We start from the raw sequence: 62,182 nt of genomic DNA on the forward strand, positions 1-62,182 counted from the left end.
TTATTATTATTATTATTATTATTATTATCCCATCCATCTGACTGGGTTGCCCCAAGCAGCTTTCAACATATATGAAAACATAATAAAAAAGTAAACAGTAAGAAAAACTTCCCTGTACAGGGCTGCCTTCAGATGTCTTCTAAAGGTTGTATAGTTACTTATCTCCTTGGCTTGAGGGTCCCATAACTCCATACCCTTCAATAAAAATAGGGACATCCTACCATACCCTCCAACATTTCTCGATGAATATAGCAACGTCCTAAGGAAAAGTGGGGAATTCTGGGATCAAATCAGAAACCGGGACGGCTTGTGTAAATCCAGGACTATTCCTGGAAAATAGGGACACTTGGGGGGTCTGCAACGTCCTTGTCTGGGGGAGAGGTGGGATATAACAACAACAACAACAACAACAACAACAACAACAACAACAACAACAACAACTGTTAAGTTATGGGTAAACATATCAGACGACACAGCGATTCTTCAAACAGCTCTTGTTTATTCACAGGCCGGAACAGAACGGAACTGAAGGGTTCAGCCAGCCTGCTTATATAGAGCTCCACTACAACGCAACAGTAACCACTTTCTGTAACTATCCAATCACTGAACGTCACTTTCGATCCCTTATTTGCATATGTGGACCTGAACTATCTACAGTATCCCCCTGCTGGCCCAGGGTGAGAACTTCAGTACATAACAACAACAACAACATTGTGGCTTTTCTGTGGCTCTCCAATGCTGTTGCACTACAGCTCGAATCAACCCTGACCATTGGGCATTCTGACTCAAGCTGGTGGGAGCTGGAGTCTCCACCTTAAAGCAAGGCCTGATTTAAATCTATAATTTAACCATCAGAAAATGTTTCCTAATGGCTGTGGGTGGTCCTATGAATGGACAGTTCACTTCCATGGGGGTGTGGCAACGTTATATTAGAGGGGTGTGCACCTCCTTCTCCATCTATGCAGTAAGAATCTAATCAAAGTTCAATAACTGCTCAAAAATTTAATCACCCTTTGAAATCTTCTTGCGAATAAAGAACATTTAACATATGTACCTAATTGCTGTTTGTTTTGGCAGACAGCAACGATTCCAGTATATGATTTTGAAAACCAGGAAGTTTAACAAATAGTACATAGTTTACATAGCAAAAAAACCAACATGTGTTTACGGCCTTTCGCAAAATCATGACCCAAATCTCAGGGTGGATCAACTTGTTATGAGAGAAGCTCGAGAGGGTTGCCAAACCTGTATTTCCCTCATAAATAATGCTAGAGGAGTTGGGGTGGTATTTTCCAGGACCTATACTGTAATTTGGAAGTATTGGGAAAGTAGCACAGGAGAAATAGTGGCTATAGAAATATTGGGTGTAAGAGAGGTCAAGCATAGTTTCTCCCATGCTCACGCCCTACAGCTGCAAACCCTGGTTTGCAATGGAACAAGCATCACCTGAGATAGGTGTGCAGTAGTTTAAAGATATATATAAGGGAATGCTTCTTACACAGCAGACAAACTCTGAAAATGTGTCTGTGCTACAGCTGATACACACATTAGTAAAGGTAAAGGGACCGCTGACCATTAGGTCCAGTTGTGACCGACTCTGGGGTTACAGCGCTCATCTTGCTTTGTACAGCTTCCGGGTCATGTGGCCAGCATGACTAAGCCGCTTCTGGCAAACGAGAGCAGCGCATGGAAACACCATTTGCCTTCCCGCTGGAGTGGTACCTATTTATCTACTTGCACTTTGACGTGCTTTCAAACTGCTAGGTGGGCACGAGCAATGGGAGCTCACCCCATTGCAGGGATTCGAACCGCCGACCTTCTGATTGGCAAGCCCTAGGCTCTGTGGTTTAACCCACAGCGGCACCCGCGTCCCATCACACATTGTTTCAAATAGGGTCTAACCCCCCCCCCATTTCCCCCAACCATTCTCCATCAATTAATAAGAAAGGTAATTGCATCTGGAAATTATCAAAAAGGAAAGGGAAATTTCAATGAAATTCTCATGGTGAGCTGTAGTGGGATACCCCCACTGTACAGCGCCGACACTGAGGTCCAGCTCCGAGGGCCTTCTGCTGGTTCCCTCACTGTGAGAAGTGAGGTTACAGGGAACCAGGTAGAGGGCCTTCTCAGTATTCACCTCCAATCCTGAGGAACACCCAGCCAGCAAAGAGTTAACCAACTATATAATTCTTTGTAGACATCTGAAGGCAGCCCTTTTTGGGGAATCTTTTAATGCTTGGTGTTTGTTTGTGCCCCTCCCCTTCCCCTCTCTATTTTTGCTGGAAGCTGCACAGAGTGGCTGTGGCAACCCAGAAAGATGGGTGGGGTATAATAAATTTATGAGAGGGACGCGGGTGGCGCTGTGGGTAAAAGCCTCAGCGCCTAGGACTTGCCGATCGAAAGGTCGGTGGTTCGAATCCCCGCGGTGGGGTGCGCTCCCGTCGTTCGGTCCCAGCGCCTGCCAACCTAGCAGTTCGAAAGCACTCCTGGGTGCAAGTAGATAAATAGGGACCGCTTACCAGCGGGAAGGTAAACGGCGTTTCCGTGTGCTGCGCTGGCTTGCCAGATGCAGCTTGTCACGCTGGCCACGTGACCCGGAAGTGTCCTCGGACAGCGCTGGCCCCCGGCCTCTTGAGTGAGATGAGTGCACAACCCCAGAGTCTGTCAAGACCTTTACCTTTACCTAATAAATTTATAATCATCATCATCATTGGAAAGGGAAAGACTTCCCTTAAAAAACAAAATCAGAGGGTGCACTGACTTTAAACAGTCATTAGTCACCCTATGGAGCATCTTGTGGTTCAGTTTACAAAGCAAAGATCACCAGCTTTGAAGCAATGATTCTTCAACATCAACTTCGTTGGACTGGTCATGTTGTGCGGATGCCTGATTATCGCCTTCCAAAGCAAGTACTCTATTCTGAACTTAAAAATGGAAAGCGGAATGCTGGTGGTCAACAAAAGAGGTTCAAAGACTCTGCCAAGGCAAATCTTTAGAACGTAAAAACTGACAACTGGGAAACACTGGTCTGTGAGCCGCCAATTGGAGAACAGCCTTTACCAAATGTGTCATGCACTTTGAAGACGCTCGAACTCAAGACGAAAGGGAGAAACGTGCTAAGAGGAAGGCACGTTTGGCAAACCCTCACCGTGATCAACTCCTGCCCGGAAACCTATGTCCCCACTGTGGAAAGACGTGTGGATACAGAATTGGCCTCCACAGTCACTTACGGACTTGCTGTTAAAACCGTGTTTATGGAAAACCATCTTACTTGGCTATGAGTGATCGCCAAAGAAGAAGGTTCAGTTCACAGCCAAGGGAGAGACATAATGAAACAGCTCCTCATATAATAATAATAATAATAATAATAATAATAATAATAATAATGTTTTTTTATTTATACCCCATGCTTCCCTGTTCAGAAAACCGGGCTCAGGACGGCTAACAACAAATTTAAAACACAATTGATGCTACAAAAAAAACAGCATAAAATACAGTATAAAACGTGAATAACAATAAAATAAAAATAAAAAATCAATTTAGAGGGGAAATCCATCCAATAAACATTAGATGATCACCAGGGCTTGCTGGCTAAATTAGTCCTATTTGGGCCAGTGAGGAGACCAGGGGAGAATTAGCTGTGGGATCCCAGAGCGGGTAATCTTCATAAAAAGTGGTGGGGAGGGAAGGATGTGGAATAAAAGATCAGGCTAAGTTCAAGTTGAAAGCCAGGTGGAATAGCTCTGTCTTACAGGCCCTGCGGAAGGAAGTTAAATCCTGCAGGGCCCTGGTCTCATGGGACAGAGCATTCCACCACTGAGAAGGTCCTGGCCCTGGTGGAGGATGATCTAACTTCCTTAGGGCCTGGGAGGTTTGGTGTATGTTCCCCCACCCCATTTGAGGAACTTTGAGCAGCTGGGGAGGCTGCTTGCACTCATCTCTACCATTCAGGTGTCCAACTGTGCACAGTTTTTGCCCTCGCTGAACAGCTGAAGAGAGTTATACCCATGAAGTCATTGATCGATGCCAGAAACTAGCCAAAAGATGTTACAGCGTTTTAGAACTGCATTGGTGTAGCATAAAGGTAAAGGGACCCTTGACCATTAGGTCCAGTCGTGGCCGACTCTGGGGTTGTGGCGCTCATCTCGCTTTACTGGCCGAGGGAGCCGGCGTACAGCTTCCGGGTCATGTGGCCAGCAGGACTAAGCCGCTTCTGGCGAACCAGAGCAGCGCACGGAAACGCCGTTTACCTTCCCGCCAGAGTGGTACCTATTTATCTACTTGCACTTTGACGTGCTTTTGAACTGCTAGGTGGGCAGGAGCAGGGACCGAGCAATGGGAGCTCACCCCGTCACGGGGATTCAAACCGCAGACCTTCTGATTGGCAAGTCCTAGGCTCTGTGGTTTAACCCACAGCACCACCCACGTTCCCTGGTGTAGCATAGCATTAGGTTAAAAGGAACAATTGTGTCTTTCAGATTCATGGCATAACTCTGAGTTGGTCCCACCCTTGGAGGCTAGGCAGGGGACAATCGGGAAATCTCCTTATCAGCTGCAGCGCCCTTGTTAAGCAGTGCCTCCTCCAGTGGGTTCTGCAGGCACCCATGAGAAATAATTTATGGTTAACATGCCAGGTCAAGACCTTTTCAGCCCTCCAGGCTTTTAATGGGCTGTGGCTCCATTTATTAAGCCATCTGATTTTATATGTTTTGGAGTGGCAGGGCTGTGGACTCAACCCTTAAAAGAAATACCCACCCTGCATTCATCATTGTTTCACATTAGGTTCTGTTGTAAGCCCCTGCTTGTTGGATTGAGAAGTCATGCTGGATGGACTATATGGAACTTGTCGAACTGACTGGGAGACTCCGAGACCAGAGAGAAGAGACGGTGGAAGAAGACTGGAATAAGTTTAAAGAATATTTGAAAAAAATATGTTAATATTTAAATCCTAGAATAGCTTTGGAAGTGGATATAGGCTGTAGGGTTAGAAGTAGAAGTAGAAGATAGTGTATTTTAAAATAGTATTATTTGTAAGTGATAAAATGTGAAGATTTTTATGGTAAAAGTAAGAGTGATAAAAAAAATGGTTAAAAATCATGATACAGTGGTACCTCAGGTTAAGTACTTAATTCGTTCTGGAGGTCCGTACTTAACCTGAAACTGTTCCTAACCTGAAGCACCACTTTAGCTAATGGGGCTTCCCGCTGCCGCCACACCGCCGGAGCACGATTTCTGTTCTTATCCTGAAGCAAAGTTCTTAACCCAAGGTACTATTTCTGGGTTGGCGGAGTCTGTAACCTGAAGCGTATGTAACCTGAAGCGTATGTAACCCAAGGTACCACTGTAAATTTTGCCTAATGACAGAGCCGGCCCTGCTTCTGCACATGGAGCAGAAGGATGCTATCACTCTCATGTCCAGTTTATGTGATCCCATAGGCTTGACCTCCCATAGTCACCTTGTACACGGGACTCGTTCCAGCAAGACTCTTCTTATTTTCTTCACGGGAGGAGGTGCCATCTTTGTCCTCTGCCTCGGGCAGCAAAATGATGTAGGCTGCTTAATCACTTCTTCTCCCTTGCCAAAGGTCCCACCCTAACTCCTGCAGGCATGTTGTTTAGCAAACACTGAGGAGAATGCCCGTGTTTGCCAATGCAATATTTCAACACACGGGTTTGAAAGTTATTTCGGTCTGCTTCCTCATACCCAACGTGTTCCACCTCCACTGTGAGAGGCAGTAAACTTCTGAACACTAGTTGCTGGGAATCTCAGGCGGGCATAGGGTGTGTCCCGCTTGCGGGCTTCTGACAGGCCTCTGGGAGAAGAGGAGACCGACAGCACCCAAAATATGTTCCCCATCTGACCAGGCTTTGCTGCCTCAGCTTCCTGAATTGCTCCCAGCATGACTTCTCTTTTTCCAAAAAAATTTATTCATTTTATAACTCAACTAAACAACACAAACAGAAAAACAAACAATACAAACAAATTCTTGTCTTATTTTTTTCTAAACATTTTTAGGTGAGCTTCCTCAAGTCCCCCCTATCTGATTTTCATTTTACCTCATCTTTAGCAGTTTACATATACAGTGGTACCTCGGGTTACAGACGCTTCAGGTTACAGACACCGCTAACCCAGGAATAGTGCTTCAGGTTAAGAACTATGCTTCAGGATGAGAACAGAAATCGTGTAGCGGCGGTGCAGCGGCAGCAGGAGGCCCCATTAAGTACAGAACGAATTAAGTACTTAACCCGAGGTACCACTGTACATGCATTCTACTAGTGCATGATCGCGTGGACACACGGTGCCGAGAAATAATTAAATAAATAGGATCGTGACTGGAGAGAGCTGGAGAGTCCTTGTGGCTTGTGAGGAGACCCTCCCCGGAGCCCAAAGGGGATGTCACTGAGGGCGGAGGAAGCCCCAAAGAGACCAGAGGCACAGCTGGGCTTTGTTCATGCTGCTCAGCCTCCCCACCTAACAGCTGATGCATGGAGTAGCGCAGCAGCAGCAGCCACTTTCCTGCATGTCCTCCAGGCAGCCCCAGAGCTTCACCTCAAGTTGAAGAGAGAGTTGGGTGGAGAGAGAGCTGGAGAACAGGGGGAAATGGGCTTTTTGAGGGTGCTCCCCACTTACGCGATTTCACTTAACCCCCACATAAATGGTGGGCTGGGAGGAGAGAGTGGATTTGCACTGCTCCTGGTCCACCATCTCCTAGATTGCATGTCTCTTCAGAGCCATCCCCTGCCCTGCCCTCTGACTCCACTGCTGAAGTCTCTACTTCCTCATCTCCCCAATCCCCTTTTCCATAGAAGTGACCATGTTGTGGCCTCTCTCTCCCCTTCTGTCTGTTTGGCTCTGAAGAAGGGCAAGAGGTCCTTCACAACAAGCCATTATGGATGAGGTGGAGATTGGCCGTGCAGCTGGAGCTGCTTTCCATTTGTAGCTGGATTTATTTATTTATCAGTTACTTAGAACAATATTTATGAACCACCAACTCATTAAATAAATATCGGCAGTATAAGATAAAGTCATTAAACCATCATAAAATTCTAAAAACATAAATTGCAGAACAAATGACCAGCCCTTCAGAAATTCTCTATAGACTCTTGCCAAAACAAACACATTTTTAGCAAGCAACGAAATATCAGGATTGTCTGCAGGACAGTTGCCTGATGTCTATAGGAATAGTGTTCTAAATTACTGGTACGACTTGCTAAAAGCTTGCTGTGCATAGAAGCTAAGCAAATATAAGTTAACTGTGGGACAGTTGGGAGAGCTTCTCCAGATTATCCCAGTAATCCAGCAGGTGAATCAGTTGGATGTTTAGGGTTTTGTGCATTTAAAGCAATACTTTGAACTTCCCTTGATAATGTACTGGCAGTCAGTGAGGAGCTTTCAACACTGGTGTAAAACGTTAATATGGAACTGCTTTGATCAAAAGCTGGGCCAAAGCATTCTGCACTGGCTGTAATTTCTGAACCAACCTCAAGGGTAGCCCGTGTAAAGGTAAAGGACCCCTGGACAGTTAAGTCCAGTCAAAGGCGACGCTCATCTCGCTTTCAGGCCAAGGGAGCGTCCACAGACAGCATTCAGGGGCATGTGGTCAGCATGACTAAACCGCTTCTGGCGCAACGGAACACCGTGATGGAAACCAGAGTGCACAGAAACACTGTTTACCTTTCCACCGCAGTGGTACCTCTTTATCTACTCGCACTGGTGTGCTTTCGAGCTGCTAGGTTGGCAGGAGCTGGGACAGAGCAACAGGAGCTCACCCAGTCGCGGGGATTCGAACCGTCAACCTTCCGATTGACAAGCCCAAGAGGCTCAGTGGTTTAGACCACAGCGCCACCCGCGTCCCTTGAGGTAGCCCATGTAGAGCACAATGCAGTAGCCCAGCCTGGACGTCACCAAGGCCTGCTCTGCTGCGCTAGCGTAACCTTTTGTATTCAGTTAACAGTTACTAAACTTTTAACTATTATTTCAAACAATTTCTGGCTGCCCTGTCAAGGCTGCAGCAGCAGTGCAGACAATCCCCTTGCCCAGAATGCCTTGTCCAAAAGACGCTCGCTTGGCTCAGAGGAGATAGGGAGTCAGAAGCCAAGGTATGGCCAGCGGTGTCACAACATTTGCAGCAGCAAAGCAATGAACAAGCAAGCTGGGGCAAGAGAGGGAATCATGCAGATCAGGAAGAGGCACCACTGCCTGCTTCCTTACAGGAACCAACCAGATGGGCAGCTGGATGTTGCTTCATCCATACCAATGGGACAGAGGGCAGGAGGGCAACACAGGGCAGGCCACTTGGCACACAGTTCCGCCTGCCCTTCAACATCTTGGTGCCACTCCCCAGCTAGCTGATTCGGTCACCTTCAGTTTCTGAGAAGGCTGGCTTTGTGAGCGGCAGACCATTTTTCTTTTCTGATAAATCATCTCAGGGATTTCCCCCCAAGACAAGACAATACTGCATACGACGAGATGTACATGACTCCACCTGGATGACAGGCGCATGGCCAGTATCATGCAGTCACTGGCGGAGGAAGGGGGTGTGGCGGGGCGATCCGCCCTGGCTGTCATCCCTGAGGGGGGTGACATCACCGTCCTGGCCCCCTGGGATGCTCACCCCATTCCCATGGGTGGCTTGCCCCACCCCTGGGTGCACAGCATGATCAGGTAGCTCTGCCTCTGCATGCAGACCATGTGAAATGCATCGAAACGTATTTGAAATGGTCGGTATAGCGAGCTGGTACATCAGATATGTCACAGCCGGGCTCACTGTTTTGCAACCAAATCACTTGGTAGAGCTTTTTATTTTAAAATTTAAAATTAAATAGGAACTCTGAACTTATAAACCTGCATTGCTGAAAATGAAGAGGAGGTAGGGCCACCTGTGGAAAATATAAATTGTTGTTGTTGTTTAGTCGTGTCCGACTCTTCATGACGCCATGGACCCTACTCCTTGTGCCCTCCATCTTTCCCAACATTTCCAGGGAGTCTTCTCTTCTCATGAGGTGGCCAAAGTATTGGAGCCTCAGCTTCAGGATCTGTCCTTCCAGGGAGCACTCAGGGCTGAGTTCCTTCAGAATGGAGAGGTTTGATCTTCTTGCAGTCCACGGGACTCTCAAGAGTCTCCTCCAGCACCATAATTCAAAAGCATCAATTCTTCGGCGATCAGCCTTCTTGATGGTCCAGCTCTCACTTCCATACATCACTACGTGGAAAACCATAGCTTTAACTATATGGACCTTTGTCGGCAAGGTGATGTCTCTACTTTTTAAGATGCTGTCTAGGTTTATCATCACTTTTCTCCCAAGAAAAGCAATTCCCTTCATGGATCACACTGCCTTTGAATAACTCAGAGAAACCATGAGCTATGCCGTGCAGGGCCACCCAAGATGGACAGGTCATAGTGGAGAGTTTTGACCAAACGTGATCCACCTGGAGCAGGAACTGGCAAGCCACTCCAGTATCCCTGCCAAGAAAACCCCATGGACAAAGACAACAGGCATATAAAATATAGTGTTTGGAAACGGGGGCGGGGGGGGGGGGAATGTTGGAAGAGACACAAGTAAAAACCGGGATGACCATCAGAGCTGGTGAGTCCTCTAGATATGGCTGGACTACAGCTTCCATCAACCCTGACCATCGGCCATGATATTTAGGGCTGATGGGAGCTGGAGTCCAACAGCATCTGGCAGAGCCCCAGGTCCCCCAGCCCTGACATTTATTTTCTCATACCTTCATGTGAATCAAAATCCTATCTAGAATGCTCCCCAAGGCATGAGAGCCTGATGAAAGTTTTGCCTGTAGTTAACCAGTAGAGCAGTCAATAGTACCAGTGGGCTCCTGCCACCTGCCTTCCTGACTGGTTATTCAGGAAAACAAGGCAAGGGCTTAAGGTCACCACACCCAACTGACTATGTATGTATTGTTTCTTTCTTTTTAAAAATTCAGTCTGAAGAACATGTAACTCATGTTTTAATGAATTATGAAGTGCCCATATCTCAGATGTCAAATTTTCCTGGGAAAATTCTCTTGGGAATCATATTCCTCAAAGACTGGACAAGTTTGGGATTTTTGACTTTAAACACCAAGTGATTCTTTCATTATTTGCACCTAATTCAGGAATGTAGATTGGCATTTTGCCCGTTAAAAACAAATCAAGGTTGACAATAGGCATAGAATGTCAGAATTCTCATTCGGGGCTTTCTGAAATGAAAGTTCTTGCTCTCGAATATTGATATGAATCAAGCCCTGGGGCCACAAAACGCACGGATATTTCTTGAGGTCGCCAGGTAGTTTGTCTTTCAGTTAATGGATTATGCCGCAAGTTTGGCTCCTTTTGATTTGAAATATAAGCATCTCCTTAAATCAAGGTTAGAGTTTTAAAATTTATTACTTCGAGGTGGGATGCAAAAACACCAGCCTCGTTCCCCGCCCGCTTCTTGCGGAGAGCAGCGTTTGCGGCGGGGCGCGGCGCAAGGTGTAAGACATAGGCAGCCGCTTCCCGCTCTCGACTTGCCCCCGGCGCTGACTTCCCGCCTTGAATAGTCGCACAGGGGGCCCTGCTATTCCGAGAGACATCGGGAGCCCAGCTCGACGCTGATTGGCTCCCTATGGGCGGAGCGCTGGCGGGACCTGAGTGAAGACTTCGCTCTTCCAGGTCCGCTCCGAAGTCCGGAGAGGAGCGCTTCTCATAGGTTTTCAGCCGCTAGAGTCTTGGGCTCGTGGTTGTGTGCTATAACTTGGATATTTTCTTCGTATTTTCTGAAGAGGAGAAAGAGACAGAAAAAGGAGAGGTGGGAGGGAGAAGATCGTGTTGAAAGAGGAGAAAAAACAAAGGGGGAAAAGGGAAGATGAATGTTTATAGCACAAAGTTGAGAGCAGATGGGAGCTGCTGCCTTGCACAAAGCACCTGTTCCAAAACCATAGTCAAGAATTCGCTTAAGTGCAGTCGATGGAGATGTTCACCCTTCCTCTGAGTCTTTCTAATGGCAGGACACACAGCTAAACCAGAAGAGACAAAGTTATATCCAACAGTGCCTACTGTGGTCTAAATACAACATAGCTGTCAACTTTCCCCATTTTTTAAGGGAAATTCCCTTATTCCGAACAGGATTCATCGCAAGAAAAGGGAAAAGTTGACAGATGAAATACAAGATTGAACATATAGAGAGAAACGGTTTCTTTGTCAGCTGCTCTTAGAACACACCTAGAGATAGATACTTTTTATTTATCTTCCTAGAGAGCTTGGGTTGCTCTGAATCTGCTTTGGTGGAACGGTCGGTTTGGTTGCAGGTGTATTCTAAAACTTTATCCTGTGTATAATCCCTGCTCCCGTACCTGTTCACGTCTTAGGCCCTATCTGCAAAATGAGCAGTATGGCTTCCCCCAAGAACTCTGGGAAATGTAGTTTGTTAAGCGAGCTGAGCGCTTTTAGGAGACCCCTGTTTCCCTCGCAGAGCTACCTGCGGGGTGGGGGTGGGGAGCAAGGCCATTGAGGGTTGTAGCCTGGGGAGAGTTCTGAGAACAGCAAAAGACGTAGAGGGCCACATTTGGCCCCCAGGAGCCTCAGGTTCCCCTCCCCTAGTGCATAGATCATCTCTCTGACTTCTAGCAGAGATGGTCAAAGACTGTGCCGTCACGTCTGTTCTCAAATTGCTGAAGTGTTTCCTGAAACTGGATTAAAGCTGGTGTCCAAAGGGCAAATATCCTAATGATTTTTATTTATTAATGATGGTTTGTATTTATTCAGTGAATTGCATCCATTATCAAAGAAAATACAGTTCCGGTGCATTCTTTTCTTCTGAGCTGAATTTCTTTGTTGTTGCTGTTTTTCGGGCTGAATGAACAACTACTTCGGCGGTGGGATAAACAACTCCATAACAGTGCAGTTGCTACTAAGTTAAATGTCCTAATTTACAGTATTTATCTTTTTAGTCATTGTATGTAGAACATGGACTTCGACAGAGAGTTAAAGAGTTTATACGGTAGCGTGGCCGAGCGGTCTAAGGCGCTGGATTAAGGCTCCAGTCTCTTCGGGGGCGTGGGTTCGAATCCCACCGCTGCCAGCAAAATTTGTTTTATATTTTTGAGAGTTGATGTCACCGTTCCCCAGAAAATATCCCTTGCGTATACTTTGCTCTCATCTTTTAAATTACAGTGTTGAAGGTAGTAATTAATTAATGAGTCGTTACTGAGTCAGTTGTCAGCATTTAAAACAAGTCTTTGCTTTAGCTAAAGCAAATGAAATCAGGGAATTTACTCTTGCACAGGCCGCAACACATTATTAAATGAATGATTAATTAAATTAATATCTTACTGTTGCTGTGTGTAAAATAAAATTTCACGTTGTTTCTGCCCGGTTTCGAACCGGGGACCTTTCGCGTGTTAGGCGAACGTGATAACCACTACACTACAGAAACTTACACGCCCACTCGATTTCCTCAATGCTCCCTAAACCTAATCGCAGCACTGTTTTATTTTTTGTTTTAGGAAAATTAAGGATTGCACACAGGATTTAGATATGACGATGCTGAAAACTGAGTGCCTCGTGACTTTTAAAAGAAAGTTAAAGTCATTTTGTGGGTACAGAATGCCGTTATCATATAAGTTAGAAAATCTAGAAAATTGGGAATTAGATGCTGGGCCACGACAGTCACTTTCTTTGTTAAGCAGTAGACTTTGTACAGTACCCAAAATATTACGTTCTGAACTATGTGCTAAAAAGGAATCAAACCCTTAGATCTGCATTTGATCTTGGTCTTCTTCTTGTTTCATTCAGGGTGCCCAACCCTTGGTTTAAGTGGCGGGAGGGCCCTTCTGAGTTTTCCCCACGGCAATCACAAACTTTCCCCCGTCAAAGACATTACAGAATCCACATCGTAACTTGACCCTTTTCTGAAACGAATGTTTTCTCTTGAAAAAACACATCATCTGCTGCAAACGAAGGTGGTTTGTAACATGCACCACTTATTTAAAAAAAAAAAAGTAAAAAAGACCACGTGTGCGTACCCGAAGATATATTTTCGAGAGAAACATACTTTTAAAATTCGCAAATTATAATTGCGTACCAGAAAAAAACGGGCTCGTCCGGGATTTGAACCCGGGACCTCTCGCACCCAAAGCGAGAATCATACCCCTAGACCAACGAGCCACCTCGTAGAAAGTTGAGCGCAGTTAAGTATTTGAACCTCGCAGATAACTTTCTGTACTGACTGTACACACACTATTCACTTCCTTGTTTTGCTGTTTTTTAATATTCGCGTTGTGCTACTACCTCTACTTTTTTACTTCCATCTTCCTATATTTATTCCCCCCGCTCTTCAAATCAGTTACCGGTAATAAATGGGAGTGCGGAATGGAGGTGCGGTCTGGTATAATATGCCCTCTCTGGAATCTTAAAAGTTCTCGTATTACAGCTTTGCCCAATAAATTAATATATAGTATGTACATCAGTCATAACTGCAAAAATGCTACCTGAGGCTGCACTTCTGCTGACGTTTATATGGAAGTAACATATGAGCAGACTTGCAATGGACTGAACTGTTTAGTCTGGGATGTATAAGCAGCTCCTTACCCTGAATTAATGTCAGCAAAAAAGGGGGTAATTTATATAAATCAGGCAACGCATTTATTTTTATATCTGAGCCGGAAATTTCAGGATATGTTAATTTGAGATTGGGTGGTAACAAAATCCTAAAATCGCTTGTTAGACTTTTTACAATAATCCACGTAACATTGTCGATTTAAATAAAACATTTAGCGCACGATTGCAAAGGAGATTTCAATGTACCAATGCAGGAAAAGGATTGCCTTGTTCATGGCGATTTATGTAAGTGGGGGAAAATGTAAGGCCCCAGCGAGATTTGAACTCGCGACCCCTGGTTTACAAGACCAGTGCTCTAACCCCTGAGCTATGGAGCCTACATGTTAAACATGGTGCTGTTTCCTGTAGACAAAGCTCCTTGCCGCTTGCGTGCTGCTGTTCCTGCCTTAACGAGCAATGCTAATTTATGCTTCTACGCTGAATCGTGCTCGCTGGCTATTACAGGCGAGCTCCGCAGTGGAATTCGCTCAAACCCTGCAGGCGGCCCTTCTCCTGATCGCTGCAGGCAGCGGCTTCAAAAGGCAGCGAAATAGCAAAACAGGCTCGCCTTCGCGGCGGGGAGGAGGGAAGCGGGGAGATTGTGCAAGAACAGTGCCATCTGCCGACCGGAACGTGTAATTACAAGCGTCTGGTTCTGGCGCGCAAGCCGGCGTGGGTGACGTCAGGCAGGCCACACTCTGCTTAAATCTCTTTTTATACAGGGCTCCACTGCCTCCCGCAGTTTGGTCAAATTCATGCTGGTAGCTTCTAGAACCCTGTCCAACCATCTCGTCCTCTGTCGTCCCCTTCTCCTTGTGCCCTCCATCTTTCCCAACATCAGGGTCTTTTCCAGGGAGTCTTCTCTTCTCATGAGGTGTCCAAAGTATTGGAGCCTCAGCTTCAGGATCTGTCCTTCCAGTGAGCACTCAGGGCTGATTTCCTTCAGAATGGATCGATTTGATCTTTTTGCAGTCCATGGGACTCTCAAGAGTCTCCTCCAGCACCATAATTCAAAAGCATCAATTCTTCGGCGATCAGCCTTCTTTATGGTCCAGCTCTCACTTCCATACATCACTACTGGGAAAACCATAGCTTTAACTATACGGACCTTTGTCGGCAAGGTGATGTCTCTGCTTTTTAAGACGCTGTCTAGGTTTGTCATTGCTTTTCTCCCGAGAAGCAGGAGTCTTTTAATTTTGTGGCTGCTGTCACCATCTGCCGTGATCATGGCGTGCTCTGGTCCATGGGGTCACGAAGAGTCGGACAGGACTAAACGACTAAACAACAACAACCTATATTTATATTCAAAGTTAGTAGGGAGGGCGCCAAATTTTGTCCTCACTCAGGGCAACCATATTACCAAAGTTTGCCCCTGATAGGTAGATCATTGGCCTGAACCAGCAATGTTTTCCTTGAGCCGGCCTTGACTCTCAGTCTGGGGAAAAGGTGCCCTAAAGTTTTGTTTTGTTGTGTCTTCTGGAAACCTGAGGTTTTCCCCTAGTCAGCAGATACCTCCTGATATAAAAAAATCTTAGAATTCCTATAACACCTCCCTCCTATACTGATAGTTCCATTCTGGCTACATGCTGATGTGTATGAATCAAGTCTATCAAATCTAATCTAAGGATCAATTTACTGTGAATATTATTGATTGGTAACCTAGCCTTAGTATTCTCTGCTCTGGTAACCTCCTAGACTACTGCCATTCTTTATACGGGGGCTGATTTTGAAGACAGGTTTGGAAATGGCAGTTTGTGCAAAATACATCTCCCTTGACTGCCTCAACTTCCCAAAATTGCTTCCTTGACTGCTGGGAATGTCTTTTCTCATCTAGTTCCCAGTCCATCTCCAGGGTAGTTCCAAATGCTGATGCTTACCTTTAAACTCCTTCATGGCTTGGGTCCAGATTCATGGACAGGTTTCCTATCTCCATAGTTTTCCCTGCACTGAGGTCATCTTCAAACGCCCTCCTTGGTTTGTCTCTGACTATACACCATCTCATATCAGGTACAAATCTGTACACACTATAGCTTAAAAGCACATTCAAAGCACATTTCCCCCCTCAAATACTCCTGGAAACTGTTGTTTCCCCTGAGCTATAGTTCCCAGCAAATTATTATTATTATTATTATTATTATTATTATTATTATTATTGAAAAAATCAGTTATAGAAAATAATGAGAAAAAGAGAGGAAAGCGCAAAAAACGTAAAAATATATATATAATAAGAAAAACTAAATAATGTGGTCCACTAAATATAATCAGTTACACTACCATGTATTATTATATAGATATATAAGTACTATCATTATCCTAATACATATATGATTATTAATAGCCTACTATATTCTGTATACGTAAACTTGTTCCAAATGTCAATGCTCAGTTCCCATCACCCTTAACATATTTCAATTTCCAAGATTTTTGCGGGGCAAATGTACTTTATGGTGTGCACACAGCCTTAGTTCCCATGTATGGTTACTAAGACATCTACAGAGAGATTTCTCCACTTGGGGGACTTCCTGCCTCTGGAGTAGTTGGATGTGAAAAGGAGCAATGAAGGAACTGTTATGTACTGAAGTTCTCACCCTGGGCCAGCAGGGGGATACTGTAGATAGTTTTCACTCAGGTCCACATATGCAAATAAGGAATTGAAAGTGACGTTCAGTGATTGGATAGTTACAGAAAGTTGTTACTGTTGCCTTGTAGCTGAACTCTATATAAGCAGGTTGGCCGGACCCTTCAGCTCAGTTCTGTTCTGGCCTGTGAATAAACAAGAGCTGTCTAAAGAATTGCTGTGTCGTCTGATAAGTTCGCCCACAACTTAACAGGAACTTAGCATACCAAAGCACTGTGTATTTCCACTCAGACCAATTTATGCCCAATGCTTTCTAATGTAGGCCATATTTTAATTAGATGCTGTCCTCGCATCCTAAAATAGGGCTTTCCCTAGCCTGAAAGGTAGCTGTCAGGGAACTGCCATCGGAGAAGCAGGAGGTGAAAGGGCTCACAGAGGCTGAGAGAGACTATTCAGCTGAGGAGGGAACCAGCAGGGGGAGAGGAGGAGGAGTTCCAAGGGAGAGTGAGTCGGAGGGAGGGCTCAGAGACACTTCCAGCGAAAATAGTGGGGAGGTTTCAGGACCTCCCATAGGGACACCTACTCCTCGCCGGAAACTGTCACGCCAAGAGTCCAGAAGATGCGTTTCCGTTAAGGAACTTTTATGCTGGAAGAAGTTCCGTAAACGCCCACTGTCCGATTCTACGAGCGACTGATGGAGCCATGCTTAAGGAGCTCCGTCACAGACAGAGGTTTGTGGACTTAGCCAAACTCTGAGGGACTAGGACTTTACGCACAAGCAGCTCATCATCCCATCACAGTAGCATTTGTTTGTTCATTTGTTTTAAACTGTTTTTAATGCTGCATTTTGAAATTGCTGCAACCTGTTCTGAAACCTTATGGTGAAGGTCAGGGTAATAAATCAATTAAATAAATTAAAAAGAAATAATGCGCAGCCAAGTAGGGGTGGGAAGGGGCAGCTCCCCCCCCATCAACAAAAATCAATAAGAATACATAGCTAATGGAGGTTCTGCCCCCCCACTAACAAAAGGCCTGTCTGCCCCTAACAAATATTCTTGCTATGCCCATGATGCACACAAGATTGAATATCAGCCTTTGAGCAACAATCTGTCTTCTTCTGAGGAAGAAGGCATAATGATATCAGAACCATGTGGGTGGGAAATGGCTAATGGCTGACTGTAATGATACCAAATGCATTGATGTCAGTTATTTAAAAGATATCAGCATTTTAAAAATATTCCTTCATCCTTCCCCCTCACCACCACAGTCAAGGAGAAAGTCCAGAGACGTTTCCTTCAGAGAAAAGATCAACACACACTTATGGTGTCTCTGTACTAACCAATTTATTTACAAATGTACAAATTGAGCAAGGAGGATTACAGAGGCACAAAAGCAAGTTCACAGGAGAGCAGTTCTAGGTTCACAGCTGCATCAGGGCCATACAACCCGCTCCCCCCAAAATAAGCTCAGCCTCATAGCAAATCTGTCAGTCAAACTGTCTTTCAAGCCTCCTTGCCCTTGCTCAAGCTAAACAAATTAGTTCCATCCTGCAAATGGATGGAATTTGTAGGCACATTCCAAGGTCATATTTAGATAATGAGCAACTTAAGCACCCATTGAATGCTTCCAACAATGGCTAAGCCTAGGCAGAGAGCTTGAATGGTATGAAGGCAAAGACAGAAAGAGAGAGGGAGGAATTGGGCCATATCCACAGGTACTGTTTGCAAAGGCCTTTCAACAATCAGCAAGTTTCAAAATGCTCGTCATCATGCGGTCAAACTCCGTGCTGCAGAATTTTAAAAAGTAGGTATAGAAAACCAAATGACGTATGTATGATGCAAAGCGTTCAAGAGCTGAAAGGAGACTCCGTAACTCAAAAGGGACTCTTCTTCCCAGATGAGACAATTCTCTAGAAATGGTTTTCAGGGTTATGCTAGGCCAATAGTCTGCCTCCAACAAAGAATTCTGGGGGGTTCTAGTTTCGTGAGGGCATCGATGAGTCTCTGGTAGGGACCCTTCACATTCCTTGCAATGAAGGAGGAATAACTTGGGCCAGTTTAAGTCTGTGTAGTGACTCGCAGTCAAATTTTGGTTCCCAAATGCCTCTGGCTCCTGAACGCCAACAATCCGGATGTAAACGCTCCAGTTTTTGAACATTTTTCGGAACCCAAATGTCCAACGCGACTTTCGCTTGAGTGCAAGAAACTCTTGCAACCAGTCGGAAGCCATGTCTCAGTTGTCGAACATTTCGGAAGTCAAACGGTCTTCCGGAATGGATTACATTCGACAACTGAGGTTTGACTGTATGTTGATAGTCAAACCGATCCAGTGCAGAGTAAAGAAATGACAAAACCCAACACAAAGTCATAGTGTAAAATTTGAATCCAAAACATTAATGTTTCCACGTAATGTCAAGGAGAGAAACAGGAGGATGTTCTGTATGGGACTGGCAGAAATGACTGGCAGAATCCGTGACCAGGGAGAAGAGTCGGCGGAAGAAGATTGGAAGAAATTTAAGGACTATTTACAGAAATATTGTAAAATTAAAGAATGTTGAATGATGTTGGATTGAAATTAAGGGGTTTCCAGCTGTAATGTTTTGAGATAAGGATTTGCTGAGTAAATAATTTGAATTGGAATTCAAGAAGGGGAGGTATGAGGAGGTCAGGGAAATATGTCATAGAAAATTAAGTATTCAGAACTGTATGTGTTTTTCTTTTGCCTTTTGCTTTTTGTTTGTATAAAATTGGAAACTTAATAAATATCTTTATTAAAAAAAAATGAGAAACAGGAGGATGTTTTGCCCGTTGTAGCCAATACAGTACTCATTCTGCATTAATTAATGGTTATTAAAAGGGTTGTTTGTGTTATGTATTGAAGTTCTCACCCTGGCCACCAGGAGTATCATGTATATAGTTTTCAGTCAGGTCCACGTCAGTTACTTTAGGCGGGAAACCCTGGGTTGTTAAACCACTCTGGAAACTGTCGTTCTGTGAGGGGAATTAGCATCTCCTAAAGCGCCCTTAACAAAGTACAGCTCCCAGAATGCTTTGGGGGGAAGCCATGACAGTTTAAAGTGGTATCATAGCGCACTAAAATTTATAGTGCAGTTGTGGGTGCATCTAGGCCTGTTGTCTACGTGCCTCTGAGTAACCTAGGGCAAACCAACGGCCTTGCACAGCGCTTAGCTTTCAACACATATTGGTAAGTGCCTCTTTCCAATGTTTTAAGCAGGAGACACACACACACCCGGCCATCTTGCCCCACCCGCCGCATCTGAAGAAGAAGAGTTAATTTGATATCCCGCTTTATCACTACCCTAAGGAGTCTCAAAGCAGCTAACAATCTCCTTTCCCTTCCTCACCCATAACAAACACTCTGTGAGGTGAGTGGGGCTGAGAGACTTCAGAGACGTGTGACTGGCCCAAGGTCACCCAGCAGCTGCATGTGGAGGAGTGGAGACGCGAACCCGGTTCACCAGATTACAAGACTACCGCTCTTAACCACTACACCACACTGGCTCTCTGAAAGCATTTCCCACCCCCAAAGCACTTTTCCTGCAGCCATCACAAGGTTACGTGACTACGAGGCCCTCCTCGGTGGTGGCCCCCAGGGACGGACGCCTTGGCATCGAAAGCAAGCGGGCTATGGTTTTCATTGCGCACAAATAATGTAGTTGCCCACCCTCTTGGAACGAAGCTGATCTCAGGAGCAAAGTTTAATGTAGGTGACAGTGGAGCAAACGGAGAATAGGGGGAACACCCTCTCCGTAAAGGCGACGTTGAAGGTGAAAATGTGCTGCATGTTGTCAGCGTTGTAGAAGGACACCTCTTCCCCTTCGTAGTCCAAGTAAACCCTCACTTTGTGGAGCCTCTCGGGCATGAAAATCGGGGTGCGCTTGGGGACCGTGACTGCCCAGTACCGCCCTCCCGTTTGCTGCAATGCCCAGATGCCCTCTTCAGGGCTAAACTGGGTCAAGCCTTTCCTACGCACCGACTCCTTGGCCACCCCAAAGGCCCAGCCGTCGGCAGACCCCACCTCTACCTCCCAGTAATGCCTCCCTGACTTGAAACCCTCAGTGGACAGGACGCGAGAGTTGGTGTCAAAGCGCTTGGGGTTGTCAGGTAGATCTTGCTTTCGGCAGCCCATCCTCACGCCCTTGAGGTCCGCCGAGAGGATGAGGAGGTGGTTGGCTGTCTCTGGGTCCAGGAGCAGCTCCTCTAGGAGGCAGGATAAGAGCGTTAAGTCAAACCCCCGCAGTAAAAACAGCAAAAATTAACAGGAAGGGCATATGTCAGGCATCCCTCAGTGCAGAGGATCTGGACCAGCTGCGCAGCCTGGGAATCATTTTTGTTATGTACTGAGTTGAATAGGATCCAAAATGCAGCAGTGTGATTGGTCCTAGAACAATAGGATCCAGAATGCAGCAGTCTGATTGGTCCACAGGAGCCACCCAATCCAGCTCCAGGTGGAAAAGAATCCGCAACCTGATTGGCCTACAGGAGAATTCCAGAATTAGCCAATCACGTGGGGCCCATTGTGTAAATAATGTATATAAGGCAGACATTCTGGGGGAACTTCCATTCCTCCTCATCACTATGAGCTGAATAAAGAGCATGAAATCCACTCTCGACTCCGAGTATATTTCAATTTTGGACTCACACCGGTCCTGAGAGATCTGCATTGGCTCCCAGTATGTTTCTGAGCACAATTCAAAGTGTTGGTGCTGACCTTTAAAGCCCTAAACGGCCTCGGCCCAGTATACCTGAAGGAGCGTCTCCACCCCCATTGTTCTGCCCAGACACTGAGGTCCAGCGCTGAGGGCCTTCTGGCGGTTCCCTCGCTGCGAGAAGTGAGGTTACAGGGAACCAGGCAGAGGGCCTTCTCGGTAGTGGCACCTGCCCTGTGGAACGCCCTCCCATCAGATGTCAAGGAAATAAGCAGCTATCCTATTTTTAAAAGACATCTGAAGGCAGCCCTGTTTAGGGAAGTTTTTAATATTTAATGCTGTATCGTTTTTAGCACTTGATTGGGAGCTGCCCAGAGTGGCTGAGGAAATTCAGCCAGATGGGCAGAGTATAAATAATAATAATAATAATAATAATAATTATTATTATTATTATTATTATTATTATTATTATTATTATTACTGGGCAAACTGACAATTAATACAAAGGAGGTTGAAAGATATAGGCAGTGCTTTCTTCTGGGGGGGATGCAGGGGTACATTTTGTGAATCTTTGTACTTTTGTCCATTTACTGTATTTATTTTCCCCAATTTGAGCTATAAAATGGTGATTATTATTTTTTTAGTCAAAATGAGAGTATCCCTAAATATTTTTTTAAGGAAAAAAAAGCAGTGGATATAGGAGAGGAATCCATTCAGGAATTTCCCCTGGTTGCTGTCTGCCTACCTGTTCTCAGGCAAAGGGGATTAAGGAGGCAGAGGAAATATTTAGAGAGCTAAGATGGCTTTTGGATTGCTCTCCTGTACTATTTTAGACATGCGGTCTATATATTTATGTGTGTTTACCTTGTGCAGTTATTAATATCAATATTTGAGACCTTAGAATTCCTATAACAGGTGTCACAATTCAGATATCCAATGCCCTTTTAAAATGTGTTGGAGTCGTTATTGGGTCGTTTTTGTTTTGATTATGTATTTTTTCCTTTTATCTTGTGATTTTATCTTGGGAACCGCCCTGTGACCTGTGGGTATAGGGCAGTAAACAAATAACAACAACAACAACAACAATAATGTTTTAAATAGGTTGTGCTGGGATGAAACACAGAGACATAAGATAAGTAAATTAGGATCACAGCATACATTGAATGCACATTCAACATACGTTTAAACCACAGGACTCTCCCTCCCTAAAAATTCAGAGAACTTGTTTCTTAAGAGCGCTGAGAATTATATCTCGGGGAGGGGGGTGTAAACTGCACTTCCCATGATTCTTTGGGTAAAGCCACACAATTTAAATGGGAGTTGAATGTGCTTTACATGTATGGTGTGGGCATTTCTGTCCTAGGTTGTTCACACAGCTCAAGCATTCTCACTTGCTCCTCCCTTAATTAGGCTGGGAACAAACCGCTATATTACAAAATCCCTGACAGGTGGCCATTCAGCTTCTGATTCGAGTGTCCACCACTTTCCCAATACACTTTCAAAGCAAAAGCAGCAACCATGAACTTTTGAGCTATGACTGTATTCAGTGACATTACTGAAAGCAGAGAATATAGGAGACCAGCGAGTTTTTATTACATGCCTCGAAAAACAACCCTTGGAACTCATTTCTGGATATACGTATTAACTTGCGTGCCCTACACACACAACGTCTGCTTTGAACATTCAGGTGTACGATCTGGTTCTTCATTAAATCTAGCTAATTACCAGCACTTACCTTTCTCACCCTTCCCCAATTCATCCCGCAGGTGATCTGAAAGAAGAGGAAGCCCATTAATGAAAATCAGGGCTAACTAGCAACAGCGGAAAGAGATTCTGTCCAAACACCATATACATACATGTTATACTATACAGTACCCGCTATTTTTCATTGGGTACACAGGTTTTTTTGCAGTGTGTGTGTGTGTGTAATTTAACTTCTCTTGCAATTACAATCAGCTCCCTGGATATGCATATACAGGAAGAGTGGATTAAATTTAATTATTACAGTGGTGCCTCGCAAGACGAAATTAATCCGTTCCGCAAGTCTCTTCATCTTGCGGTTTTTTCGTCTTGCGAAGCACGGCTATTAGCGGATTAGCGGCTATTAACGGCTTAGCGGCTTTAAGAAAAAGGAAACAAACTCGCAAGAACTCGCAAGACGTTTCGTCTTGCGAAGCAAGCCCATAGGGAAATTCGTCTTGCGGAACGACCCAAAAAACGGAAAACCCTTTCGTCTAGCGAGTTTTTCGTCTTGCGAGGCATTTGTCTTGCGGGGCACCAATGTACTTAGTTAAATATGTTAAGTTAAATTAACTGAAAACAGCTTGCAGATACTTAATTGGCTTAGGATTTTATTTATGTTAAGTGATGAATTAATATGTTTAATTTCATAATGTGAATATCTAAGGATGTTAATGTTTAAGTTAAATTTTATAAGAACTGTGATTTGGAAAACCATTAAAAGGATATGCAATGAAATTCAACCAAAGGGAAGCAAGGAAGTCACTTAACAATGTTAATAAGTGTAATTTTCAATAAGCCTATGATTTATGTTTGTTTGCCTTATGTGTTTGTTTGTTTATAATGTTGTGAAAACATTATAACGCCGCTTCTGCGCATGCACGTGACGTCATTTTGCGCGTCTGCGCATGCACGAGCGGCGAAAGCCAGAAGTAACCCTTTCCGGTACTTCTGGGTCGCCGCAGGATGCAACCTGAAAACGCGCAACCAGAAGCAAACGTAACATGAGGTATGACTGTATGCAAACACACACAAACATACACCCATACAAGAGAATGGAAACTGTTATTAACCTCTGTGTCATAAACAAATATTGTCAATGGCATATACCAGTCTTTCCCAAGCTGACACCTTCCGGGGGCTGATGGGAGTTGTAGTCCAATTTATCTGGAGGGCACCAGCTTGATGAAGGCTGGCACAGACCAACTTGTTCCATATTCCAGATCTGCCGGTTACAGCAGATCAGCTGATTGTCGGGGCTTGCAAAACCACATGCACAGGGCTCCGTGGGTGCTGCTGAACAGGTTACCTGCAACCTCCCCCCCAACCCTGCTGCCTCTTTACCTGCCCCATACCTGATGCCAGGTGTAGGGCAGGTGGGCGTGGCTAGGCCAAAATGACCTCACTGGCTAAATGATGGGACCAGGTAGCCCAAATTAAGCCCAGAGGCCAGAGGTTCTCCACCCCTGTAGTACAGCATTCTGATTCCAGCAGTCCTCTGGGGAGGCCGCAAGCAGGACATGGAGGCATCTGGTCCCCCCTCTTATCGCCCCCTCCCTCTGAACATGGAGGCTGCTCCTTACGGCCACCATGATTAATAGCCTTTGGTAGAGGCAGCAAATCCCACCCCTGTCCGGTGCAAAAGAAGAATACAGAGCAGGCACCCCACAAACTGCTGGCTACTACTTTGAATTTGTCTAAAGCCTTTCGGAAAATCCAGCTAGCACAGAGGTCATCGCTGCACTGCAACGACGCATCCCGTTAGTCCAGGGGTAGTCAACCTTTTTATACCTACCGCCCACTACCACCATCTTTCTTGGTGGTAAAATTTCCTTACCGCCCACCAGTGCTCGATGGAAAGAGGATTCAGCTTGTGCCGCAGAACCCCGAAACGCCCACTAGTGGGCGGTATGGACCAGGTTGACAACCCCTGCGTTAGTCAATTAAGAAAGCAGTTCTTTCAGGCTGTCTTCTGTAAAATCAATAATGCAAATTGTTATCGAGACTGAAAGAGACTGCTCTGTGCTGGGCCCTGGCATGCCACAAGCCAACGCTTCCGCTTTCAGATGCTAAAATATCAAGATTGGATTTGAATGGAGAGGTGTTGCTTCTCTTTACCTTTGAATTTCTTTAGCACTCCCTTGAGGACCACGGTCTTCAGAGAGAAATTGCAGGTGTGGCCCTTCATGTCAGAAGAAACAGGAACCGGCCTCTGACATTTAAGGTCATCGCTTCTGACAGGTTGCAAAAATTAGAAGGGTTACTGAACTGAGAGTTACAACAGACAAAAGAGCAAAGCTTTGCCTCCCAGTTTTAGAGATTTGTTTGTTTTGGTTTTTTACATATGAGGCTTCAAGGGTCAAACTTCACCCCGGTGGCTTTGCTGCTGCACAAATAAACAAGAAAATAACTCTTCCTTCTCCCTAGCCCTCCCCACACTCCCTATTTCTGTCTGAGAGCTGCCAGTCTGGCTGTCTATGTAGATGATGGAAAGCTGAGATTGGGAGGGTGGGATCATATTCACACTCAAAGTGGTTATAAGGAGCCTGGGATTTGTAATGACCCGAGAGAGTCATCTAGGCTGAAGCTTGCAGAATATGCCTCAGAGACTGGCTGGCACTGACCTTTCAGTTGGTTCATGAACAAAGAACAAAGAGGGGGTGAAATTGCAGCTCCATACCTGATCAGGGCACTTGTCACATCCTGGAAGAGAAAGAAGAAGAAGAAGAGTTTGGATTTGATATCCTGCTTTATCACTGCCTGAAGGAGTCTCAAAGCGGCTAACATTCTCCTTTCCCTTCCTCCCCCACAACAAACACTCTGTGAGGTGAGTGGGGCTGAGAGACTTCAGAGAAGTGTGACTGGCCCAAGGTCACCCAGCAGCTGCATGTGAAGGAGCAGGGAAGCGATCCTGGTTCACCAGATTATGAGTCTACCGCTCTTAACCACTACACCACACTGGAAACAGGAGAGGGGAGGGAAAGAGGGTTGGGGGAAGAGCAGTCATCTAACACGTTGCATTTCATTCCATTTTTGAATCAGAACCGTCGAGTTGTAAGGGACCCAGAGGGCCATCTAGTCCAACCCCCTGCAATTGCTTCCCCTTTTATTCACATAAATTCCAGAGGCAATGGGTGGGATTCACCTAACCAGTTGCGTCAGCAGAACCCCACACAATTTCTGCTCTCGCAAGAGGGCTTCCCCCATCTTCTCACCCCACCCTGCAATCAACTTGAGCCGGGCGGGGGGGCGTCAGGGTGGGTATCGGTAGCAGGTCAGCAGTAACTCACAAGGTGTCAGTGAATTTAAGCCTTTCAAAAAAAACACCAGCTCAGGCCTAGTGAGCCCAGCAATTCTTCCCCGTAGATCTTGCCCTGATGAGGCAGTTGCGAGGATGGAAGGTCCTTTCCTTCCCGCAGCTCTCTAAGCCTCCTCCTCCTCCCCAGGGACTTTCCCTTGTCTGTCTTTGCTCCACCCTCTTCATACCTCTTTGGGCTCTGGGAGACCAGGGGAGAGGGGAATTGGTCACAGCAGGAAGGGGAGACTCCCTGGCACCCTCAGCAGCCTCTTGGTCTCCCTCCTCTCCAGTCTCCGCCTCTGCCTCTGGGCTCTGCCTCTGCCATAGCCTCTTCCTGCTCACTAAACCCTGGTGGTTCCCTCCCCCAGTAATTTTTTCCAAATATCTTAAACACAATACAGCTTAACAATAGTATTCTCCTTTCAATCTATATCTTATCCGAATTAACTTCCCTCCACCCCTCTTCTGGCTTCTCTACATTGCTCTTACTTAAGCGTGATTGCTATACAGTGGTGCCCCGCAAGACGAACGCCTCGCAAGACGGAAAACTCGCTAGACGAAAGAGTTTTCCGTTTTCGAGTTGCTTCGCAAGACGAATTTCCCTATGGGCTTGCTTCGCAAGACGAAAACGTCTTGCGACTTTGTTTCCTTTGTCTTAAAACCGTTAAAACCAAGGGTGCTTTGCTTGAACAGCTGCAGTTGCGACTTGACTTCGAGGAGCAAGTGTTAGCACGCGGTTTGGTAGCCTTTTTTCAGACTTTGCTCATTTTTGAAGCTTTTCCAAAACTTTTCCAGAACTTCTTTTGCATCCATTTGGTAAGTTAAACTTTTAAAACTTTTTTGGGGGGGGGTTGGATTTTGGGTTGGGGTGTTTGGGATTCAAGGACTTGGTGTTGGGGGGGTTGCGAGAATCTGGGAGCTTGTGGGGGTTTTCTTTGAATTTTTATGATTTGTTGTGACCATTGGGCCATGTTGGTTTTTTTTTGAAAATTTTTCTGAGTTTGAATTTCTGTGTGCTGGTTGGCTGGGGGAACAGTTGGGGAGGGGTTTGCAGCAGTTGGGGAGGGGCTGGGGGAGCAGTTGGGGAGGGGTTTGCAATTTCTGCGTGGTGGGTAGGTGGGTGGGTGGCTGGGGGAACAGTTGAGGTTTTTGAAGACTTTGGTGATTTTTGAAGCTTTTCCAAAACTTATTTTGCAGCCATTTGAGGTTTCTGAAGACTTCGGTGATTGATTGTTGAAGCTTTTCCAGAACTGCTTTTGCATCCATTTGGTAAGTTAAACTTTTAAAACTTTTTTGGGGGGTTTTGGATTTTGGGTTGGGGTGTTTGGGATTCAAGGACTTGGTTCTGGGTTTTAATTTCTGTGTGGTGGGTGGCTGGGTGCTTTTGAATTTTTTGGATTTGAAGCACATCACTGATTTTTTGTGTGTGTGTGTGAGTTTACGAAGGTAGGAGCTGTGCTGCCATGGGACCCAAGAAGACTGCTGCTGCAGAGGCCGGTGAGAGGAAGAAGGAGAAGGTGACGCTGGAAATGAAGAAGGAGATCATCCGGAAGCACGACGGCGGAATGCGTGTGACGGACCTCGCCAGGGAGTACGGCAGGAACCCATCAACCATCGGGACCATCCTTAAGATGAGGGAGAAGATCATGGTGACTGATGCAGCCAAGCGAGTCACCAGGATCGTGAAGAACCGCCCAGCTGTTCTGGAGGAGGTCGAGAAGTTGCTGCTCATCTGGTTAGAAGAGAAGCAGCGTGCAGGGGACACAGTGACTGAGGCCGTCATTTGTGAGAAGGCCAAGGCCTTGCACGCAGACCTCGTCCGGGAACAGCCAGGAACCTCAGGCGAGCCAGAAGTCTTCAAGGCAAGCAGAGGTTGGTTTGACCAGTTCAAGACAAGATCTGGAATCCACAGCGTGGTCAGGCATGGAGAGGCTGCCAGTTCTGATGTTCCTGCGGCTGAAGACTTTGCAGTGGAGTTCCTGGAGGTTGTGAAGACGGAGGGCTACGTTCCACAGCAGGTCTTCAACTGCGACGAGACCGGGCTGTTTTGGAAGAGGATGCCCAAAAGGACTTTCATCACTCAGGAGGAGGCCAAGTTGCCTGGCCACAAGCCCATGAAGGACCATCTGACCCTGCTCTTCTGTGCCAACGCAAGCAGCAACCTGAAGATCAAGCCCCTGCTGGTGTACCACTCGGAGAACCCACGGGCCTTCAAGAGACACAAGATCGACAAGGAGCGGCTGAGTGTCATGTGGCGATCCAACAGTAAGGCTTGGGTCACACGTGTGCTGTTTGTGGACTGGGTCAATCTTGCTTTTGGCCCTGCTGTCAAACAGTACCTGCTGGACAACGACCTGCCGCTGAAGGCTTTGCTTCTGATGGACAATGCTCCTGCTCATCCTAAAGGCCTTGAGGTGGACTTGTTGGAGGAGTTCAGCTTCATCAACATCATGTTCCTGCCGCCTAACACCACGCCACTGCTCCAGCCGATGGATCAGCAGGTCATCGCCAATTTCAAAAAACTCTACACCAAGGAGCTTTTCAGGCGATGCTTCAAGGTGACTGACTGCACCACCATCACCCTGCGGGAATTCTGGAAGGACCACTTTGACATCGTCACCTGCTTGAAGATGATCACCACGGCCTGGAACGGGGTCAGCCAGAGAAATTTGAATTGCGCTTGGCGCAGCCTGTGGCCGGACTGTGTGGCACCAAGTGACTCTGATGCACCAGAGTCAACAGTGGTGCAGGACATTGTTGCCTTGGGGAGGACCATGGGCCTGGAGGTCACAGAGGAGGACATCAGCGAGCTGGTGGAGGAGCACGACCACGAGCTGACCACCCAGGAGCTTGTCGAACTGCAGGCAGAGGCTGCGCAGGAGAGGGACTCGCTGGAACAGGAGGAAGCAACTGAGGAACGGCTGTCCTCCGAAAAACTGAGGGACATTTGCCAGAAGTGGAAGGATGTGCAGGCTTTTGCAGAGCAGCACCACCCTGACAAGCACGTGGCACATGACCTTGGGAACACTTATGATACGACGGTCATGTCGCCTTTCAGGGAGGTGCTGAAAAGGCGGATGAAGCAGCAGACTATGGACAGGTTCTTGAGCAAGAAGCAAAGAGTGGAAGAGGAGCCTTCTTCGAGTGGTCCCCCAGAGTCTTAGAAAATGTATGTACTGTACACTTTGTTGATTTTTAAACGTTTTTCTGTCATGTTTATAAACTTAATTTATTTTCCCTTCAATTTTTGAACTGCTCCTTACAGTATGTGTGACTTTAAAGAGCAGTTAATAAACTCTTGTTGTACCAAATTTGGCTTTGTTTGGACTTTTTTTGACCATAGGAACGCATTAATTGATTTTCAATGCATTCCTATGGGATTTCGTGCTTCGCAAGACGAAAAATTCGCTAGACGAAAAAACTCGCGGAACGAATTAATTTCGTCTTGCAAGGCACCACTGTATATACATTCTATAAATGTCTATAATTCCTTAATAAATTTTTGTACAGTATTCTACTTTAGACATACATTCCTTACTATATTACAGCATTGCATCTTGTGGTCTAACCAAATGTTTACAATAAACGTTACGAGTTTTATTTCAGTCCTGTGAGTGTCTTTATTTATGTACAGTTTTCTCTAAGTATACCATAAAATTGGACCATTCTTTTTGGAATTTCTCATCGTCCTGCTGTCAGATTCTTCCAGTTAGCCTTGCTATTTCCGCATACTCCAATACAGTGGTACCTCGGGTTAAGTACTTAATTCGTTCCGGAGGTCCATTCTTAACCTGAAAGTGTTCTTAACCTGAAGCACCACTTTAGCTAATGGGGCCTCCTGCTGCCGCCGTAGCACGATTTCTGTTCTCATCCTGAAGCAAAGTTCTTAACCCGAGGTAATATTTCTGGGTTAGCGGAGTCTGTAACCTGAAGCGTCTGTAACCTGAAGCGTCTGTAACCTGAAGTGTATGTACCACTGTACTTTCTGTTGCCATTCTTCAATGGTCGGAATATCCCTGCTGGCTAAACCCTGTTACCTCTTTAGCTTCCGACACCTCCTCCTCCTCCCGGTCTGCTCCCTCTGGCCACTCATCGTCGTCCCACCACCAATCCCCGGGCTCTGAGCCTTCTTCCCCTGGGGGGTCCCATGAGGGTCCCCCAGCTGCTGCCTCCCACCACTCCTCTGCATCCAGCCAGTCCTTGACACCCTGGAACAGCATGCAGGGGGAAGAGAAGAGGATTGTGTAGAACCAAACGGTGAATATTTGTTCCTTAAGGCCTGTAAAGGCCATCTTGGTAGTCAAGATAACCTAGAGATTAATTAGTATTTGATGCAAGAATGAGCTCACTATGTTTATCTGTTTGCTTTGATATCTGCTAATTGGCCTGCTTTGATGCCACGCTTATCTCTGTTGTCTTGGCACGCTTGGCTATTGGCCTAGGAAGAGGAGACAGAGTTCGATGCTTGCCGCCTGTGGACCGAGGGGAGATTCTGGCTGATGGGAGATTATGGCGTTTTTGTCAGTTTCCATTTCTTTGTACAGAAAGTATTGATCTGATATGTACAGTGGTGCCTCGCAAGACGAAATTAATTCGTTCTGCGAGTTTTTTCGTCTTGCGAATTTTTCGTCTTGCGAAGCACGGTTTCAAAAGAAGTTTTGGAAAAGCTTAAAAAATCACCAAAGTCTTCAAAAACCTCAAAAAAGGCTACCACACCGCGTGCAACTGCACCTTTTCAAGCAATGCACCCTGGGTATTAACGGTTTTAAGAAAAAGGAAACAAACTTGCAAGACGTTTTCGTCTTGCGAAGCAAGCCCATAGGGAAATTCGTCTTGAGAAGCAACTCAAAAAACCAAAAACCCTTTCGTCTTGCGAGGCATTCGTCTTGCGAGGTACCACTGTAGATATTTTTCCTATTCTGAATAGTTCTGATTATAAACTCTTTTAAGTGTAAGTTTTATTGTTTTTGGCTGCAAGTGAATTTTTATGAACTGTGCCAATCCTGATTACACTGGATTTGTGACCATTTATGCTCATTTGCCTTCAGTAGAAAGTAAAGCTCTGCTGGATGAAGTACAATCGCCTCTGGTCTGTTTTTTGGAAACTCTGCTACATGTTTAAGATTTCTCCTGCTCCCCCTTCATTGGCGACAGTTTTCTGTACAGGTAATGCATAAAATGTTTGCCCAGGAGTAGAGAGTCATGACAGACACTTGCTGTTTCTGTGTTTGCCCCAGCAGCATAACTTCTGCAACAGCCAACCAGGGTGTGTGGGGTGAGCTGTGGGGTGGAGCTGCAGTCTGCTCGCAGCACTGGATCCCAGCGTCGGAGAGGGGCATCCCTCTGGCATTTCTGGCCTCCTTCTTTGGTACCCCTGCATCAAACCACTTGCAAAGGTGTTATGTATTCCATGGTCTGTGTTTGCCTGAGCTTGAGTCCGGACCAAGCATCCCCAACCTTCGGCCCTCCAGATGTTTTGGACTACAATTCCCATCATCCCTGACCACCGGGCCAAAACAAACAAGATGAATTTTAACAGGGAGAAATGTAAAGTATTGCACTTGGGCAAAAAAATGAGAGGCACAAATACAAGGTGGGTGACACCTGGCTTGAGAGCACTACATGTGAAAAGGATCTAGGAGTCTTGGTTGACCACAAACTTGACATGAGCCAACAATGTGACGCGGCAGCTAAAAAAGCCAATGCAATTCTGGGCTGCATCAATAGGAGTATAGCATCTAGATCAAGGGAAGTAATAGTGCCACTGTATTCTGCTCTGGTCAGACCTCACCTGGAGTACTGTGTCCAGTTCTGGGCACCACAGTTCAAGAAGGACACTGACAAACTGGAACGTGTCCAGAGGAGGGCAACCAAAATGGTCAAAGGCCTGGAAACGATGCCTTATGAGGAACGGCTAAGGGAGCTGGGCATGTTTAGCCTGGAGAAGAGGAGGTTAAGGGGTGATATGATAGCCATCTTCAAATATATAAAAGGATGTCACATAGAGGAGGGAGAAAGGTTGTTTTCTGCTGCTCCAGAGAAGCGGACACGGAGCAATGGATCCAAACTACAAGAAAGAAGATTCCACCTAAACATTAGGAAGAACTTCCTGACAGTAAGAGCTGTTCGACAGTGGAATTTGCTGCCAAGGAGTGTGGTGGAGTCTCCTTCTTTGGAGGTCTTTAAGCAGAGGCTTGACAACCATATGTCAGGAGTGCTCTGATGGTGTTTCCTGCTTGGCAGGGGGTTGGACTCGATGGCCCTTGTGGTCTCTTCCAACTCTATGATTCTATGATTCTACGTTGGGAATGGGAGTAGCCCAGGCCTTCAGAAATGTATATAAGAAGTTGCTTTGCCCCTGTTGTCCAGTTCTGCTAGTTCAACAAAGGTTCTTGCTGTTATCACTGTGTTCCTCGTGGGAATCCACCTACACTTCAACAGGCACCTCCTTTGGGCCTGTGGATCAGGGCAAGGGTCATTGCATCTGGCAAACCTAAGCACTTGTCCTAACGGAAGGATCACCTTAGTGTAGGACATTCTGGTTTTCTAGTTGCCACTCCATCCTGCTCCATCTACCGCCATATAGATGCAGGAGTCACAAACGCTTTTTAAAAGGGTTCTTCTGCTGCAGTTCCTGACAGCTGACTTCTGTGTATAGCGGCAGGTGTCTGGAGAAGGGCTGGAAGCCCTCGGAAAGGGTGTTCCAGTGTTTAGTCCACAGCCACCACACCGCCACCAATGCTCATACCAGAATTGCCCACCATTTGTGGAGTGGTGGTTAAAATATAACATGGACCTGGTTCAGATTTGATAGGTAGAAGACAGGGTGCAGCAGCAGCAGGAGAGAAACAGCAACTCTATTGGAAAAGGGGTGGGATGCTGGCAAAAATTAGAGAAAAGACAAAAATGCTTTTTTACTGTGTATGTTTAAAATGTTGAAAGTTAATAAAAGTGTGTGTGTGTGTGTGTGTGTGTAGTGGTCTTTCTCATGATCGTGATGATGTCCTTAGCACAGTATGCTATGTATAGAAAGAGACCACAGCCCAGGTTTCTGGGCTACAGCCACCCTCAGTGAGGAATTATGCAGCCTTTCAATAGGTCAAAGAAACTGCTTGGCATGGGAACATTAGGTGCAACTTGAGAACAGTGGCAAACAGAAAAACCAAGGCTTAAAAATCAACACAGCTTTTCTGCAAAGCAATTTTCAAGTGACGGGGGTGAGGGGGAGTATTTTTCTCCCCTCCCCCCAACAATACAGAAATCAGAAAATATTGTTTCTGAATCGAAAGAAACTCAGTCCTGTTTTAATTCAATTTGTTGCGGATGTCAGGGCGACCTACATTCTTCCTAACTCCCTGGCTCCTCTGCTTTTGACAGCTGCTCGATCCGCAGATGTTAGCAAGTGATAATGCTTCAGTTTGTGCTGTAAAAAGCTTCACCTGCAACTCTCAGCACCCTTAATGAAGAGTTGTTAGGAGATCTCTGCCTCCATGACCTACAATCACCAGAGTGGCTTAACAATCAATCCTTCTTCCCAAGGAACTCTGGGAATTGTAGTCTGTGAGGGGAATAGCAGTCTCCTAACGACTCTTAGCACCCATAACAGACTATAGCTCCCAGAATTCTTTGGGGGAAACTATGACTGTTTGAGATGTGGGTGGCGCCGTGGTGTAAACCACTGAGCCTTGGGCTTGCTGATCGGAAGGTTGGCGGTTTGAATCCACCCAATGGGGGTGAGCTCCCGTTGCTCGGTCCCTGCTCCTGCCAACCTAGCAGTTCGAAAGCACACCAGTGCAAGTAGATAAATAGGTACTGCTGCGGCGAGAAGGTAAATGGCGTTTCCGTGCGCTGCTCTGGGTTCACCAGAAGCGGCTTAGTCATGCTGGCCACATGACCCGGAAAAACTGTCTGCGGACAAATGTCGGCTCCCTTGGCCAGTAAAGCAAGATGAGCGCCGCAACCCCAGAGTCGTTTGCGACTGGACTTTACTCCCAGGGGTCCTTTACCTTTATACGACTGTTTGAAGCGGTATCATGGTGCTTTAAAATTATGGCGTGAATGTGGCCTAGGAGACTACCAAGGCAGAGATAACATGGCTTTTACTTTCCTTGAGGTGAGGTTTCTAAGTACTTGATCAAGAAAGTACAACAGGTCATGCAAGTTCTGCAAGTGTGCACACATCCAGACATCTATCGTGGTGCAGTTTGTCAGATAATTTATAGGTGACGCTGGTGATAATAGGCTTGGCTTTGCACAAAGGTTCTGGGATGCATGCGTAATTTTTTTTTTTGGAAAGTTTTACCTTGAGGAAATCAAGCACTGGCTCTTGGATTTTGTCTTCCAGGTCAGCAATGAGTTTGTTGAGGAGAGAAATCTCCTTGGAGAGCTCAGTGATGTTCTCGTTCTGCCTCTTGGTGATGCCCTTCTCCATCTTGTCCAGCTGACCCAGAAGAAGCTGCTCTTGTTCATGCAGAAACTGGCGCATCCCTTCAAATTCAGAGAGGACCTTCTGTCTCTCAGTCTCTATAGTTTTCTTAAAGAAACAAAACCAAGATTGCGCATAAGCAGAAGGGCTAACACCACCAAACAGTCTCAAAACACAACTTTGGCCAACTAACGTCAGAATGGTGTCAATAAAAGGGCCCTTCAGAATGGTGGTTTTGGGGTCTTTGGTTTGGCCGCTTGACTCTTATAGATTCTAACCTCATCTACACAGGATCACAAGTTTGTAAGGGATCCCTGGGTGTCATCCAGACTGACCCCCTAAAACCTGTAACCTTACCGTTAAGGTAAAGGTAAAGGTACCCCTGCCCGTACGGGCCAGTCGTGACCGACTCTAGGGTTGTGCGCTCATCTCACTCTAGAGGCCGGGAGCCAGCGCTGTCCGGAGACACTTCCGGGTCACGTGGCCAGCGTGACGAAGCTGCTCTGGCGAACCGGCACCAGCGCAGCACACGGAAACGCCGTTTACCTTCCCGCTATAAAGCGGTACCTATTTATCTACTTGCACTTAAGGGTGCTTTCGAACTGCTAGGTGGGCAGGAGCTGGGACCGAACGACGGGAGCTCACCCCGCTGCGGGGATTCGAACCGCTGACCATGCGATCGGCAAGTCCTAGGCGCTGAGGTTTTACCCACAGCGCCACCCGTTACTCTGCCTTTAAAAAGAGCCTCTCCTTAAATTACAATCTACTGGCGTGTTTTGGGAATGCAGCCAAACTTACACTTTCCAATACATGTTGCCATCACTTTCCTTATTGCAAAAAGCATTATGGGATGTAGGCTAGTTGCTTACAAGCTCCAAATCCACTTTAATCGTGTAACCTGAATTTGCCGGTATGTGATTTGAATCCTGCCCCCCAAAAGGGGAGCATATAGGAAGCATCTTTTCGCTTCCACAAAGGCTGTAGAGGGAGAGTAATGATAAATAAGTACAAACAATAGATGGCAGCAGAGGATAAGGAACAGAGTTATAATTTGCAAAAATAACAAGGGACACTCCTAACCTTTCACCTAGTTTGTCATCTGCTCTATAAATTTGTGCTCTGAGTCTGTTATGAGTTGAAACTGCTTTAACCAGCCATGTAACCAAGGTGCCTGCCCATGAAGTCAATTGGCACACAGAACAGAGGCCTTGGGCTGTGAACCTGTTGCTGTGGAACTCATCCAGATACCCCTGTATTCTACTGTCATGTAACCCAGAAGCAACGTTAAAGCACATTTATATTCTCTCTTTTGAGTGAGGATGTAGCCAAAGACCTCTGTTCTCTGTGTAGCAATGCTTGACTGCGGGATTTCAAATTCAAATTCAAAATTTTCAAATTCAAATTCTTGTCATGCTCTGCACCTTCAAGAGGAGCTACATGGGCAGTGCATGATAATGCTTATCTTTGCTTTACCAGCTCCACACTTCATCACAATATTAAGCTGTTATGAAAGGCAAAAGGGCAGCCCCCACCCATTCAACCCTTTTCAGCTCTGTTATATTATACACCCTCATCTGAGTCAATGCTGTACCCATTTGCCAGCTTGTAAGTAACAACTGATACCCACCAAAAGGTCTTGGCTTTTCTTGTCGTCCTGTGTTTTGAATTCCAGAAGCTCCTGTCTCTCTTTCTTCAAGAAATCCAAACGGGCCTGAATTTGTTCCTAAGATCCAAAAACATAAAATTGATTGATTTCTATATATTTTTTTTAAAGTTCCTGCATTTTTCGTGTACTTTGGGATCTGTTCTGCAGGAGAAAGTGCAATCCATACCTGGAGCCACAAAACAAGTTTTATACTGATAACTGAGAGATAAAGGTAGTCAGTTGGTCCCATCGCATATTTTTGCTGCATCCGGCTGCAGTTCACCATCCATATAAAAATGGCATGCGTTTTGAATGCAGAATATTACAAGTTTAACATCCAGCTGGTAGAGATGGGAAACACCTGCTTTCTGAGAAAGACTCTGGCTATATATATATGGCCATAATGAAGGGGCATATTACAATATTGTTCTATATTATCCCAAAGGGGGGAGGTTTCTACACCAGCCAGCAGGACGGGGTTTTTTCTGTTGCTTAAATGTTACAGTGCAAATGGGCCTCTCGCTGGAATGTCTGGTTGGGCGGGTAGAGATAAAGAACAAGGTTGAATGGATTTTATTGTAACCCCAGGAGGAGGGAGATTGCAGGAAAGAGGGAGGGAGGCCAAGACCTTACATGGTAATAGGAACTTACTATAAGTTTCGGTTTACAGGAAATCAGGTGGTATTGTATTCTGCAAATCTATAAAAAGGGGGCGCACCCTGACTGGGTGTGCAGGTTGCTTATCGCCCTGTACCTTTGTTCTGCATATATGCACTTCAAATAAAATCCTGTTAATAACCTGCAAGGACGTTTTGCCGCTTTGTGTGAATCTGTGCTCCGGGGACCCAATAGCAGATGTGGCTGGTCCTTCAATAATGGACAATGGTCTGTCTCACTTTAAGGCAGGGTCCAATGCTATTAATGAGAAAGAGTTGCATTAAGTGGGAATCCAGGCACAGAAATCTTGGAGGGACAGTGATGCAGAAGGCTTAAGCTCCGGAATTGCTGCTACTCAAGCAACTACGGCATTCTGTTTATTTACTGCATTTTTATCCCAGCTTTCTTCCGGGGGCTCAAGCTGCTCTGCAATAATTCCACCCACCTTATCCTTATAAAACAGCCCTGTGAAATAGAGTAGGCCGAGAGATTGTGATAGGCACCCATATGGGCTCCATGGTGAGTGAGGAATTGAACCAGGATCTCTCCAGTCTGATAAAAGTGGGAAATCCTATTGGCAAAAGGAACGTCAGCTGATGCAGAATTCATTGGACCCCCAGGACCACGTCATTCCTGACAGCAACTTGTATATTTGCAGGGATTTGAGTAGGTGTGTGTGTGCACTCCAATACTTTGGCCAAGGCTCCAATACTTTGGCCACATCATGAGAAGAGAAGACTCCTTGGAAAAGACCTGATGTTGGGAAAGATGGAGGGCACAAGGAGAAGGGGACAACAGAGGACGAGATGGTTGGACAGTGTTCTCAAAGCTACCAGCATGAGTTTGACCAAACTGCAGGAGGCAGTGGAAGACAGGAGTGCCTGGCGTGCTCTGGTTCAGGGGGTCACAACGAGTTGGACACGACTAAATGACTAAACAACAACAACAAGTGTGTGTGTGTGTGTGTGTGTGCGCGCGCGCGCGCGCGCGCACGCGCACACAGGGCCAGATTTAGGTCTGATGAGGCCCTAAGCTACTGAAGGTAATGGGGCCCTTTATATGCCCAGCTGTCCTTTGTCAACAACAAATTGTCACTGTTTTTTGTGTTGAATATATGCTATCTGGTAACTGATGGACCTAATAGGTATCTAAAGCCATTTGCACATGTTGCCATTTCATCAGTCTGTGCAGAATGTAGGCACCCTATATACAGAAATGAGCAAACCAGTGATATTTTAGGGAGCAGGCTAGCAGGCGGGGCCCGTGACTTACATCCTAAGTAGGTCAGTAGGTTTTCTTTTATTTGTTTTTTATCTTATATTTTGGAAATGTACACCCAGTGGGTTTTTTCCCCTTTAAATTCTTTTGGGGGCCCCCAAGAGAGTGGGGCCCTAAGCTATAGCTTGTTTAGCTTATACGTAATTCTGGCACTCTGTGTGTGTGTGTGTGTGTGTGTGTGAAATTGTGGGTGAACATATCAGATGACACAGGGGTTCTTCAAACAGCTCTTTATTTGTAAGCTGGAACAGAACTGAACTGAAGGGTTCAGCCAGCCTACTTATATAGAGCTCCAGTACAACGTAACTGTAACCACTTTCTGTAACTATCCAATCACTGAACGTCACTTTCGATCCCTTATTTGCATATGTGGACCTGAGTAAAAACTATCTACAGTATCCCCCTGCTGGCCCAGGGTGAGAACTTCAGTACATAACACCCCTCCCCACCGAGATAAGGCGTTAGTTACAATCGTAATGGTTTCCTTTATACAGCACTGCACGTAATGGTACATAACAGTGTGTGTGTGTGGAGTTGCAACTGGCAGTGCCCATTAGGGTTGCCAGGTGTTTCAAGCCAGCAATCCTGCCTCCACTCAGAAGCTGAAAGCAGAGAAAGGCGATGCTTTTGCCTTGCTGTTCCACCTGGCAGCACTAATACCCACATGGCAAGGATTTATTACACCTCCCATGTTTAATTTCTAAAATTAGATGCTTCTGGACTCAGATCTGGCTCAAGGCTGCAGTCTCAGACTTGGAGGAACGGGAAACAATTCTCACGTAGGCCACTGTCACAATGATGATTGACAAGGGAGATGCAGTCCACAGTTGGCTGTGTTATTTCAGATGCTTAATGCTGATGGATACCGAACACAGGTTATGAGGTCCAAACCTAGGGATCCCTGGCTTGGATGAAGTCCTGTGTTATGTACTGAGTTGAATAGGATCCAAAATGCAGCAGTCTGATTGGTCCTAGAACAATAGGATCCAAAATGCAGCAGTCTGATTGGTCCTAGAACAATAGGATTCAGAATGCAGCAGTCTGATTGGTCCTAGAACAATGCAGCAGTCTGATTGGTCTGCAGGAGCCACCCAATCCAGCTCCAGATGGAAGTGAATCCACAACCTGATTGGCTTACAGGAGAATTCCAGAATTAGCCAATCACGTGCAGCCCATTGTGTAAATAATGTATATAAAGCAGATACTGTGGGGAAACAATTCATTCCTCCTCACCACTATGAGCTGAATAAAGAGCATGAAATCCACTCTAGACTCTGAGTATATTTCATCCTGCTTACCATCCTGCTGACCTACAATAGACATCAAGGAGTCTTAAAAGGAGGGTCATCTTCTCAATGTGCTCAGGCATGGAGAGATGATGACTAATGTGCAGCCATGTTTTAAGGTTGCCTCCAGACTGACTGCATTTTGCAGGAAATGTAGGTTTGCACAGTTAAAGCGATCTGCCAGCCTTGTGCAACTAACCTACTTAAAAAAACAACAACAGACTTTTTGCAGTTAGGAAAGTGATGGGGAAATGCATTGGAAAAACGTGGGGTGAAGCTGTACATGTACACCTGCACAAGCAAATCAAGATGAATTGTCATCGTTGGTACCACCTTTCCTGCAAATAAATCAGAACGAATGCTCAGTAAAGATCAGACCTAGTCTAACCTCTATGTAAGCCTCAATAAACAGGTCATTTAGAGGAGCCCTAAATGTCAATTTGCACTGCTATCTGCACGTCCTGACAGATCCCTGTTCCTTAGGACCTCCCAGCTTGGCTCCCATTCAGAGCTGGGCCAGGAGGCTTAGCCTTGGTATGTCTGCATTGCCCGTGCTAAGTGATGGCCCATGTGGACAAGCTCTCAGCATTCCTATTAGCAAGTGATACCTGGAACTAACCAGTGATTCATGCATGGAGCAGTAGCTGTTCTAGCTAAATTAACCTGAAGGCCTAAATATACATTGCCCAGGAGATCTGTGACTTGATCGCCCAATGTTTGTTTCTTCTTTACATTAATGCAGTTAGCCAGGGGACTCCAAAAATGATCAGAGCAATGGCACAGTGGCATTGGGACCGGCTGTGTTTTTCCTGCTTCCACACCATTTTTCAGTGGTGGCTGTGGAATGCCCTCCCCTAGTGAGCTGTGCCTGTCTCCTTTGTTAACTTTCAGGAGGAATTTGCAAACATTCCTGTTTTCCCAGGCATCTGGTGGTCCAGTATACCTGAAAGAGCATCTCCACCTCCATCGTTCTGCCCGGACACTGAGGTCCAGCGCCGAGGGCCTTCTGGCGGTTCCCTCACTGCGAGAAGCCAAGTTACAGGGAACCAGGCAGAGGGCCTTCTCGGTAGTGGCGCCCGCCCTGTGGAACACCCTCCCACCAGATGTCAAAGAGAAAAATAACTACCAAACTTTTAGAAGACATCTAAAGGCAGCCCTGTTTAGGGAAGCTTTTAATGTTTAATAGGTTATTGAATTTTAGTGTTTTGTTGGAAGCCGCCCAGAGTGGCTGGGGGGACCCAGCCAGATGGGCGGGGTATAAATAATAAATTATTATTATTATTATTATTATTATTATTATTATTATTATTTAAGAATACTGTTCCTGGCAACCCCAAGGTTATTGGACAGAATAGTTTTTTACTGTGACTGCTTGTTGGGGTTTTTTTTTATTTAAATTGTTTTTGGGATGTTTTAATCTATTTTTTTGGAATGTTTTCCTTTGTTTTCCTTTTCTTTTTGTCTTATTTTAAATTTTATTTTGACAAAGTAATAATCATACATAAATAGGAATAAAAATGTGCACCCCACACCGAGACCATTCCAATGTAACTACCCAACTTCCCAAAATTTCAACACCTCTTGTGATGGTTTGACCCCTTTCCGTTTTAACAGTACAAATTCTACAAACACTTTCCATATCTCCTCAGACTCGTTTCTCCTGCATATTCCCCAGCTTATCTTAATGGCACATGTTAATGTATTGTTAATAGCTATATCCCACAGCTCTTTATACAATTCTTCCATTTTATTTTCTGCTTGCCCCTTCCACTTCCTAGCTATAATAATTCGTGCAGCTGTCAATAAGTGTTGTTGTTTTTTTAATGTGTATCTGTTTGCCACCCTTGGGGAGGAAAGATAGGAAATAAATTCAATTAAAAACGATTCACTGATCTATTCTTTGTTTATTACATTTACGTCCAACCTTCCTTCAAACAAAACTAAAAGTGGCATAGCTTTAGTTTGTTTCATTTAGGTCTCACTTTCTTCCAAAAAGCTCATATTGGCATGTGGTTTGACACAAAAACACACACACACCCTTCAGGTTGCAACAGTAATTTGGCAGCAACAGATGGAGTGCTGCTGCTGTCAGTTTCTGCATGTGGGCTTCCCATAAGCAGAGGGGAAATTCTGGTCAAACAGAATGCAGAACAGAATGATCCACCAGGGTTTCTCTCATGTTTGTTTTAAATTCACAACAACCATGTAAGGTAGGTAAGACTGAATGGGAGCTGTCCCAAGGTCACCCAGTAAACCCGAGCGGGGATTCGAATCCACAACTCACAAGCCCTATCCCAACACCTGGCTTTAACCTTGTGATGGGGAACCTGGTGTCACTGGACTACAACTTCCATCCTCCATGACCACTGGCCATGCTGTCTGGGGCTGATGGGAGTTGTAGCCCATCCCTGCTCTAAGCACCAGATCGCATTAACCCTGGGGTTCCCCTGTAACTTCCCACGACAGAACAACGTAGCTTCAACAAGATTGCTACGTTATGTGCAGTCAGACCATAGCCCTGATTTGAATCACTGCCCTTCGCTGAAACTGCTTTCCAACAGCCTTGGGTGCCTATGTAAATTGGGAGCCCTTCATGGCAGCTGTATTAAAAATAAAAAAGGAGACCCAGCTGCAGATTCCCACAAATATAATAATAATAATAATAATAATAATAATAATAATAATAATAATAATATTTATACCCCGCCCATCTGGCTGAGTCTCCCCAGCCACTCTGGGCAGCTCCCAATCAAGTGATAAAAACAATACAGCATTAAATATTAAAAACCTCCCTGAACAGGGCCGCCTTCAGATGTCTTTTGAAGATAGGATAGCTGCTTATTTCCTTCACATCTGAAGGGAGGGTGTTCCACAGGGTGGGCGCCACTACCGAGAAGGCCCTCTGCCTGGTTTCCTGTAACCTCACTTCTCGCAATGAGGGAACCGCCAGAAGGCCCTCAGCGCTGGACCTCAGCATCCGGGCTGAACGATGGGGGTGGAGACGCTCCTTCAGGTATACTGGGCCGAGGCCATTTAGGGCTTTAAAGGTCAGCACCAACACTTTGAATTGTGCTCGAAAACGTACTAGGAGCCAATGGAGATCTCTCAGGACCGGTGTTATGTGGTCCCCAGTGCAAAGACCACTTGTGTAAAGGGAAGTTGGTGAAGGACCCGTAGCTCAAGCACAGAACGACTTGCCCCAAAATCTTCCAGGGCCAATGGACCAGCCTTTCTAAACCTACGGCCATCCCTCCATCAGCTGTAAATTCTATTTTAAGTAGCTATTGGCACTGCACAGCCAAAGAGCAAGCTGGGCTCCTGCTCTCCAAAGAAACAGTGTCAGCCTGTGACCTTATTCCCACTTTGGGAACTCTCCCTCCCAGAAATAGATCGGGAATTTGGTTACTTGCTTAACCTTTTCCTGCCTGACAAGGACAAGCTGCACAGGTGCAACTTATGCCTGCCCTCTAATGGGAAATTCAAGCTGCAATCTATGCACCCTTACCTGGGAATCAGTCCCATTGAGCTCAATGGGGCTAACTAGGGAGCAGAGATATCTAGGCAGGCACTGCCATGCTTGACTATTCTAAGACGCCACATCCAGACTAGGGATGGACACACCTGTCCATTTTTCTCTCAGCTTCTCTTTTTTTTCTATTCTCAAGGCCTGCCCTCCATAATTCCACATCAGTTTGTGCATTTTTGTAAACAAACGAAAACCACGTCCTTATAAAAACACAGCATTTCAGTGCAAATTTCCCCCCACCGACACAACTTTGTATGCACTTTTGAATAAAATACACATTTCTGCAAAGCAATTTCTCTTCTACAATGCATTCCTGTATACTATTTTCACTGATATATGCACTTGTATGCACACTTTACTCTAGTACACGCATATCTGCACACATTACGTGACTGGAGAACTGCGCTGCAAAATTTGGAGACATGCAAATTTGGGAAGATTGCTGTGTTTTAGTTGCGTACTGCTTTGGAAAGTGCAAATTAGCTTTGCTCATAAATGCAAATGGAATCAAATTCTCTATGTTCATCCTTGAAACCTGCATCTTCCAGCTTTTGAGATCAGTTTCTCTCCTGTGCCTTTAACCAAAGTCTGACATGGAACTTTTACAGTTTAAATAATATTTATATCCTGCCCTTCCAGGGGTGTCAGGGGAGAGAGAGAGAGAATACTGCCTGGGTCCTATCTAGCCATATGGTAATGGGGGCAGGAGGGGGGGATATTTTTTGGCTGGAGGGCCAGATCATAAACTCCTGCACCCCTTGTGGGCCAAATCTGACAGGTGGGTGGGCTCTTATGTGATGATGGCAACATCCTGAGGGGGCTCAGAGAGTGACAGGCGCCAATGCCTCCTGTTCTAGGCCTCCTGGAAAAGCAAAAACCAAAGGCAGTCGAACCCTGAGATCCAAGGGTCTGTCATCCCTTCCCCTCCGCTCTCCTCCACTCCCCTTCCACAAATTCTGGAGAGAACTTTCCTCTCAGCTTTAGGGGTTGTCTTCTTAGCAGCCAACAATGTCCGTCTAAAGGCCTGTGAGCTATCCAGCTAGGGGCCACTCCCACCACACCTGCGCAGAACACCAGCGCATCAGATTTCTTACCTTGTATTCCTGGGCAGCCTCCTCTATGGGCACCACGGTGTGCGGCCTGTGGTCCCGAGACCGGTCGCACACCACGCAGATGGTCTTCTGGTCGTCCTTGCAGTAGAGCTTCAAGGCTTCCTTGTGCTTCTCGCAGAGCCCATCCTCCTCCAGGCCCTTGCCGCCATGCATGATGAACTGGCTGATGATCTCCGACATGTTGGCCAACTGTCTGTTGGGCCTGAAGCTCTTCTCCTTGAAAACCTCCCTGCACTGAGGGCAGGGGAAATCGCTCTCCAGGCTCTTCCAGCTCTTGGCGATGCAGGAGCGGCAGAAGTTGTGGCCGCACTCGATGGAGACGGGGTCCTTGAAGTACTCCAGGCAGACCGAGCAAGTGGCTTCATCTTGAAGGTTGCCCGGCAGGAAGACGGCAGCCATGGCTCCTTCCTGGCCGACTGGAGTGCTGTTGCCGCTTCCTCCTCCGTCTTCTTCTCCTTTAACTGCATACAGGGAACGAATGCTTGGCACGAAACACAAGGCGGGCCTTCCCAAGCCAGAAACCAGCTGGTGGCCCGAGGTCATCTCAGAAGTTTCTGGTTTCTTAAATTGGCAACAAGTCAGGACCTGGAAGCAAACTGTTTAGGCCTGTTCGGAGTTTCAAGAGGGGAGAGAAAAGGAGCAGCAGAAGGCCTCGTTTGGGCTGCGGACACAGAAGAGAAGCTTCCCGTGCCCGCGTGACGGGTGGCATTTCATTTGCCTCAGCAGGGTTGGGGATAATGATTCATTTCTAACATTAGAGCTGAGGAGGCTCCACTGTGCCAGAATAGTCATTCCTTTGCATCTGGACACTGTCCTCAATAGTCTCAGATGTATAAGGGGGAGTTATTGGGTTGTTGTTTTATTGTTTTTAATCGCAAATATTTTGTTTTTATATTGTAAACAGCCCCGAGATCTGCGGGTATAGGGCAGTACACAGATTTAATAAATCATCATCATCATAAGCCTGGTTTTAAATAGCCATGTGGGAAAGGCCTTCTGTAGAAACTCCAGTAGGTAGCCATGTTGGTCTGCCGTAGTCAAAACAAAATAAAAAAATTCCTTCCGGTAGCACCTTAGAAACCAACCAAGTTTGTTATTGATATGAGCTTTCGTGTGCACGCATACTTCTTCAGATACACTGAAACAGAAGTCACCAGACCCTTATATATAGTGAGAGGGTGGGGAGGAGTGTTACTCAGAAGGGTGGTGGAAATGGGTGATTGACTGATAGGTGTGGTAAACCTGTTGATGACTGTTAATAGGTTTACCACAAGGGGTGAGATGGCTAAAAATAGCTTTATCATGTATAATGAGATAAGAATCCAATGTCTCTATTCAGACCAGGTCTCTACATGTTTTAAGTTTGGTAGTAAGTTGCAATTCAGCAACTTCTTTTTCCTGTAAGACCAATTGCAGTCGTTAATAGTCGTCAACAGGTTTGCCATTTTGTAGAAACTCAGGTGCACAGCTTCTATTACTGCTCCCCATGTTTCGGGGGTGATTTTTGGTACTTGTAAACTGAGTTCAATATTATAACTTAGTGATGCCTTAGAGCAGGCTTGCCCAAACTTGGACCTTCAGCTGTTTTTGGACTACAATTCCCATGATCCCGGACCACTGGTCCTGCTAACTAGGGATGACAGAAGTTGTAGTCCAAAAACAGCTGGAGACCCAAGTTTGGGAAAGCCTGTCTGGAGCCCTGGAGGGTGGTGCCTGAAAATTGGGTATGTTCATTCGGAGCATAGACTCGCCACAATTCTACTCCCATGGCATCTTAATTGTGTTTTTTTCCATAGTGATTCAATGAGTAATGACTAGCACTCTGCGCTGACTGGAAATGAGAGGGGAGGCAAGACTAGCAAGAAAGAATTGCAGTGGTCTAAAGAAAACCTCATGAGAAGAGTAGACTCCCCAGAAAAGACCCTGGTGTTGGGAAAGATTGAGGGCACAAGGAGAAGGGGACGACAGAGGACGAGATGGTTGGATAGTGTTTTCGAAGCTACCAGCATGAGTTTGACCAAACTGCGGGAGACAGTGGAAGACAGGAGTGCCTGGCGTGCTCTGGTCTGTGGGGTCACAAAGAGTCGGACACGACTAAACGACTAAGCAACAACAACAACATCATATTATTATTATTATAATACAGTGTGGGAACGGAGATGGATCCCTGTGGCACCCTATAAACAGCATTTACCCCCAGCACCGTATTCTTTATAAACCCTTTCAGGAAAGGTGAACTTTGTGGAGATCCTGCCCGTGCCTACTTAGAAGTAAGCCCCACCAAGGGAGTCTTCTCTTCTCATGAGGTGGCCAAAGTATTGGAGTCTCAGCTTCAGGATCTGTCCTTCCAGTGAGCACTCAGGGCTGATTTCCTTCAGAATGGAGAGGTTTGATCTTCTTGCAGTCCATGGGACTCTCAAGAGTCTCCTCCAGCACCATAATTCAAAAGCATCAATTCTTCAGCGATCAGCCTTCTTTATGGTCCAGCTCTCACTTCCATACATCACTACTGGGAAAACCATAGCTTTTACTATACATACCTTTGTTGGCAAGGTGATAATAATAATATTTTATTTATATCCTGCCCTCCCCGGCCACATCCAGCCACTTCATGCTACCTGGAGAACTGGGCTTGGTTTTTATCAGTAGGTGGGTGACACCCAGCCAGCTCTACCTATTTTCATCTCCTATTTCGAAGAACGCTTTGGAACTCCTTCAGCAGTGCCATGTGCACTGAATGCAGGCCCAAAAGCTGGAAGAGGGAGGCCTGAGAAGTTAGAATTGTGTGCACATTCCCTGTTAAGCAACAAATTCACATCTTGGTTGCACCTTTCACCAGCTGCAGCTTGTACTCAGTTGCTCCCCTTCCTACGAATCACAGTTGGAAAGGACCACGAGGATCTAGGCCAAGCCCTTGCAATGTGGGGATCTTTTGCCCAATGTGGGGCTTGAACCCACAACCCGCCCTGAGGTTAAAAGCCTCACGGTCCACCAACTGAGCCATCCCTCAACCCTTAGGAACATCTATGTTGGATGATGTAAAATGTGTTACAAGGGGCTCCCCTTGTACCAGGTGGAGATTTCCAATACAACTACCAGGTCATTGTCTGAGGTTAGCAGAATGAGTATTATTCCTATGCTAAGTCATCTCCACTGGTCACACGTTTGTTTCCAAGTGCAATTCAAAGCACTGAACTTTGTGTCCCTCTCCCATCCAATGGCCCAATGAGAAGGCGCCACAGCTAGAAGTGGCAGAGTGACAGGAGTCTGCACAAGGGGTTGGGACAGCGGAGAGAGAAGTGAACGAGTGACAAGAGCACCTCCACGTTCAGGTTTATCCTCTGAAGAAACAACTGCTATTACACTGGCCAGCAAGGCAGGAATCAAGGGCCAGTGTGGAAGTATCAGCACCAGCAGGGGACGCGGGTGGCGCTGTGGTCTAAACCACCGAGTCTCTTGGGCTTGCCGATCCGAAGGCCGGCGGTTTGAATCCCCACGACGGGGTGAGCTCCCGTTGCTCTGTCCCAGCTCCTGCCAACCCAGCAGTTCAAAAGTACGCCAGTTCAAGTAGATAGATACCGCTGTGGTGGGAAGGTTAACGGCGTTTCTGTGCGCTCTAGTTTCCGTCACCGTGTCCCGTTGCGCCAAAAGCGGTTTAGTCATGCTGGCCACATGACCTGGAAAGCTGTGGACAAACACTTGCTCCCTTGGCCTGAAAGCGAGATGATAGCCGCAACCCCATAGTTGCCTTTGACTGGACTTAACCGTCCTGGGGTCCTTTACCTTTACCAGCAGCAATGGACAAACATTGAGGTAGGAGATCATGTTACAGATGAGTCGCCTGTTGTCCGAGGGCACTACAGCCTGGCAGAGGTGGAGGGTTTATTTTGGGAGGCTACTCCAGAGCCTTTCTGAAGTCCAGGGACATTAGAACTGCTGAGGAAAAACTAGAGAGGTAGTGCCTGGGGTGCTCAGTCCAGGCAGAGATTTGTAGTGTTACTCACAGAACCAACAGCAGGGTAGGAAGCCGCATCGGACGTTTGGCTTCCGAAAAACGTTCACAAACCAGAACACTGACTTCCGGGTTTGCGGCGTTTGGGAGCCAATTTGTTCGACAACTAAGCCATTCGAGAACCAAGGTACCAGCAAAGAACTTTTACCTCAGTATATATGGAATGGAAGTTTTACAATGCCTAATTTTGCCCTCTACTCTCCTGATGCTCAGCAGGGGGAAGATGGAATAAGGATTGCTGAAATGCTATTTTTTTTAGAGCCACATATACACATCAAGCTACTTTGGATCATTTTCACACCGTTTTCCTGTTACTGGGAAGGCAACTTTATTAAAACAGGCTTATTTTTTCCTGCGGTATACAAAAAAAAGCATGGCACTCCTTTCAAACTGGATCCCATTCACTCTAAAATCATGCTGTGTCCAGTAAGTGCCACGTTCACAAAGGGAAACACCCATTCAGAAAAGAGAGATATTCCAAAAGCAGAGAGTGTGAAATGCTTTGAAGAACACCACATGTTTGGTGTGGCTTTTTTAAAAAATGTAGCCACCTCAACTACTGTCCTAAGATTCTTTGCACAATGTATTTGTCACCTTCAGAAAAATTGGAACACCCCGTTTAGAATTGTTGTGTGGAGGATTTATACCAACTGAGTAAAGCAGGAGTAAAATTGGGCTTCAGAATGAACCAGTGGGAGGAAAGAGATCAATCTGCCCTAGAGAATGGATTAAAAGCTATCCACAAACAGATCTGCCACATCTGAGGATGCCCAATTCAGGATCATCACCTCTGTGCTAGTGTCACCCGCAGAGGAAGCAAAAGTTTTCTGGATGAAGTGTTCCATTTTGAGCAAACCCTTTCAATGAAACATAAATCAGCTGCTAGGTATTAAAGCTAAAATGCAGTTGCTTTTAAAGGAAAATAAATAAATTAAAAATGTGTTAAATATGAACCAGCTGAAAATGCAGTTAAAATTTCCATTTTTAATATCTGCAAGTTCCTCCCCACAAACTGAACAAGCTTGAACCTACCACTAGGAATAGGAGTCTTGACAATCCTTTGTATAATGAAGGATGTCCTAACAGCGATACTATTTTTCAAGGCCTACAGTCTTCTTCATTCACAGTCCTTGTGCTATTCCATAGGCAACATCGTAAGGCCTTGTTGCAAGGAGAACAGTTCTGCCACCTCCTCCTATTCTCCAAAGATCACACAGAGGTAAAACACACAAACTTTCTTGCTCCCAAAGAGCTTGGTTCTCTGCTTTGGCCAGTTAGACATCTCCCCGCCCCCCTCTTACATAGGGTCCATGGAAAGAGGTTAAAATCATGGACTCAGGATATCCATCTCATGGACCCCGGCTGGGTATTTCACTCCCATGTGCCTCAGAAACACAGAATGAGCGGGGAACCCCACCACCCACAGCAAGGGGTGGGTACGCGCCCCATTAAAAGAGGCCGGTGGGAACGTGAATATGGGGCTGTCGGTGTCCGCATCCGTAAAGGTCACACACTCCCCCACGTAGTCCAGGGACACTCGGATCCTCCTTGGGGGCTTGCTCAAGGACAGGGCGGTCACAGGGGACGTGAGAGCCCAGTGTTGGCCCTTCCACAACCCCACGGCCCAGATCCCCTCCTCTGGGCTGAAGCCCATCATGCCCTTCTTCTTGGACGGGTCTCGGGTGACCCCGACGGCCCAGAATTCCCCATCGCCCACTTCCAACTCCCAGAAGTATCTCCCAGAGGTAAACCCGTCACAGCCCAGAACCAAAGCTCTGGAATCCAATCTTTTGGGTGCGTCGGGGACGTAGTCTAAGGCGGGAAGCCTCTCCTGGAGTTCTTCGCATCCTGCGTTCCTTCGGTCCAATGGTAGAAAAGCACTTGGTACATCCGGATAGAGAGCAGCATCTGCTGTAGGCATAAGGCAAGCCGTTTTCAGTCTAAGGAAGTGAGGGTTGGGACCATCCCACAAACAAGATTTGTTCCACAATGCAGAGGTGCCCCTCGCCTTCCACTTGCTGCACATCTCTCCATTTTTACTACATCTCTATTGATATAACGGCTAGATCTGATGGGAGCTGAAGTCCCAAACATCTGGCGGGCAAACAAAGAGCACAGGGTTCAGGCCCACCACTATGAAAACTCACCTTTATCGTTCAGTGTTTTCACAGTCTCTCCTTTCTCCACGACAGATGTCACATTATCTAGAGAAAGAAAAGGTAGTTTTTCCTCCCAGCAAAATCTCTTAAAGAAATAACTTAGCCCCCCACAATTCAGAAAGCAACTTGCCCGAGGCCACTGAGTGGCCTTCTTAGATGGCTACTTCATCCTGGGTTTCTCATGGTAAAGTCAGTGCACTCAAACTTCGTTCCAGATTATAGTTACTAATGTGGATGCAGCTTGCTTTAAGGCAGCCTTCCTCAACCTGTGGGTCCCCAGATGTTGTTGAACTACAACTCCCATCGGCCCTAGCTAGCAAGGCCAGAGCTCAGGGATGATGGGAGTTGTAGTCTAACACCATCTGGGGACCCACAGGTTGAGAACTGCTGTTTTAAGAGATGGAATGGAATTTAGCGGCTAGGTGACTCCCACATCCTGCTTCTGCAAAACAGTCTGCCATCATTGAACCTTCCCTTTCTCTCTTTTGTTAGCTTCCCCTTAAACACAACTTGCAGTCTTTTCCTATCATTTTCTGCCATCACTGCCTTCCAGGACTGAGATCACAACACCTCAGCAAGAATACAGAGCTCCCATTTTGCCATAACAACATCATAGTACAAATACTGTAGAGAAGAACCTCAGTTTATAAAGTGGTTTGTCTTTGCTGTAAGCAACCCTTACCAAAACCACGTTAAATGCTAAGCTGCAACAACTAGAGGGAATGAGGTCCAAAGGCTGAAAAAGTGGTTCAGCTTAGAGCCATGCAATGAATTCATGACTTTCGGTTCACAGTTAAATGCCCTTAGACAGCTCCTGGTGAAACCCCATCTTTCCTTGTGCCTCTACAAAATCCAGAGCCACATTCCCTCCCAAAGTTATGTGAGGACTTCTACCTGAACTGGATTTCAATGCACAGTGTCAATTTTTTAAAATGAAAAGCGGAAGACACTCATTAGAATTTAGGTTATTTTCAGATGGTAAAAAGCCAGGTGTTAGAAGTTCCGCATTCTCTTCAGCCTTTTTTCCTGTACCTTGGAATCTATTTAGAGTTTCCTTCAGAAGCTTCCCTTTCCGTGAGAAGTTATCCAGCCTCTCTTCGAGCTTAGGAGAAGCTTCTTCGGATGGCTGGAAATGCCCTGGTGCACACCTGCATTTTGAAAGAGAAAACGCCTAGTGTAAACAGTCCCATCAACCATGACCTGCATTCCTCTTCAAAGGCCATAATGGTCTGGCCAAGCCTTCCCCAACTAGGCATCCTTCAAATGTTTTGGACTACAGCTTCCAGCATCCCTGACCACTGGTCATGATGGCCGGGGCTGAAGGGAGTTGGAATCCAATGTACAGGCTGGTCTTTTCTGGCCACGTGACACTTTTGCTGGTTCGAGGAAACGAAGCAGACATATTATTAAGTAATGTTGTTGTTGTTTAGTCGTGTCCGACACTTCGTGACCCCATGGACCAGAGCACGCCAGGCACTTCTGTCTTCCACTTTATTAAGTAATACATCTCACTAAATCAAATGCTATCAGTGTGAAATTGTGCAATTCCAGATCTCTCTTTTACCTTTGTCTTTGGTCTCAACATTTGCAAAGGACCGTTTCAAATTTGCAATGAGGCAGATGCCTCAAGCAGCAGATTTTAGGTGCCGTGAATGGAGCAGAGCAGGGGACAAACCTCCTTCACACCAGAGAGTTCTCCTGTGTAAGCTCTGCCACAGCTGCCGACTGAATCTGTGAGGCTTGTGCTGGATAATTTAACGACGGGCTGTGCTCCATTTTAATATACACATGTGTCATTTGTATTTCCCACTTCAGGTACCAACGTGCCATGAGCTGGTCTGGGGGCTGAAGGGATGCAGTTTTATGTGACAAGCTACCGAGTGAAGCCGCCCCCCCCCAAGCTTTGTTCCTGCTCCGTCACTTATCATATAGGGAACCTGTGGCTGCCCAGATGCTGTTGAGCGGCAACTCCCATCATCCCAGACCACTGGCCACACAAGCAGAGGCAGAGAGAAGCTGGAATCCCACAACCATGTGGAGGGCCACAGATTCCCCACCTGTGACAAATAAGCCGAAGAGCTGCTTCCGGTTGCAAATGTTCCTAGGGTTGGCTGAGCGGCCGTTTTGAGTCCCTGGAAGCAGAGGAATCTAAATGCTGCCTTGAACACTGCTCTACTGCCCCGGTGCTTGTAAGGCTGGAGGAGCAACAGGCGCACCACTTTCCTTGCTCTGCAAGCTAGCAGCAATTTGAGGACTAGGAATGGCATTTTTGAGGTTTTGGGGGGGATGGGGAGACACAATAAATCGCCACGTACCTGCTCATTGTTTTTTTAATGTCCTAGAGAGAGAGAAAGAGAGAGAGAGAAAGGAGCTAAGTCCCACAATGCTTTGCACTAGGAGCGAGTCATAAGCTAAAAGGGGAGCCTGCCTCTGCACCCCCCATCTCAGGCTGCAGAGGACTTCCGAGAGTGCTATCAAAGGCAGGAGGGGGTGGAAGCTTTGTTCTAGCCTCTGCTGCTTCACAAGGCAGGGGGTAAGTAGCCTGCCCCCCCAGTTGCCCTCAGGCTCTTACCTGGGATCCTAGAGGTGGCACATCTGGTGTTAGCTCCAAGACAGGAGAGGTGGGGGGTGCTCTGGTTACACACGGGAGCCTTCGCGGCACGGTGGTCTCCCTGGTGCTGCAACTGTTTCTCTGAGGAGAAGGGCTGCCCTAGTTTTTAGCAGCCTTCTCCTTCCCGAACTGTCCTCCCACCCCATCCTGCCGGTGAACAGGCTGGCTTCTCGCCCCCTCCGGGGCCTGCCCACCGGCTGCCTTTCGCCTGGAGCCGCTGGCTCCTTCCCTCAGCCACGCCACCCACACGACCTCTAAGTGCGCTGCTGTCCCGACAGGCGCACCGCGTCGCCGCTGGAGAGGGGGTGCACCTCGGCAGAGGCAACGGCGCCCCGCTCCCAGGAGCACAGGCCCCGGCAGAGCCTCCGCAATCTCCCCAACCCGCGATCACTGCGTCGCACTCTTCACCATCACCTGTAGTGACTCTCTGCACGCCACAGGTTACCTAAAATCGTCTCCTTCTTGCTTGTGATCAGAGAGCTGGTTTCAAAGTAATTAAAGGAGAAAAAAAAAGATTCTGTGCCAAGGGATCAAGTGCGCAGGAGCTGATGCTCGTTTTTTTAAAAAAACAAACCAGCCTCACATCCTTGGAATAGCTACAAATGACGTTCACCGCAGAGTGGACCACAGGAAGACCCTAAGGAGATCCCAGAAAATGCAGGCTTTTTTTGCAGGCACACACACTCCACAAGCCCCTTTTGTTTTCCTCCAAACGAGTCAGTAAATAAACCCCGCTCGATGGCCGTCAAAACACAAGCGGCGACCCTCCCCCAGTATCCCCGCGGCATGCAGTCATCAGCATTATTCCAGAGACTGAAAGCTCAGCGTGACCTTTGTTCCAGTCCCACAGCCACAGCAGTGCCCCGAGTCCCCAAAACACCCTTAAGAGAGAGAACCCATAGGAACAGGACTGTACGTACTAGAGGTCTGCATGGCAGCCATACCCGATGTGTCCCGACATGAACCTGAAGGAATGAGGTCATCCAGGCCAGCTTCTCAACAGCCTTCAGGTCAGGCTGAGGGACCTGGAAGTACATCTGCCAACAGCAGAGTGCTCTGGTGTCATAGCCTTCCGCAAGGGGAGGAGCTACAGCGTCCCAGCCGTCCTTTGCAAAGGCCAAAGGGCGCTCTAAAAGAAGGCGAGTTGAGATCAGAGGGACGCTCCCCCCCCCTTCGGAATGGCCGTTTCGCAGCTCTCCGTAAGCTGGGACCATGGAGCTCCTCCTTCTCCCTCCCACCTGGCTTTGGTTCCTAAGGAACAGCCTTGCCACCTGCGCAGGGGGAACAATCGCAGCACTTGGGCATGCGGGACAGCTGGTGGGGGTCCACATAGAGACCCCGAATCCAGTATAACAGCACATATGCCGCTGCCTCCAGGAGGCTCGTGCCCCACCAGCATCCTGTACAAAAAGCAGTTTGCTGCCCGTTCCAGCAGGGAGAAGGTCTAAGCTCTGCCTGGCCGAAACTCCTGCGGCGGCAAGGAAGCGGCAATTCCCGTTTTCAGATACTTGTGGGCTCTCTAGAGCTCCAGTGCCGGGCCCCCCCAATGCTTGGGGCCCTTAACCCACTGCTAGTCTCCGCTCCACGCCAGAGAAAGAGGTCTCTGTTGATTGCAAAATCTCACCTGCAAAAATTCGGCTGCCGGTTGCTTACATTTCACCTCCATCTCAGCGATCACGTCGCCGAGACGGGAAAGCTCTTCCGAGAGTTTGGTAACCATTTCGTCCTTCCGCTTCTCTATCTCTTTATCGAGCTCTTCTAGCTGGGCGAGGAGGTGCTGCTCCTCATCTTTGAGAAACTGGTGGAGGCGCTCAAATTCAGATATGATCTCCTGTCTCTCTGCTTGGATGGTTTCCTGTAATGACCACAGGTAAAATGGGAGTTAAGAGAGCCCTTTGCGGGTGCACAAGAAAAAGATCGTCATTACAGCCCTAAGAAGACAGCAACCAAACAACAGCACAAGGGACAGTGCAGACGCAGAAGATATGAGGCCAAAATGGGCTATGACAAGGAAGGCAAAATAAAAATGACCAGGGAGTAGCTGGGGATAGGGGGGCGGGGGCGGGAGGCATTATCTAAAACCAGCAGGCGTCTGCAACACTTCCCTCCCTTCTCCCTACCACTACCCCATCATCCCCTGGAACGGCCTCCATCTCCCTCCAGGTGGAACTGGAGGGGTTGAGAAACATGTTCTGTTGTATAGCATCTGCAACCCAGCTTCTTCAGTCCCTGGACTTGGCAAAATAGCCAGCCTGGTTGGAGGATAAGGCTGCAAGAGGAGGCTGCAGCAGAAACAGGAAAATGCTCAGCACCCCGCCTGAGGACTGTTATCCAGGACAAACATCCCACTTGTCCACCGTATGGGACCCAACCATGGATAGCTTGCTCTGCAGGATGAAATCAAAATATTTATTTAGGACCATCAGCTAGCTATTACACAACAAGCCACTAAAAGAGACAAACATCAAGAACAAAATAGTGACTGCCTCTTCAGGCAAACACTCAGATATAAAAAGTTTTGGGGTTTTTTACAACAGAAACAACATTTCTACATTTTTTTTAATGGGAAGCAAGGTATTGCGTTATTGCTGAGCTTGGCCACATTTTGTGATGTGGGTTTTCTAGAAAGGTTTGTGTTGGGGGGGGGAAATCCTATGCAAATTAGGTCCATTTACACAGCGTAATTTGCTAATTACACAAGATAGTTAGCACTGCCTTTTATGAACCTGTAGAAAAAAAATGGGATTTGGGGGTGGGGCGGGGAGTAATACGGCCAAACAACAACAACCACCCCTCAAGACCCAATGCCTCTGTTCCTGATCACCAAGGGCAACAGGTACCTACCATGTAATCCTGAATTTTCCTCTCTCCAGTCAGCTTCTGGCTCCACAGCGTGTTCTTCTCCTGCTTCAGGATCTCTAGTTGGGCCAGAACCCTCTCCTGAGAAAACAGAGGTGGGTTGAGATGGGAGGGAGGGAGTCAGAGGCATCAAGAGCACAGGAGTTTGTTTTAGTATAGTTCAGTTGGGCAAGAGGCTTTTTTGCCTTCAGGTAACTCTGTCAAGTGAAAGAGAAGGCAACCTGCACCCAGAAGCCTTTTCCCAATCTGAGGAACAAGAAGGTTGGGTTTCTTCAATAGCCCCATACGGTTGTGTGCGCTCCATAGCAAGAAAAAAGAAAGCAAATCCACATGCTGAATGCATTGCATTGTTAACACTTCTGCTAGTCTTGGGAAGAGAAATACTGATGCCCTACTCCTTTCCTTACAGCTAGGAGTCCTGCCTGGCATCCCATACTTTATAAATGGCCATGTATTTTCATATTTATCTTTTCAACCACAAGGCTAAATACTTGGTTCTTTAAAATAACCTCAATATGTTGATTCTGCAGGTATTAAAACATGCTAGATGAGCATGTTGAGACCTAAATCAACATTAACAATATACTTGGGCTCTTAGAGGCCAACAAGTTCTCCTTAGCTGGCCGAGCTATCACTTAAAATTGGGTGGGGCAGTTTTTCAGTATCTGGGACACAGAATTTTCTGTTGGAACTTGGCAGCTGGAGAGCAGGGGCACACGAAGATGAAGCTATTACTTATTGAATAATTTGTGGTGTTAAAATTCTTGAGCCTGAAGGAGCCGACAGCAAAAAAGAGTTATCAGAAGCTCACTAATGTGAGTTCCTCGAAGCACAAACTAAGAAACTCAACACTGTGGCAAGAACACCACCTTTTCTCAACTCAATATGATAAATGGCACAAGAAGAAATATGACAAGAGCTCTCAAAAAAAGATGGGGGGGAATCAATATTTTCAAGTAAGAATGCATAGGAAAGAATAAGTTAGAAGAGTTTGTTTTTCTGACTCTACTTCTTGTAGATATTACTGTTCCAATTCATAAGTAATCCAAGCTTCTAGGTCTATAAACAGGGAATATGACACAAAGAGGGGAAAGTTACTATTCAGAAACCTCCATCAGTTGACAGGCCATTGTCACTGCACTGGACCTTAAGAATAAGAAACAAGGAACTAGTAACTTGACACGTTCATGAATACAAAAGAATCAGGCTGAATGGTCTCTAATCCTCTATTGATAAATGCACTGACATCGTTGTTTTTTTTCAGAGGTTGCTAGGCACCTAGATTTGGAAACCTGTTTTCAACATAAAGCTAAGGATCCACAGTTCTTCCAGCTGATTTGATGTCCTGTAGAAACCAGAGATGCCAAAATAAGCTAGAAATCTGATGACTAAAGAGCCCTCCACACACCCTCTAACCCAATTATTTCTCCATCCTACAGCTAAGCATTTTCTGAGAAGATCACAGCTTGGAATGCTACATAGACTCACAACTATGCGATCATTACTGCAAGAAAAGACCCATGCCAACAATATTTGAACATAATTTTCACTCAAGATACAAAAGTAACCAGAAAGTTGGAAGTTTAAAGGTCTATGTAAGCATAATTATTTATCCAGAATAAACCTGACTTATAAGAAGGAAAATTAATTTCCAAACATGGCTTAGTAAGAGATACTTCTGGCGTTAGGTATAAAACAGCCAGAGAACAATGAATACTGTTATTTTACTGCTGTTGTTACTTTATTTTACAAAAATGCCCTGCTATTAAAAGATGAGGAAAGATAAAAAAAGAAAGTAGCGAGTACAGAATATAAATTGGCCATTTTTAAGCATCACTCAAGCGCTCTCTGAACCCATGAAGGATGCAGTCAATCATTAAAAACCTTATGTTCATTACCGCAACCAAAAAAAAACATCAATGCTCAATTATTGCAGGAAAATGTTTTCCTACAGCCAAAGAAGAATAGCTGTCAACCTTCCCTTTTTTTGTGGGAAATCCCCTTATTGCAGCACGTTTCCCACTGCTTCCAGATATCCTGGATTGTTAGATATCCCGTAGACTGTCCCCGGGACAGGTGAGGCAGCTGGTCCCTTATTTTCAAATCTGAAAGTTTACAGCTATGCAAAGAAGTCAGAGGAATAAACGTTTTGCAAGGAGAATTCAATAACCCTGTCCCGGGTGCTGTTTTGTTTGTGCTAACCACGGCACTGCCCTAATAACGGATTTTGGGGGGAGCTGAATGGGCTACCAGGACTACCCTGCTCCTGCTTGCCACTGATTTCTGGTTTCGGAGAGCTCTCTCCCTTCCCTCCGTTACCCTGTAGTCCCGGGCTGCCCTCTCGACGTGGAAGACGGCGTGCGCCCGGTGCTCCTGGGACCGATCGCAGTGCGCGCAGATGGGCGCCTGGTCCTCCTCGCAGAAGAACTGCAGCACGTCCCGGTGCTTCTCGCACAGCTTCCCTCCGGCGCCCTCTCCGCATCCTCCTACCGACAACCTTCTCGGCAGCGGGGGCGACGTCGACAAGTCTGCCGCCGGTGCTGCAGGAGCCGCTGGCGCTACGGGAGACGGCGGGGTGGGCGGCGTTAAGGCCAGCAGCGGCGGGGGCGGCGGAGGCGCTGCTGCTGCTGCTGCCGGTGGTGGTGGTGCCGGTGCGCATACCGGCGCCGGAGACACCGCGGGGGCCACTGTCATCGGCTGGTGCTGCTGGGGCAGCGGCGGCGGCGCTACCACCACGGGCGCCGCCGGCAGCGCGACTGCCCCTCCGGGCCCGGAGTCGAGCCTCTGCCTCTTGGGCCTGTCCGCCACCAGGCTGGCCAGGAGCGGCGGCGGCTTGATGGGCCTCAGGTTCCTCTTGCGGGCGGTGGCGCCGCACTCCAGGCAGGAGATGTTGATCTTGGGCTCGCCCAGGCGCTGCCCGATGCAGGCCGTGCAGAAGTTGTGGCCGCACGGCAGGCACACCGGGTCCGGGCAGTAGACGCGGCACAGCGAGCACCACGTCTCGCTGGGGCAGCGCGGGCCCGCCGGGATCTCGGCCGGGGTCGTGCCGGGCGGAGGCGAGTCCGGCGGCGACGGCGGAGACAGGACGGACGGCAGCGGAGGCAAGAGCGGCGGCGGCGGCGCCAGCGGGCCGCCCACCGCCAGGCCCGGGTGCTGAGCGCCCCTCAGGCGGCTGCGGAGGAGCCGCTGCTGGAGCTGTTGCTCCGCCGACATCCCGCCGCCAACGCCGCCGCTCATGACGCCAGCCCAGCCCAGCTCCAGCCTGCCTGCCTGCCTGCCCGCGAGGACGCCGACGACGCGCCTGCCTCCCTTCCGGCGGACACGCCACCCGATTGGCTGAGCCGACAGGCGCTGAGCGGAAGCGAGGGGGAAGCCGGGAGACGTTACGGCCGTAACCCTTCGCGCGCTGGGCTCCAGGCGGCAAAGCGGGAAAAGGCAACGGCCCGCTGTAGAAGCTGGCGCAGCGTGCGCGCCGACGTCATACGGGCCTCCAACTTCCATCAGCCCCAGGCCAGGATGGCGAATGCTCAGGGGTGATGGGAGTTGTAGTCTTTCCTCCCCAATTTTTTTTATTGGTTTTCATAACATTATAAACAAACACATAAGACAAACAAACATAAATCATAGCCTTATTGAAAATTACACTTATTAACATTGTTAAATGGCTTCCTCGCTTCCCCTTGGTTGAATTTCATTGCATATCCTTTTAACCCTTTTCCAAATCAGTTCTTATAAAATTTAACTTAAACATTAACATCCTTAGATATTCACATTATGAAATTAAACATATTAATTCATCCCTTAACATAAATAAAATACTAAACCAATTAAGTATCTGCAAGCTGTTTTCAATTAATTAAACTTAACATATTTAACTAGGTAATCATTAAATTTAATCCACTCTTCCTGATACTCAGGGCAGGGGGGTTGTAGTCTTGGAGGGGCGCAGACAGCTGCTGTTATTTGTAAAATAGGGTGAATGTTAAGCAAGCAAACAAGCGCACAAACACTTTGAGTTTCCCTCCCTTCTAAAGAACAACAAAATCATATAACCTAATAAAAAACAAACCCAGAGGCAAAATAGAGACTGTTTTATGAGAATTAGGCTTCAGAAAATAGCGATTTCCCCTGGCAAATGAGGACAGTTGGACCACATGAGAATGGCACAGGAAGAGATCAGGATCAACTCTTAGTATGCACTATCATCCTCCATTCTTAACTGAACTTTAGCCGGAGGCTTTAATGTTAAGTCAGCAAAACTGGCAGTAGAATTGGACTTAGACCTGGGAGATTCAAGGTCAACTCCTTGGCCAGCCACATACCCTCTGGATGCTCCATAGTAGTGCAACTGTTATTAAGCCATTTGCAGTTGCTCACGCTAGAATCAAGGTCTACATTCTTAATTCATCCCATTTTTTACCAGCAATTCTCAAAGATCAGTATATGGATAAAAGATTTAATGTCTTTTGTTTATTGCATTCAGCGGTCTGCAGACAATCCTTTCAAATTTGTGTAGTGCTGGTGCTTTGGTGAATAGGGTTTAGAATCCGTAGCATGACCCAGGACACAGAAATGGCCAGTCATATCCTTGGGTATCTTCCAAAGGACCCATTAATGATCATGGTTGGATTATTTTAGAGGTGTTATACTGGAGGAAGACCTGAAAATTGTAGTTCATTTAATAAAGACAGCTAGGAAACACTGAAAAAAATCCCAGATCATGTTCTATTGACATGGTTTTCTTAGGTATGGGAAGTGGCTTAAGCAGACAAACAATAAGGGTAAGAGAAGGCCAGCTGAAGGAGGACATTGTGAATAGAGCTTGTTTATCAAGTATAGGAATGAGAAAAGTCAAGAACCGGTCAATCCACATGTACAGTCATACCTTGGGTTGAAGTAGCTTCAGGTTAAGCATTTTCGGGTTGTGCTCCGCGGCGACCCGGAAGTAACTGAGCGCGTTACTTCAGGTTTTGCCGCTTGCACATGCGCAGACGCTCAAAATGACATCACACACATGCGCGGAAGTGGCGAAACGCGACCCGTGCACACGCGCAGTTGCGTGTTACATTCTACTCAGGATGCGAACGGGGCTCCAGAACAGATCCCGTTCGCATCCAGAGGTACCACTGTATTATTAGGGAATATATAACAGAACACTTTGACAAACTTACATTATATTTTTTAAAAACAATTATTCTTTATTTGAATTAACTGAAAGGAAAAAAAAGATGAATAATTATGTATTTGTGCAATGTATTTATTCTCACTTTTAGATAATTTACTTCAACACCACTTAAAATGTGTTATTTACCTCTATCGTGTCTCCTCTTACTCTCCTTTTCTCTGAATTGAAAAGCCCCAAATGCTGAACCGTTTTTTCATAGGGGAGTGGCCCACATATGATAATCACACATTATGACCCATACACCAGAACAATTTCACAGCAGAGATCACTGCAGTAAACCTGTGGCCCTCGAGATGTTGCTGAACTACAACTCCCACAGCCTCAGCCACCATGGCCAATGATCAGGGATGAGGAGAGTTGCTGTCCAGCAACATTTGGAGGGACACACAGGTACCCGTCCCCCCCGCCCCGCTCTGATCTAGTTGATAAGTAGATTGAGGAAAGGGGTAGTGTGGTTATTTAAAAGCTATTACACAGGACTTTTTTCAGCTGGAATACAACTATTACACAAGAAACAAACAAAAAACACAAGAATCTTCTCTGTTCACAAAAGGAATTTTAATGCAATGACACGACAGTTTTCTGGATCAAAATATATGCAAATCTGTTGAACCTTAACAAAAAAGAAACACATCTTCCAAAAGTGCCGATGTGTCAGCGTGGGAGCCATTTATAAATCACTTAACAGTGCAATCCTATACATGATTACTAAGAAGCAAGTCTTATGCTCGAGAGGAGTTACTCCCAGGTAAGTGTGTAAGAAGTGGAGCCATAATCCAGCAAATCCCCCTTAATCCTGTTTTGTCACAGTGAAAACAAAGGACATAAAAACAACCTAAAAGCAAAGACTCCAGTTTATCTGGTTTACGGATTGAAGCTGTGGCTGCTTTGGTAAACCTGAGCTAGGCCAGATTAGCCACTGTGCTGTTCTCCCAAGGAATCCCGATGGTGGGAATGGATATTTCCAAATTCTGTTGTGGAAAATCTACAAATTCCAGGGATCCTGGGAAGCCATAACCATTTAACTATGCAGTGAAAATATAGCCAAGGACTACTCTGTACATTCCTCCTTCCTTTTCTGGGTTTATCCATCAAGGTAGGGAACTCCTAATGCATTTTAATCTTTGCATCTTTCAAGTCTTCATTCTATTTCAATGCAGTATGTTATCAATTTTGAACATAACTAAGATGCCAGGATGTCCCGCACACATCCAGACCAAGGGGGACAAGTGACTGGGATTTCAGTAATTAGCAAAGCACTCATTTACATAAGCTCCTAAGGTGCAAGCGTTATACATACCACTTTCCGCCAACTTGCTGCCAAGAAAGGAGATTCCGACTAAACATTGGGAATAACTTTCTGGCAGGAAGAGTTGTTTGACAGTGGAACAGACTCCCAGAAGAGATGGTGAACTCTCCTTCCCTGGAGGCTATTAAGCAGAGTTTGGGTGGTCATTGTGTCTTGAACGATTGAGTTGACATTCCTGCATTGCAGGGGCTTGGACTAGATTGCAACCCTATAATTCTATGACCCCCAGTGACATGGAAAAAGGGAAAGCCTT

The 62,182-nt window shown here is 46.5% G+C and overlaps 2 protein-coding genes and 4 non-coding genes across 12 annotated transcripts; 1 reads left to right on the forward strand and 5 right to left on the reverse strand.

The window, feature by feature from the left end:
• Positions 1 to 11,981: 11,981 nt before the first annotated feature.
• TRNAL-AAG (transfer RNA leucine (anticodon AAG)) lies at positions 11,982 to 12,063 on the forward strand. Its single transcript has one exon. It is a non-coding gene; the product is annotated as a tRNA-Leu (tRNA).
• Positions 12,064 to 12,344: 281 nt separating this feature from the next.
• TRNAV-AAC (transfer RNA valine (anticodon AAC)) lies at positions 12,345 to 12,417 on the reverse strand. The gene has a single exon. It is a non-coding gene; the product is annotated as a tRNA-Val (tRNA).
• Positions 12,418 to 13,076: 659 nt separating this feature from the next.
• Positions 13,077 to 13,148, reverse strand: TRNAP-UGG (transfer RNA proline (anticodon UGG)). The gene has a single exon. It is a non-coding gene; the product is annotated as a tRNA-Pro (tRNA).
• A 697-nt stretch (positions 13,149 to 13,845) lies between these two features.
• On the reverse strand, positions 13,846 to 13,918 carry TRNAT-UGU (transfer RNA threonine (anticodon UGU)). Its single transcript has one exon. It is a non-coding gene; the product is annotated as a tRNA-Thr (tRNA).
• Positions 13,919 to 18,946: 5,028 nt separating this feature from the next.
• On the reverse strand, positions 18,947 to 44,665 carry LOC128408903 (E3 ubiquitin-protein ligase TRIM7-like). Of its 3 annotated transcripts, none has more exons than XM_053378946.1 (7): positions 43,777 to 44,665; positions 35,918 to 36,013; positions 34,168 to 34,398; positions 25,248 to 25,270; positions 24,686 to 24,798; positions 22,563 to 22,598; positions 18,947 to 20,378 (listed from the first exon to the last, which is right to left on the reverse strand). In XM_053378946.1, exons 1-7 carry the CDS (start codon positions 44,335 to 44,337, stop codon positions 19,864 to 19,866), a joined length of 1,575 nt encoding a protein of 524 aa, XP_053234921.1. In that variant the 5' UTR covers positions 44,338 to 44,665; the 3' UTR covers positions 18,947 to 19,863. The 3 variants fall into 3 exon arrangements, with proteins under 3 accessions (XP_053234921.1, XP_053234920.1, XP_053234922.1); XM_053378945.1 differs by having other exon boundaries at positions 24,686 to 24,801; XM_053378947.1 differs by lacking the exon at positions 43,777 to 44,665 and adding an exon at positions 36,123 to 37,516 and having other exon boundaries at positions 24,686 to 24,801.
• A 4,110-nt stretch (positions 44,666 to 48,775) lies between these two features.
• On the reverse strand, positions 48,776 to 58,951 carry LOC128408884 (zinc finger protein RFP-like). 5 transcript variants are annotated; one of them, XM_053378899.1, is made up of 9 exons: positions 57,755 to 58,951; positions 55,421 to 55,516; positions 54,201 to 54,431; positions 53,497 to 53,613; positions 52,538 to 52,657; positions 52,281 to 52,303; positions 50,998 to 51,113; positions 49,954 to 50,010; positions 48,776 to 49,714 (listed from the first exon to the last, which is right to left on the reverse strand). In XM_053378899.1, exons 1-9 carry the CDS (start codon positions 58,934 to 58,936, stop codon positions 49,134 to 49,136), a joined length of 2,523 nt encoding a protein of 840 aa, XP_053234874.1. In that variant the 5' UTR covers positions 58,937 to 58,951; the 3' UTR covers positions 48,776 to 49,133. The 5 variants fall into 5 exon arrangements, with proteins under 5 accessions (XP_053234874.1, XP_053234872.1, XP_053234875.1 ...); XM_053378897.1 differs by having other exon boundaries at positions 48,776 to 49,717; XM_053378900.1 differs by lacking the exon at positions 53,497 to 53,613 and having other exon boundaries at positions 48,776 to 49,717.
• Positions 58,952 to 62,182: the final 3,231 nt, after the last annotated feature.

Source organism: Podarcis raffonei, chromosome 2, assembly GCF_027172205.1.
Source record: "Podarcis raffonei isolate rPodRaf1 chromosome 2, rPodRaf1.pri, whole genome shotgun sequence".
NCBI classification, from domain to species: domain Eukaryota; kingdom Metazoa; phylum Chordata; class Lepidosauria; order Squamata; family Lacertidae; genus Podarcis; species Podarcis raffonei.

What these genes read in the sequence shown, in the direction of transcription:
- LOC128408884 (XM_053378897.1), bottom strand. Translation starts at nt 58,936, where the DNA reads ATGGAAGTTGGAGGCCCGTATGACGTCGGCGCGCACGCTGCGCCAGCT. An exon ending in ATTAAAAAAACAATGAGCAG is followed by an intron (nt 51,114 to 52,280) that starts GTACGTGGCGAT and finishes TTCAAAATGCAG; the next exon opens with GTGTGCACCAGGGCATTTCC. An exon ending in GAAAACACTGAACGATAAAG is followed by an intron (nt 49,718 to 49,953) that starts GTGAGTTTTCAT and finishes TTATGCCTACAG; the next exon opens with CAGATGCTGCTCTCTATCCG.
- LOC128408903 (XM_053378945.1), bottom strand. Translation starts at nt 44,337, where the DNA reads ATGACCTCGGGCCACCAGCTGGTTTCTGGCTTGGGAAGGCCCGCCTTG. An exon ending in AGAAAAGCCAAGACCTTTTG is followed by an intron (nt 34,399 to 35,917) that starts GTGGGTATCAGT and finishes TGTTTCTTTAAG; the next exon opens with AAAACTATAGAGACTGAGAG. An exon ending in CAGTGCTTGATTTCCTCAAG is followed by an intron (nt 25,271 to 34,167) that starts GTAAAACTTTCC and finishes TTTCTCTTCCAG; the next exon opens with GATGTGACAAGTGCCCTGAT.